This window comes from Parasteatoda tepidariorum, chromosome 11 (genome assembly GCF_982258835.1).
Source record: "Parasteatoda tepidariorum strain Cologne lab strain chromosome 11, Ptep-v5.0, whole genome shotgun sequence".
NCBI classification, from domain to species: Eukaryota; Metazoa; Arthropoda; class Arachnida; order Araneae; family Theridiidae; genus Parasteatoda; species Parasteatoda tepidariorum.
In genome coordinates this window covers 73,294,441-73,366,529 of record NC_141765.1, presented here as the reverse complement: position 1 = coordinate 73,366,529, position 72,089 = coordinate 73,294,441, and the positions used below count along the sequence as shown (strand labels likewise).

General features: G+C 28.3%; 1 protein-coding gene across 2 annotated transcripts; it reads right to left on the bottom strand.

The window, feature by feature from the left end:
- Positions 1–22,840: 22,840 nt before the first annotated feature.
- On the bottom strand, positions 22,841–71,745 carry LOC107450997 (kinesin-like protein KIF28). Of its 2 annotated transcripts, none has more exons than XM_071187704.2 (24): positions 71,517–71,745; positions 66,742–66,874; positions 65,803–65,882; positions 61,346–61,460; positions 59,031–59,142; positions 57,871–57,978; positions 56,836–56,966; positions 55,667–55,737; positions 54,780–54,840; positions 52,383–52,538; positions 50,788–50,918; positions 47,484–47,647; positions 43,487–43,621; positions 40,811–40,965; positions 36,981–37,129; positions 34,386–34,520; positions 34,177–34,260; positions 33,507–33,569; positions 31,052–31,198; positions 29,582–29,707; positions 28,419–28,589; positions 27,533–27,613; positions 25,448–25,592; positions 22,841–23,090 (listed from the first exon to the last, which is right to left on the bottom strand). In XM_071187704.2, the coding sequence occupies exons 1-23, from the start codon at positions 71,682–71,684 to the stop codon at positions 25,452–25,454; spliced, it is 2,817 nt and encodes a 938-aa protein (XP_071043805.2). In that variant the 5' UTR covers positions 71,685–71,745; the 3' UTR covers positions 22,841–23,090; positions 25,448–25,451. The 2 variants fall into 2 exon arrangements, with proteins under 2 accessions (XP_071043805.2, XP_042894795.2); XM_043038861.3 differs by having other exon boundaries at positions 25,460–25,592.
- Positions 71,746–72,089: the final 344 nt, after the last annotated feature.

Below are 72,089 nucleotides of genomic sequence, written 5' to 3'. Positions count from 1 at the left end.
ACAGAAAATGCTTTATGTTTTAATAAATAAGAAAAATTAAATATTCATCAATATTTTTTCTTATAATAAATGAGTTCGCTTTTGAAAAATTTAAATTCAAATTGTAACTTTCGATGTAACATTTGTTTTAAACTTTCTTGTGTCCATAAATTTTAAAAACAATGAACAATGTAATTACTAAAAAAATGTTGCGCAAGAGGCAGTTTTAATGACGGGTTCAAGAAAATTTTAAATTATATTTCTATGATGTTTCAATATTTTTATGAAACTTGGTGCATACAAAAAAAAAATCAGTTTTCTAGTATCAAAAATTTAAAAAACTATTTTGAAAATGTTATAGTTCTTTTAAGAATTAAATATACTAACCACAAGTTTATTTGATAAATATATTCCAAATGCTAAAAATACACCAGAGCTACACTAATCATCCAATCGTGCATCATAATTTCGAACTAGAACACGGATACATTATTGTGGGTCCATTAAAATATGATAGGCGCAAAAATAACGTCTTCCATGAACTGTAAAAAATTGGCAACTCAAACTTCATGAAATTTTCATTATTCTTGCTGAAATCGTTTCCTGAGAAATGTGCGACATTTCATCAAATTGAATTTATCTTAACTTGCTTAACGATACGAATTTTGTCAAATCATTCGGCTTAGTACTATATATCGGTTAGCATAATGAATTAATAAATTCAGCATAATAGAAAAGGGAACAAGTTTCTCAGTCATTACCAGGATTACATCCAGGAAAACTTGCTAAGTAAGCGTTCTAACCTCTATATCGTCCCGTCGTGGTTTTAAAACGAGACAAAAAAAATTGCCCGAGAATTCCAAGCATGTACTGAGGTGACACTGGAGTGACTATATGGTTACATACAGTATTTTAAAAGTTCATATTTTGCCAAAATGCCTGTAATTTCTTGAAAGAATTTTTGACAAAAATAACGAAATGCAGCTCGAGGATTACTGAGTTGTCGAAAATGAAATTCTGGTTCCAATTATGCAGAGATGTTATCTTCTAGCGAAATTCTAATGAGTTCTCACAAAACGAGAGAAAAAAAATAATTTAAAACATAAAGATTTTTTTTTAATATTTCTGTTCGTGTCTCTAAACGCCAATTTTTTCATCTAAGTTTGTTTTAAAAAAAAACATAAAAATTACAGAAAAGCACTGTTGTTCATAAGTTGTTTTTTACTTATATTTTACAAAAAAGAATTTATCAAAACTGTGTTGCTCAGAAGAAGTGCTTGACGAGAAATTATATATTTTTTCGTGTTTGAATAAATTCCAGAAGACAACCAATTGCGCCATATAATAACTCTATAATCCATGATATTAATTCATTACTCATATATTCATGTTAATGTATCAACTCCAAAAATAGTTATAACAACAATCTTCTTTTACCACTGGCAATAAACAACTGATTCAAACAGCGGGTGTGTGGCTCCTTGTTTTCGCTTCGTTCTAGCTTCGTAGTTAAGTAATGGCACAAAATGGTTTTTGAGAATGACTTTTTGAGTAAAACATAAAAGAAGGAAAAAAATTCCCACTGTCAGCCCGACTGCAAGAGCGTTTGATTATTTATCTATGTTACTGCGAATGACCGAAATTGGTGGTTGTTGACTTCCACAGGCGAATGTTGACAATCACTTAGTCACTTTGATAAATGTCCGAAATATATACTAGGTCTAGTTACGTGCCATTGCCCAGTATACATTGGCGAGGTATGTCCTACAATGTTTTTTAAAGTTCAGCGCCACTACCCGGTATACATTTGCCCGGTATGCACTACATTACTGTTTTTTAAGATCAAGTGCCACTACCCAACATGTATTTAACCGGTACTCCGGAGACTGATACTTTTCCTAATCTATCCTCAACAGATATTAAAATATCGAATAAATATAATAATATCAACGAATAAACTGATATTAAATCGGATATAACAAATATTTCGAACATTCACCAAAGCGACAACGTGATTGTTGACATTCACTGGTGAAAGTCGACATTCTCTTAATTTCAGTCATTCATGGTAACATCTATAAATGGTTATATTTTGAGTCAACATTACCATGGAATATACTTACCATGCTATCGGAGAACCGATCGAGTTATCGTCGTGAATAAGTTCTCGTATATATTTTTAACTAATTTTACATCCTGCAGAGCACGACTTTGTGTTTTTAATTTGGTTTGGTTGTTAGCGTTGCACTTCAACTAAACTAATGGACTAAGTTGTTCAGTAGCAATATTCGTTGTTTTGTTAATATAAAGATGAATGACAATCATCTCTAATGAGGATCCAAAGTTAATACCGGCGCATATTTTCATTGCTTTACCACAATTTAAAGCGGCATTGGTAATGACCCAGTTTCCAAACTACGCCACGCAACCACCCAACCGAATGTAGACTTTTCATTCTCTGAAACTGATGCTGGCGTTATATTAAAGTGGATTCGGAACACTGCAATCTGATGAGAGAAATCAAACCCCTGCGTAACTGTTTAATTATTTCTCAGAATTTCCGAAAAACATTAGGGACAATTTTTTTTTTCTGTAAATTGATATGATTTGTTTTTATTAAACGATGAAACTGTTATACAACTGTATTTAAGGGTTTTAAAAAAATATTTCGATTAATTTCATAAAAAAATTATTTTTATTTGCTTCTATTACTGCAGAATTCAGTAACAATATCTCCTCACCCGGATATATCGAATGTAATGAGAGGTATTAAAGTAATCTTTCTGAAACTTGTTTTCGCTAATATTGGAGAAAATGATTAAACTAAATATATCAATAAATTTTTTGACAATATTATATTTTGCACAAATTTTATCATATACACTTCAACGAAACATTACTTCTGCGGTTAAGAAATATGTAATTTTACTTTTCAGAAAATAATCTTTTATTTCACATTACTTTGTGTAACTATATTTGCTGTTTTAGCAATAAACTTGCTTCAGATGGAAACCGCATAAATAGTATTTTTCAATTTAATATTAACCTAAGGTAAAATATCCTACCACTTTTGTAGTTAAGCAATAAAATAAGGTAATTGATGTTAGATACTTTTAAATTTTTTTATAATTTTAAAAATTAATTTCGTCAATAAATGCTTTTATTTTTTACTTAAAGGATGATATCCTCTATTAAACGCTTCAACTAAATGAAAGTTTTCAAAATGCATTCATTTAATATCGTAAACATGTTTATACATTTAATCCTACTTAATTGTTGTGACAGATGTTACACTATCTTTTAACAACATTCCTGAGATTCTCTTAAATCTGAAACAAGGTTATATAAAATTCATTGTTAAAACATCTGATCACAGTGAAAATTTGCCTTTGCAAATATTTTCGTAACTTGCAATTTAATTTGAGTTACTTCTCACCATCCTCCCGCACTTTCCAGGGTAGCATCAACAACAACATGATCCTCCACCCTTAATGGCAATAGTAAGAATCATGATATAGATTACTGACAATAAAAAATTAGTTACCACATTAAAAAAAAAAAGTATGGTCAAGAATTTTGAAAAAGGTGATATTTACCGAAGCGCTTGGTAGTGATTTTGGTAAAATTAACAATAAAAATGCTTTCAAAATATGTGTAAAAAATTTATTGATTCTAACCTTAGACCATGGTATAAAAACCACTTATTTGGTAAAATTTATTTTTCAGCTATGTATTTTTTACTAAATGTGTGGTAATAAGAAATATAGTTTTGAAAACCAGAATAGCATTACCATATTAACCGAAAAATTACCAAATGAGTTGTTTAAATACTGTATATTTTTTTTTATTAACCAGAAATGTCCTTACTTAAAAATACGATTATTTTAACAGATTTTGTGTCTTCTTGAAAAAGGTCGAAATAGCACCCAAATTGTATTTTATAAGTGCCAATAGTATAGGGGATATTTTTATTAAAAGATGATTTTAGTGAATAAAAGTAAGTACTTCTCACATTCCACTCAAAAATTTAATACCTTTATACTGCGAAACGGTAGCAGCAAATTTTGCTTATAGATCTATATGTGATTACAGATACAAAGTACTTATAATTTGAGTTCGATTTTTTTTAATGATTTTAGTGCATGAAAGTAAGTACTTCTCACGTGCCCTTCAAAAATTTAATACCTTCTCACTAAAAAAAGGTAGAAGCGCAAATTTTCCTTATAGATCTATACGTGATTATAGATATTACAATTTGAATTAATTTTGAACTGGTTTTTCCAATTAAAAAACATGGCTATAACTTTAAATATTCAAAACATTATATTTAGTATTCATGCATTTTCCTTTGCATGAATATAAGTATAATGCTGCCTCTTATATGTGAACGATTTATATGTATTTTTATATTTTTTTGTTCGAAATATTGCAAATAAAAGCTTTAAAAAAAATGGAGAATTTTTTTTCAGTTTAAGTGACCGTTATTGCTCATGTAATCAAAATATTTGGAAATCAAGCTGTTAAAAAATATCATTTAATATTTTCGATATGAATTATTATAATCATTTAATTAAAAATTGCTAAAATTATAAATAATTTTGCCATTTACAGGGCAGACTTAATTTTCATTATGTACTGGGAAGATCATTAATTGGGCTTCACCATCTACAGTTAATTAAAGTGAATTAATAAAAGAGGTAAAAGTACAGCATTAAAAATAAATGATATCATTTACATGCAATTTCAGTTTTTCTTTCTTTTTAAAGTTATTATTAGTATTTTCGCTTTTTTCTTGCATAACAACAATTTTTTGCTAATATGTCTTACATTTTCTATATTTTCGTGCTATTCTTTTGGCGCCTGCTAACCATACTAAATTTTGGCGTGTCATTGATTTCATAATCCATTTATTGTTTCCTAATCCCATGTTAAGTGAAGGATCAGAAATCTTTGTGAAAATAAGACAACTTTTGAAATCTAAATTTTCCTATTTCAAGTTACATGCGCAAAAATGTCATTTTTAGTAACTTTCACTCCACTGAGAAGATCTTCACGAACCAAGTGATCTTAATTCTTTAAATTACAAATCTCAAATATGCTGATTAAATAGTGATAACTATTAATGAAGTAATGGAATCAGTCACAAAACACACGTAATCTCATAAAGCATAACTTTTTTGACATATCTGGATTCCTGTCCGTCAAAATATGAGGGATAGCTGCAATCCCGAAAATATGCTCGCAATACTTTCAACGAAAGAGAGGTTAAAAGTTCAGAACTCCTTAATCTTAATTTTATATTCTGAGCATTTTTCTATTCCTCGGAAGTTTTTAAATGAATCTAATGCATTTTATAATGGTGGAAAAAGTTTTCAGTAGGGAGGTAAAATCCTTTTAATAATTTTAAACGTGGTAGTTTAAAATGACAAAATTCAAAATTTGAACATAATTCTTGAGAAATAAATGTTAAAAAATGCAGTATTTTTTTTCAAAAAAAGCTTTATTGCTCAGATTTAGAAACTATTCAACATATTTTGTTTTCATTTTGCTAAACTGACAATTGAGAAATTATTTATCTTATTAAATAAAGAAATAAAATATAATAAGTAATTTTTAAAAATTATTTTCTACATGGATTTATTTTTGGACAAGTAATTTTTATGATTATGTCCAAAATAATCTCGATTAGCTTAGTAGCTTCCCGAAATACAGCGAAATACGCAAAAAACGGAAATTAACATAAAGGGGCCGAAACTTTAGATAGTTCTCTTAACTGAACTATTGTGGCCATATTTTTCTAATTCAGATTACCCCAATATTTTGAGGGTTAAAAATCGAAATCCATCAAAAAAGCGATATGTTTATTCAGGAAAAGTACGCCTTTGTGTCTGATTTCGTAACTTAATGTATCGTCTGTTCAAATCAATTAGCATATTTAAGATCACCTTTTGAACCATTAAGTTTGACACTCAGTTTGTACGAATCTGATAATCAGAATAACAATTATTCAGTTATCCTTTTTTTATGCCCTGATTTTATTTCAAGTTGAAATTTTTTCGTATTTACTTTTGTGGGTATTCCAGATTCCAAAACACATTATTACTGATTTAGGAAACAACAGGTGTCAGATTTAAATGCGCATATTGATAAATTGACAATATTTTACAGCACGTATCTCTGAAAATTAATCAAATGAAAACTGATGGTGCAAAAGAAGCTAAATGTTGTAAATTTCTTCTCTGAAACATTGCAAGTAAAAGTCAAAGAGGTCCTTTAAAAAAAACTCCATATGTTATTAATGCCACTCAAAATGCTGTTTATTCATACTCCGTTAATATACAGCCACTAAAGCAATAAATAAAATACACTAGTTATCATAAACTAAAGAAAAATTACAAAAATAGTCCTGTCAAAATGAAATTTGAATATGTTGTCAAAAAAGAATTGATAAATAAAACTACAATATGTAAAATAGTGGAGCTACAATGAAATTACCTTTTCTGCAATGAGCATAAAATTATATGTTTGATCGCAAGCCTGCAAATTTCGCTGCGTTTCTGAAATTTGAGACAGCCAATTTGTAACAGTGACCACCCAGCACCATTTGTCCGTAAGAACTGAGATCTTTTAAAAGACTAAAGGCAAGAAAATGTCAGATAGAGGTGGCCAGGTGGCTAAATAAGAGTCCTTCTGTGATTCATAAACTTTGGCAACAATTTCTTACCACAGGTTTGGCAACCAGAAGGTTCAGCCTAGGATAGCCAAATGCTACGACAAACGCCGATGGCCGATATTTATCGTTATATGTACGAAGGAGTCACAACTCCGAGTCAGCTGATTTCCTTTCTTAGTGCAACCACTGTAAGATTGGTATCGATGACTACTGACTGTCGAAGACTTCATAAACGTGATTTGTTCACAAAGCGACCAGCCATTTTCGTGCCACTCTCGTCACGCCATTGTAGGAAACGTTTGAGGTGGACGCAGCAACATGTCCACAGGACGGCTGGCCAATGAAGGGCTGTTTTCTTCACAGATGAGTCCAGCTTTAGCCTTCAAAATGACAGTAGGCTTTGTTTGACTTGAAATTAACCTAAAACCCGATATCATCCGTGAAAGAGATTCATACCAAGGAAGCAGTGTCTATGCGTGGGGTGGAATCTCTTTGGGTGGAATCGCAGACATACATATCTTTCAACGTGGAGCTGTGAATAATGTAATCACGAATGAGTGAATGCTACTGTGAATGCGTAAACCCTTATGCTGGTGCAATAGGCGATTATTTCATGCTACAGGACAATAACACAACACCCCACGAAGTTCGAATCGTGGACGATTATCTTTAGAAAACAATTCATCCCCGAACATGAATCCTATCTAGCATGTTTGGGATGGTATAGTGTGTAGCTACTCTCAATCCTCCTCCTCAGAACCTTGCTACGCTTGCAACTGCTTTGCAAGAACAATGTCTCGCACTTCCAATGAGCTGGTAGACCAGATAATTAAAAGTTTCGTACATCGCATTATGTGCTATATTGGATTACTGGAGGGTATCATACTCCATACTGAATTCACTTTTTCTGTTTCAAACTGACTCATTAGATTTATTCATTTCATACATATGCTAATTGTTGCATCACCATAATTGTTGGGTTAATACTTTTTATGTCAGTTTATACATAATGTGTACTGGAACGTGTACCAGTTTCATTGAATTCTGTACTTAAATATTTGAGTAATTGTCCTTTTTGTGACATTTCCTTAATTTATGATAACCAATGCATGAAAAAAAATATTTGTTATAGTGATATGGGTGAAAATTCAAATCAAAGTAGTTAAGTATCTGAAACCAAACTCGCAACCTTTTGTAATGTTTGCGTGCGACTTTTATCTTGAATATCACCATAAAACCTCTATTAGAAACTATAGCAACTCTCGTCCCTTTTGCTTTTTTATTTCTCAACACGCTAAAGTTTTAATAGACCTGAAGCATATTTCGTCAATCTACTTATAATTACTTACTGTTATCTTTACTAAATTCTGTGTACTCCTAAATTGTTGTACTAAATCCTGATTTTTTGTTGTGGGTATAAGTTGGTTGCGTCTAATTTAATAATTATCGAAAGCGTGTTTTTTGTGTTTAATTTTTAAACTAATATGTATATATAGTATATATATATATATATATATATATATATATATATATATATATATATATATATATATATATATATATATATATATATATATATATATATATATATATATTTGACAGTTATTAGGTGAAAGATGTGGAAGAAAGGTTCTAAGAGTTATTTCGGTAAATTTAGGAACAAATACGAAAGAAAAATGTACCAATATTAAGAACTGTCACTTTTAACAACCTAGCAGAAAAAATAATTAAGTTTTTCAAAAAACTGAATGTTCCCTTACGATTGGCCAGTTATTTGTAGTTCGTGTATTATTTCATGATTTAAAATTTTATTAAGTTCTAAATCATTTTTTTTTTGTCTGGATTTTGCAATTCTGAACTTAAACCTTTTATTTCGTAAAGGTTTAATTGATCAAGATTTAAGTTTATATATAGTTTGCAAAGACACATATAGTTTGAAATTAATACTCTATAAGACATTATGATACTATTGAAAAGCAAATTTTCAGGCCTACAAGTTTCGTCACATTAATAGGCGGAGACTTAGACATCAGCTGCATTTTTCTTGTGTGGACCTTGAAGAAAAGTTAAAGTGCAAGAAACCTGACAAAATTAACCCATCCGGTGTATAACATCCTACGTGCTACCATAAACCATAAAGAAAGCAAACAGTGTTTGCAAAAGCAGTTCGTTCCCATGAAGTTCAGTGGCCAGGGTAGGAAGCCAAGTCATCAGCCTTTATCAACAGATGGTATATTGCTGTAGCATTGGAACGTCCTAGGATGAATGTCCCCTACCCAGAGGCCCAGGAAGACGAGAGAGCGCCTACCCATACGTTTAAACCCTTCTATCCTCACCTTTTCAATTGCATTGCCTATCATCAATGAATTCGCTTTGACGAGTAGGGTGAACCTGTGGAAGGGTTGAAGACCTCACTCTGCATCCATCAGGATGTTAAAGCACTCCAAGAAATAGTCTAAAAAACCCAAGGCTTACTCGTTTGCACCGACAAAATGGTAAGCAATTGTATTTTCTTGCATTTAAATTAATTTGAGTATGATTTTTTGCAAAATATTTATTGAAATTAAATATTTCAAATTTTATGGAAATTCAAATTATAATCCATTTAACAGTTAAATGAAAATTTTTATTATTCACGATCAGGATATTAAATTAGCAATGTGCTTTTGCCCCTAGCTTCAGAAGAGGAAAAGCCTGCGAAGCAAAATTTTGCTATTTGTTTTTAAATTAAACTAGTACAAAAAAAATTTACGCGTCAAGTAATTGTTCATCTCATCAAAAAAAATTTTTTTTATAAATATAAGATATTTTTTCTCATACTGCTTGAATATTATGACAGAATCTGTGTGTGTGTGTTTTAAATTCTTATACAATTGTTAATAACATCAAAGTAACTAGTTAATTGGAGTAATATTATGAAGAAGTGATAAAATATGTTTATCCCATAAAATTATTTCAATGATATGACCAAACCCATGTTTGTCAAATTCTCATGCAATTGTAAACATCATCAAATGATTTGGATCGTTATTAACATTATGAGAAATTAGATTTAAAAATCTAATGAGTCTATTTTAAAATATTCATTTCATAATTTTATTTATTCTAAGTTTAAAACATGTTGCTGACTTGAAAGTTTCTGAATGAATTATTGTTCTGTAAGGCTGTATTCAAATATTGCTTTTATAGAGACTAAAAATTAAAAACACGTTTTAGATTATTTTTTTTCCTGAAAAACGTTCATTTAGGAAATTTGTTTCTTTCTGGAATGCGTTTTTCTTAAACTATAAATATGAATATTAATGCAATTTTGAAAGCATGTAAATTTAAACTCATAATATTTTAATAATGTAAATGGATTGGTTTCTGAGGATAACCTGTTAAGAGAATTGCAAATTTTAAAAAAAATTGCTTTAATTTTCATGCTCTGGTGCTAATTACAAATTTTTTTATCATTTTCTTAAGCAGTACTGTGTCTTATAAGAAAGGTAAGAATGACAAAAAATTCTGCAAAAGTATTACACAACAAAAAGTAAAACATTTCAAAAGTAAAAAAGGTATTAGTAAGTAAATTTTAGAGAATGTCACCTTTCAAAGGAATGTTTTTAACTTCTTTCCATGAATAATTTACACAATACTTCATTAATTTATATAATCTTAAAAAATATTGTATTTCAACTCGTATTTCTAACATATGAATTAAAATTAATTACGGCAAATAGGAACTAATTCATTTATGTTTGTAGTTTTTACAACACAAAACTATTCAAAAAAGACATTTTCTCCTATTCAAATGAGCGTCGCCATAGCTTATCAAAGTGTAGGAGTATCAGAACTTTTTTGATTCAACCAACAAACTATTTTAAATTTTGGTATCCAAAATATTAGAGTATTCTTTATTTATTTTCCATCAGTTCTCCATTAAATAAAAATTTGTTTTTATTCTGATTGATGTTTTTTATTGTTGTGATAACCAATCCATTGATATTTTCTTCCATTGATTATAAAGAACCCATCGAGATAAATTTAAAATTTTTAAAAAAATAGGGAAAACATTTACTAAGTGACTTTTCATATTCCGTTTTTTATTAAAATAATACAGATAATAGGATCAGCAGCATTTCACGCTTTTATAAAATTTGGCAATTCAAATCTTTTAAATTTTTTCAAGTTCATTTTGAGAACATAACAAATAGAAAAAACAAAAATCTTAACTATTTTTTGGATTAGATAAAATCTCTTCAATGTAATTTTAATGTTTACCCCAAATTCGTTTTGATTGACTTTTTCTTAGATTGAGACACTTTTTCACTTCTTTTTTCAATAGTTTGATTGATTGATAAAGATCTGTTTCGTCTTCAGAAGAATCACTTCCCCAATTTAAATGTTTACCTCATATTTGTCATGATTGGCTTTTCCTTAGATCGAGACAATTTTTAAATTTTTCTCCCTTTTTTTCTTTTTCTTTTCAATTCTTGATTGATAGATCTCCTTTGTTTTCTTAAGAAGAATTGCTTCAACAATTTAAATAACACTTTATATTAGTCTTGGTTTATTTTTCCTTATATCAAGACACGTTTGCAACATTTTTTTTCCGTTTCTTTGATTGATTGATGAATATCTACTTCATCTGTTTCAGAAGAATTGCTTCAAAAACTCACTCTAAAATGTTTATCTTGACCTGTAGTTTTGCAATCTCCATAAACACAATAACTTAAATATTTATTCCAAAAATGTAAATATGTTAAATTTAACTAAGATATAATAAACTTTTTCCATTTATGTTAAAACTAAGGATCATCGTTTAGAAAATATTGGTAAACTAAGTGGAGGTTTTTTACGTACGTAAAATTTATTTATTTTAAAGGTAAAAACTTATCACATTACCACATATTCTAATCAGATTAAAAAGTTTCAGAATATTCAAAACATCACAGTGTTCAAAGATTCTAAACACACTAACACTAGAAGCGTAAAAATGGTCGTTCAAAATCTCGATGAAAGTTCAAATGTAAGTTGAAAATCTCAAGTTAATGTCCGAACTTATATATTATAAAGGTTATTTTTACTGAACCTAAATATAATAATTTATTTTTTTACTTGCTTTATTGAATAAATTATAATGATTTTTATAAGCCATAATCCAAATTATTTCAATAAACTCTTTAAAAATATGTTCCAATATGCCCATCCTCCCAATTACTAACGCGTGGGTGATTTTCAATCACTTCTGAAGACTGACAAGTTTTCAACATCTGATTAGAATCATTCCAATTCGGAAATATTAGTATCTTTACTTGAAATAAGTTTGTAAAAAAGTGTTGATTTAAATTTCATGAAAAATATCACACATTAAATGGACCTTCATATTTAGGAACTTTACAATAAAATTATATTTCACTAAAGGAAGAAAAAAAACAGGAGACAAGGTCAATAAAAATTAACTATTTAAAAAATGAATTGCTGTAAAGCCTGCTAGTTACCAACCAAATCGCATAACTTTGTAAAACTTATAAATCAAAATGAAAATATTAAATTACGGTATTAATAAAAGTAAGGGTTATAATAGTTTACTTAGTACCTTTACAGTTTATTGAAGAAATGTAATAAAATAAAAAAACAATTTATATGAAAAATCTATATTGAATAAAGAAAAAAAAATATTTTAAAAGTATTACATCTCCTGTGGTTACACAATCAGATAGGTTTGGTAAAGAAGGGCAGGTGTTTTTGTTAAACGATATTAAATGACAGCTGCAAGTAATAAAATAAAAAATGAAAAAAAGGTTTGTTATCTATTAAACAAAGAGGAGCATTGATGGGTGATTCCATGGTCACGCAAGGGGTATTTTTTAATGCGTTTTCATTATTAAATGTGTTTTAATCTTTAAAAAATCAAAATTTTAAGTAATTTTCTTGTGTGCGTATAATGTTTTAATTTTTAAAACTAATATTTTTTTCTTTTTGAAAGTTTAAAAATGAACTATTCATAACAAAACCAAGTGTCATGTAAAGAGCTGACTTGAAATCACATTGTATTTTTGAAATAAATCAAAGAATTTAGCTAATTAAAAAAAATCGTGAATATCGTATTTATTTTTCTACAATGCGGCAAATGCAGCATTATTTTTAAGGTTTATTTAATCATAATATTGCAATTATTTTTTAAAAATTTTTCTCAAGCCCATCGCGTGTGGGATACACAAGAAAATTGAGCAATGCCTCGCACATGACTGTTGCTGAGAAAGCAATTTTTAACCGAATTTTAACACATTGTAGACCATCATTAGTAAAGGTGTATTAAAACGTTTTAACTATAAAATTATTTTTTACGGTTCTCTATTAAATGAATATAGCAAAATTCAATTTCTATTCCATCTTTCAACGAAGTATAAAACAATAAAGTAAGACAAAAAAGAATTGTTTATTAAGAATTACAATTATATATATATTTTTCTTAAATCTGAACTTACAGCAGTTATTGACTACCATGAATTGTTTTTACAATCTGCTGTGTTTCATACGTGGTACAGTCGAAAGGCTGTCTATAAATTGTACCATTTACTTCGTTGGTTTTCAAATCATATTTGGACTTTTCATGCTTAATGTCTTTTTTGAATATATTATAATTAAATAATTGAAATCAAGCATAACATCTCCCTTGGCAATGATTCAAATTTTTGCATTATATTTTTATCATTGATAATTTATTTAGGGTATCAATACATCGGCATTGAGTTTTATATGAAGTTATTTTTCTACTTTACAAGATATTGTTTCATTTCGGGAATATTTAATACTGTCTCCCTGCTCTTGCTATTTCAGTTTAATGATTAATTTATTTCTAAACCAGAAAAATACGTTGGTATTTTTTACATTAGCATATGCTAATACTTCAAAATCCTTTTCTAACTGAATGACGAGACGATTTTGTGTAATTATTTTAAATATAATATTTTCGGCAAAATCATCTTATCCGTATGATGCTAGAAAAATATTTTCATCCACTTTTTTTTGGTTGATAGAGTGATTTCAACAAAAACTTGTTTCCTGGTTACAATTAAGAAAACATCTTTATACGTCATATATTCTAAGCAAGCATTTAAAAAAATTAAATCGTTTAGTAATTTAATGTAACATTATACATTTGACCGTCATGTAAATTACATACGTTTTGTTTTGTACAATTTATAGAAAAATAATAAATACCGCTACCATGAATCGTTGAACTGTATTCTATTCTAAAAAGAACTTCAAATTTCGCACATAGTTAAAAAATATTTGATTTTTTTTTAAAGTTTAGCATGTAGAGCTTTTTTTGCCTATTTGATACCAATTGATGGTTTTCTGTCATATTTGTGTTTGTCTTTGAAATTATGATTTATTGTCACCCAAACTACATTCTTATCAGAAAGTTTAAGCAAGAATTAGCTATTTTAGCATGCATCACTGTATTATATGCATTTTATTTTCTAAATTCAAGAAGTTTAGAATGTAAGAATTTTTGCACAGTTCCTAGATTCTTTAATTGGTTTTTTTAATAGGTTTTCTTGTCTGTGATATATTAACGTGAAGAACCGAAAATAAAATCAGTAATTATAATTTTCCATTTTCTTCTCTATGGAAATATATATAAAAAATATGTATTATTATTAAGAACTTGAAATTACTTACCCAAAAACAATATTTAAAATATTATTTCTTAAAGTTTCAGAATCGATATTCTGTATTAAATTTAGTGTGTAAATGAGTTATAAATATTATTTATATTTGTTTTATTTAATTTATTTGTTTTATCACACTTTTATTAAATTAAACTAGACAAAAGAAAAAGTAATTCAATTTTCAGTATTTTATAAAAATTCAGATTTTGTGATGTCACGTGCAGGACAAAAAGTATTCGTTAATAGATTTTTGTTTTTGCAAAAGTTAGAATGACTTAATTCAACAAATTAGTGTTTAAAAATAAAAACATACAGTTGTTATCGCAAATCTCGCGTATTAACTGTTTCTTGCTTCAACAAAAGATTCGTAAAGAACATGAAACAAAAGTGGAATTAGAGATGAAATTGATTAACTGGTCAAAATGAAGTTTCATGCCTAAAAAAGACTATTTTAACTGCTCATCTGAAGTTAGTCAAGGCAGCAATGTTTGACACACTGTTGCCACACAGTAAAAATTTCTAAAAACTACTTGACGCTTAATTTTTTTGGAACTTAACTGTTTTATGTAGTAAAAGCTTTAACATCAGAATTTTTTCTTTTATATTTTATTCTCACTTTTCATGAAACGACCTTGGCCTAAAGACATTAAAATACCTTGCCTTATCAGAACGTGTTTCCTTTGTCTCTTTCTTTAAAAATATAACTCTTATTTTATTGGAGATCATGAAAATGACTTGTGAATTTTTATTGGGAAATTATTTTATTGTCTTGTGACAAACAATACAAAAAGTTTCTTAAATAACATATACATGAGCGTGTTTTACATATATATATATATATATATATATATATATATATATATATATATATATATATATATATATATATATATATATATATATATATATATATATATATTTGTACCATAATATCTTACCACTATCCTATAGTACTAGTTGTTTTCATCTAGGATATAATGAATTCAAAATCATCAACAGCAAATATCATTACAAAAATAATAGAAATGGCAAAACAATATTGTTAATGTTTCAAAAAAAAATTGTGTTTCAAAATTTTTTTTATCAATTGACGAGTAATATTTATTTTTTAAATTGCTAACTAAACTTATGCTAACTATAAAACACATTTCTTTCTCATATTGTACATCATATAACCTGAGATAATAGGCTTACAGATGTACAAATTTAAAATTATTTTTGGGAAACAAATTTACAATTATTTTTACATAGCACTTTCCAAGTGCCAAAACAGCCGACTGCAGAAATAGTTAAACTATGTTATATAAATATGATTATTATAAACATAGTTCATAAACTTTCTCGTAATTTTTCTTTCTTTTGCATCCTATGTTGATCATCAAGTCACTAATACCTAAGATTTCATTTATAGGGTCGGTAATAAAATTCATTAAATGTGTGCACAATACCTTTTTTTCAAAATAAGTCTTACATAATTTATATAAGTATTAATTTCTTTTAAATTTAAAAAATGGCAATACGCTTAAACAGATTGGTTGATTATGTTGTTTATTTTGCATTCAGCTTAAAGATAGTTTTCTTTATATAAAAAACTAAAGGGTACATTTTAATTAAATTATTATTATAAGGTGCTATTATATTGGGCGATCTGAATTTTTTTTTTTAAAAAAAGAACTAAACTTAGGTATAACTCTTTGGTTTTATTTGAAGAAGTCTAAACATAGAGAAGCGATCATGCAAATATACATATAACGATTTATATGTATTTCATTTGAATACATATAAATTACTAGATTCTAAAATTACGTGAGATTCCAAGAAAAAAAGAAAAGAAAAAAGAAAGGTATTCACTGAAATATTTTCCGTCAACAATAGCAAATAATCACCCTTATGAAATACTAGATAATGCTATGAAGTTTTTTCGAATACTTCTTCAAAATTGGTCAATTCTTTTTCAAAATCACGATTTGTTTTTATTGACAGAATTAAAAATTTTCCCTAATTCAAAGAAACATATCACACCCTTGATATGCATGGTTTTTTTGCTTAGTTTTTTTAAAAGATTCTAAAAGTATATTTAAGTAAGGTCACTAAGGAACACAGGACACTAAATTTTGCCAAATTTGAATGAAAAATTTAATTATAATATTAGAATTTTATTATTATTTATTTACTGAAGATAGACTACAAATATGTATGGAGTAGTAAGATATCTCTCTATCAAAAGCTATCTCATAATAAGGTTAGAACGCCATCTATTGATCAATTATTTAGATAAACCTAGATAAAAACCATTCTCTTTGGAAAATCTAATTTCTAAACCTAATTTTACAAAAACATAGGAACTTCTGCAAGATTTACTTTATTATGAAGTAGGTGCTTATTTTCTAAAATCTGGTGCGCTACTATTATGGAATAAATTTAATGAATATAGACATGAAATTTGTGCATTAATAATTAAAGATAAATATTTTAAAATCATATAATTTTGAAAATAAATATTACACCATGTGCAAACATAAAATTATATAAAATTCCAATTACTATTTTATAATTCTGCATATCAATAAAATAAATTCACTCTTCGTTAGAATATTAAAGCTAAGAAGAAATGATACCACATAATAAGTATAAAATTTGAAAGTTTTACAAAAAGTTATTATTGTAGAAAGAGTATATAAATTAAAAAAAAACTTCATAAAAATAAATTTTTTAATATTTACATCGTTTTTATGTTTTTACCAAAAAGTAATTAATTGTATTTACACACGAAAATTTTATGTCATTATGGTAAGTTTCTTTTGAGCTCACACTTTGAAAATAATATTTTAATACATAGAGGGCAGTACTAGCATGTTCGCTTTTCAACTTTTTCCCTTTTATAATGTTTTAGATCAGAAAAAACAAAATAATTGAAATTAAGTAATATTTTGAGGTAAAAATAAAATAGAGTAATAACCATTATGAAATAATAACCATTATGAAAGTAATATAAATAAAGAATATCTTTTGGTTGATTTTTTTTTGTTGCTTTCTTTATTAATTTTAAATATTTAGGATGTGTCACAATTCCCACCGGAGTTAGGAAGGCTTATAACAAACAAAATATTACTCGGAGAAAAATTACAGTGCTGTATGGCAAAGACACTCTCAATAAAATAAAAAACACAACACTGATAATAAAACCAAAATATACCGTATTTTAACCATTCATATGGTAACGGTTTCCGTTCATTTGATTAACGGTTTACCGGTAATTCTGGTTTTCAACATTATCGTTCTTATGTAATTTAGAAAAAAAATTACATAACTGAAGAGTAATTTTAACCGAATAATTAGTTTTTATGCCATGCTCTAATGTATCATGATAAAAAAAAAAATATTTACCACATTTAACAAATTTTAGCGCACATTATAAAACAACATTTTATTGTTAATTTTACTGAAATCATTACCCAACCCTGAAAGAAATTGTGACACAACCTGAATATTTTATAGCTTTCTTTTTCTTCTGAGAAAAAAGTACTGTCCCAACTACCAGAATACGATTAAATTTACTCTGTTTCTGTCTCTATGCGAACACCAAAATTCTCGCCGAAGCGGTGTGGTAATGAGTTTGGTAAAATTAACAATAAAATATGGCTTTATAATATGTAATAAAATTTAGTAAATGTGGTAAAATTTGGCGATTTTATCATGATGCCTTAGAGCATGGCAAAAAAAAAACATTTGTTAGGTATTATATACTTTTAAAATTTGTGTTTTTTACTAAATGTGGGATAATAAAAGAACTGTAATTTTAAAAACCATAATTTCCGGTAAACCGTTACCATAGGAACAGAAAAAATATCAAATAAACTGTTTATATACAGCATACTTTGGTTTTATTAACCAGAATTATGTTTTTTTTTTTTTTTTTTTTTTTTTTTTGTGCCTAAAATGTTATTACCGTACAGCGCGGTAATAGAACTAGAATTTTTTTCAACTAGTATTTTAACACACACGCATATTTTAAAATATCGTATTTAATATTTAACGTAAGAATAACTATTTTTCGTTACTACAACTGGCTGTTATTTCACAATACTCGCTCACAAATTTAACTTAACTGCTAATGAGCTTTTTATCCAGTCTTATTTGATCATCAGTTTCCTTATTTTTTTTGGATTTATAACAAATTTCTAACCCACTCTCATAACAAGTTTCATTCAAACATTATCCTTGAAAAAAAAGTATAATTACTTTATGTGCTTTTTCGGTACATTTTAATCACGCTATTAATAAAATTGGAAATATAGCAATTCGGGTTTAGTTTTATAACAACGATCTTTAAACTACTGACTTTTTCACGCAGAACTGCAACGATTTGTTCTACATGATTTTAACAAATTATTACTAAAGAGTAAAATTTAAGAAAAAATTATAAGATTTTAATTTAATGCGATACTTTAAAAATTTAACGGAAAGTTAGAATTTTCTTTCTAAAATTATGGTAAAAAAACCATATGACCGTCCAACTAACCGTAAGGTTTACGGTAAAGAGCATTTTTTACCTTTACGGAATAAAGACAGCTTACAATTAGTATGGTTATAAAATCATGAATATAAAATTATACGGTTTTTTAACCATTTACAGCTAGCTTGGTTTCAAAACCTTAAAATAAAAAATTTAATTGGAGTTATGCTTTTCGTTAGGTAATGGGAATTGAACTAGCTAGGTTTCAAAACCTTAAAATAAAAAATGTAATTGGAGTTAAGCTTTTCGTTAGGTAATGGGAATTGAACTAGCTAGGTTTCAAAACCATAAAATAAAAAATTTAATTGGAGTTAAGCTTTTCGTTAGGTAATGGGAATTGAACTAGCTAGGTTTCAAAACCTTAAAATAAAAAAATTTAATTGGAGTTAAGCTTTTCGTTAGGTAATGGGAATTGAACTAGCTAGGTTTCAAAACCTTAAAATAAAAAATTTAATTGGAGTTAAGCTTTTCGTTAGGAAATGGGAATTGAAAAGGACTGGACAGTGGAAACTCTTCATGTGTTGAAGGGAATGAAAGAAGTATTATAGTCTCAACTCTGGGACTCAAACCCCAGTTCTGTCGTTCATAAGACTGCCAGATTAGCCCTCTCAGCTATAATATCTACACAGTTAAGGAACTAAGTTTCTTCATTAGGTGGGCTTAGTTGGTACGATGAAATTCTGGCTGTTTAACCGTAATACGGGAAAGCAGTTCTTATTTCAGTCTCTTATTTCAACTTTAATAAATGGAAGTATGTAAATATAATTAAATTGCATAAATGTGTATGATTTTTCGTAAATACTTTTTTATTATTTAAATGTTGTTATAAGTATTTGTCAAAATTTTAGTTCGATATTAAATAGAAATTAAATTTATTGTTTAATATCATTTTCAACCTTTTTTTGAATTGAAATTCGAAAATTATTTAACAAATAATAGGAATTTGATATTGTTATCTATAAATTCTATATTGTTTATGAAACAAAGGTTTATTTGTGAGAGTGTAACCGCTGTAAAACAATGCAAAATTAGTGACCGTTCACTGAAGTATTTTGTAAATGTAAGGAAATCACATATTTCAAATTAAATTGAAAGGGATAAATGACAAAGATATAATAAATGTTTTAAAATCGTAGTTTGTTAAAAATAAATTTATTTCAAAAGGTTGTTTATTGTTTAATGAGGAGTTCTTATATTTTATTAAAACATGGTTCATCTTAATAAAGTGTTTTTGTTTTTTTAAGATATTCAGATATTCCTGTTTCCTTTCATAAGTTTTTTTTTTGTTTATTAAAGATTATGTTTCAGCTTAGCCCCCTAATAAAGTTTTTCTGCTTAATCGAGATAAGGTTTCAACATATCAACCCAATAAAGTTTTCCGGCTTATTCCAGATACTGTTTCAGCAGAGACCTTCAATAAAATCTTCCTGCTTATTCGAGACAATGTTTCAACATAGCAGTCTAACAAAGTTGTCCTGCTTAATCGAAATAAGGTTTCAACATAGCAACCCAATAAAGTTTTCCGGCTTATTCCAGATACTGTCTCAGCAGAGACCTTCAATAAAATCTTCCTGCTTATTCGAGACAATGTCTCAGCATAGCAGTTTAACAAAGTTGTCCTGCTTATTTGAGATTATTTTTTTTCCCAATGGCAGGCATTGAATTTGAATCTTTGCCTATACTATGCCAGAATTGTTGCTCATTTCGCGTTACCCAGTGGGCACCTGTGAACCAAAGTCACGGAGGCGAGCAACATTGCCCACGCCACACTGCCACAAACCCGTTTTATAGGGTGGGCCACATTCACACATCATACACACACACACAACAGAGGACAGCACAAAGAGAGAGAGAGAGAAACATCCATGCCCAGAGCGGGATTCGAACCCGCAGCCTATGGCTTCGCAAAAAGCAGTCAGGCACGCTAACCGCTCGGCCACCTGGCCGGCTTATTTGAGATTATAATTCAACCTAGCGTCTAATAAAGTTTTCCTTTTCATTCGAGATGGTGATTCATCCTAGTACCAGCCAAATCAACCGAGCATCGTAAGATGGTGTCCGTGTTTATTCCAAAGTATGATTCAATCTAGCACTGTACTCTATTCAGCCTAGCTTTAAAATAATTTTTCCGACTGAATTAAAATTAACTTTACCTTTAGATATAAAATAGCAAATATTTTGCCTGATATTATAGCTCTAAATGAACCAAACAGTGAATAACAATTTTTTTCTCCTATTTACATTTCTATCATTTATAAATGATTGAATTTTGATATTATCTTACATTATAATTATGGCACAGGTTTTTAATAAAACTTCATAATTTCATTTCAGTTCTTAGTGATGATGTTTTCTTTAAGATCTTTAAGAAAACATCATAATTTTATCAAATTTACAATAAAACTTTGTTAACAAGAAATAGGAGAAAGTGTCAAATTTAAGCTGCTCCCAAGGTCAGTATCTTGTGAGTTAATACTTTTTTTCAATAACTTTAAATCTATGCCTTCAACAGCAACCTAAAATTTCACAAACCCTAAACAAAGGCTGGGACAGCCTGGTGAGTAGGGCGTTAGACTCGCGTTCGAGAGTTCAAATCCAGCCGGCCAAAGAATCCCGGGGCATTGAATGGTAACTGGTGCGTGTTAAAGCAGACAGGGTTACAGAGTCCTCCAAGTTCTCATAACATATCAATACTTCTGGGGATACTGATCCAGGAGTTCCCTTGTCTACTAGATTGGGTTCAAAATTACAAGGCTACGGAACTGAACATTGGTAGTCGTAAACTCAAAATTGGGTCGCCTGTTCAATGACGGTTATAATAATTATAATTATAATAATATAATACCCTAAGCAAAATGGAACTTTTCAGATCTAAAACTTTTTCTCGCTACGATTTTACTTAAGCATGAATTTAAAACGCTCTATCTCTCTTTTTAAATAGATTCACTCTATGCATAATTTTTTCCCTGCATATATAGTAATGCTTATTGCATTCCAATTTTGCAAGCATTATTCCATACATCGAATCAAGGGTTTTGCAGAGTTCAATTTATGTTCCATTATTAAATCAAATGGCACATGTAATTTTAAATTGGTCATTAAATTCGTAACTTATTATGCTATATACTACGATGCATGTCTAGATAATGAAATTAGATGTGAGAAAATGTTGAATAACAAGAAATTAAAAATATTTCGAATTCGAATATAACAAATTGATGATTCTGCATCTTCTTCAAATGGTAACTTAAAACAAATAGCTTAGAAACAGTCGCAATATTTGGTATCAAATCAGAGCAATATTTGGTATCAAATTAGTATTAAATGTCACTGCCCGGTATGCCCTACATCAATGTTAATTTCAGTGCCACTGTCCGGTATACAATTGCCCACATTAATGTTTTTTTAGATCAAGTGCCACTGCCCAGTATGCATTTAATCGGTACTTCGAACACGGATTTTTCTCCTAATCTATCCTAAGCAGATATTAAAATATTTAATAAATATAATAATATCGACGAATAAATTAATATCAAATCGGATGTAACAAATATTTTGGATATTCACCAAAGCAACTATGTGATTGTTGACATTCACTAGTGAAAGTCGACATTCTCTTGATTTTGATCATTCACGGTAACATATATATGTCATATCTTGCCACATCACTTTATTTTTTTTGAATGGGAAAGAAGAAAAAAATCATATTGCTTGAATTGCTACGGCTAAATATGGTGGCACAGTTTGAAAATGTTCAGAAAATGTACCCCAGACTTCGGTTTAAAGTATTGTAATTCTTGGAGTATGTACAGAAAATGTTTGACTAAAAAGAAAGAATGATAATTACTCTTTGAAAATTCATGGAGAATATATTCTTTTAAAGTATCTTTACATAAAAAGTAAATCTCTAATAACTTAAGTATCTTCTGAAGTCATCTTGGATAACAATGAAACTTTTCATTAATGAAATTTTATTTTAATATAAATCATTACTCTAATACAGCCATATTTTGCATCTCATTTATTGGTTTCATATTTAATAAAAACATTTTAAATACAAGGATTGTTCAAATATTTTGTTATAGAATATAAATAAGAATATAGAATATAGATTTAATATAAATTATTCCTCTAATACCGCCATATTTCGCATCTCATTTATTGGTTTCATATTTAATAAAAACATGTTTAAATACAGGGATTGTTCAAATATTTTGTTATAGAATATAACAAATTGATGATTCTGCCTCTTCTTGAACTGAAAAAAAAACATATTCATTACAAAATATGAAATGAATCTGTCTTATAAATTTATTACTGTTTAGATTAACTCAAATAATAAGAGACTCGTAAATAATATGTGAAAACTTTTGTCTACTTCAAAATATTTATGAATGATGACATTCTCTATGATAGTGCAAATATTTGCTAGACAATGGAAATCAGTGTTAGCTGAAAAAAGTTGTTTTAATAAATATAGTTCTTATATCTAAGCATAGTTCTGACAGCCATTTCAAAATATTCATTAATGATGTTTAAAACATTATCTATGATAGTGCAAATATTTGTCAGACAATGGAAATCAGTGTTAGCTGAAAAAAGTTGTTTTAATAAATAGAGTTCGTATATCTAAGCATAGTTCTGACAGCTATTTCAAAATATTCATGAATGATGTTTAAAACATTATCTATGATAGAGCAAATATTTGTCAGACAATGGAAATCAGTGTTAGCTGAAAAAAGTTGTTTCAATAAATAGAGTTCTTATATCTAAGCATAGTTCTGACAGCAATTGTCGTAGAGTAGAAACTTGGCGAAAGGAAACAACATTTTTCCCGTAAAACTAACAGGAAAGGCATCAATAAGGTACTCACATAAAAGGAAGAGAGTTTTTTCTTTAAAATACATTTTAACTAATTAAAATATTTATTGTATACGTTATATATTGAATGTAGTATATATTTTGTTAAATAACCGTATATTTTGAGAGAACTTTTACAAACTACTTGACACTTTTATAAAATAATTTTTTTCCTTTTAGTTCAAAAATACGATAAATGTCAATTTTGTTTTGTTGCTAAAAAGCTATTTGTAGAAAATATCTTCAAACGAACAAAAATAAAGCTATGCTTTTATATTTAAATAATTGAATCAATTAATTAATGCGGTGGAAAAAATAAAACGCAACCTTATTAGGATTAACAATTTTGAGGTCTTTTTAAAAAAATATTCAAACATTTCTCCTCCAATTTCCCATTTTTTGCTAAATTTATAGAGTTTGCTGACTTTTTACAATATCAACTAAATTCTGAAATTTGATTTGTTTTAGCACCCATTCATTTTATTTTAGAAGAGGAATACAGCAAAAAAATTTCCATCTTACTTCCAAAATTTTTTTACAAAAAAGAAATAGATTTTGTCTATAATTTTAGAAATGTTTACGTAAATCAATTCTGAAAAATGGAATTTTATGGCAATCAAAGCTAATATTGTAGCGTTTATTTCTTAAAATCAGTCTGCGTAGCGAATTTTATGTTCATAAAGTTAAACTTAATTTCCTATTCTTAACTGGCTAGATTTACTTAACGTACGTTACTTTTTTTAATTAGACCTTTAATCAAAATAAAACATAATATCTAATATTATAATGCTAATATTTGATATATCGTTGGATATAATTATTTTATTTCAGGTATAAACTAAATTGAAGACTACTTAAGAGAAATATGAAGTGTAATAATGTTTTAAAAATATATAAGAATTATAATAAAGAAATTATAATAATATTGAAACTATCCATAAATGATGTGGTAATTCTTTTCGATATTTTCAATCACTCCTTATCTCACCTCATCCTTGTCACAGATTACATAAATATATACTTGTTGTTCAGTTACAAAGCACTAAATCATACATCACATTTCGATTTTAAACTTAAACTTTGTCTTTTAATGACATTTGTGACAATGAAGATGATTTTTGTCTGCTGGGTTTATATTATGTGCTTGGTTAAATCAATAATATATATATATATATATATATATATATATATATGGTTTCCTGATGAGTTTGGTAAGTGTACCTTTTATCTAAAGGATTCAACCCGGTTGACTGTTTAAAAAAATTTCGGGAATTAATTCGAATAATCTTATAAATATAGCTCCTAAAAACTTGCATTTTGTCATTCAAGAAATATTGTTCTTCAAGTAATGAAAACTAACTATATTAGGCATAAGTCTCCGTAGTAAAAAAATTTAATTTTCAATTTCAATCTTAAAAATGTTTATATAGTCAGTAACAATTTTTTAAACACGATTTTTTAATACCATTTTAACTGCTAGAGAATGACAGATGGCACACGTTTTTATACTAAGAACCATAATTCTAAAATGAAATAAACATAACTTTTTACAAACATAAAATGAATATTTTGTTTCTAACTATTTTCTTTAATCGATTATCCATTCAATTTAGATAATTTAAAAGTATTTCCCTCATTTTTTATGATAACCTATTTATAGCTTAAGGAAAAACGTTTTTAAAATGATTTAGCTAAGAGAAGGCTTAAGCTTCTATAACCTCTCTAATATTTCCCGTATTGTTTGCTTATACGTACCCGTCTAATTACCTGTAGGCACTTTTTGAAGTAACTCTTCCACTGTTTCAGCTGATGTAGTTGAATAGATATCTTTCACTAAACTCACTGGTAACTTCTTCTTTTTATGAGTTTCGGCTATATCTATCATACGTCGAATATTTTCCTGTAATTCAGTTTTAATTACAAACTCATGCATAAAATTCAATTTATACTCCAATACTTGAGAAAAGAATTTACAAAAACTGTTCTTTTTGTTTTGATATTGGAGAATATTAGCTTGCGTATAACTGAATTTCGAGTATTTCCGAATCTATTTACGAGAACACTGCAAAATCATGACCAACCAATATGGTGCATAAAATATTTAATATCCAATATAAAAAAAGTTCTTCAAAATCCATTCTTATATCTATCTTGATGTGCAGTTTTAGTTTTAATAACTAATATTTGCTTGTAATATATTCAGCAAAAATTAAAGATTATTCCTGAGTTAGTTTTATTTAGTTCGAAGCACAGAAAGTCCAATGCATATGTAGGGCTCACATCAGAATGTAAAATTGACATTTTTTTTTAAAAGGATTAATTTAAAACTAGTTTCATATTAAAGTATAGGTTTCATATTCTTCAGAAATATTTAAAGACCATATTTAAATAGTTTTAATCAGTCCTAAACACGCTAAGTCCATTGCATAATGCGCAAAATAAAAAACTGAATACCCTGAATAACTTTGATCTAATGATCGGTTCTTCACGGGGGTGATCTCAGATATGCTAATTAACTGCTTTTAAAGAAGCCGCATTTTGGAAATTCGATTTTTCAGGAACTATTTGAGCGATTTTGTTCAAATTTTGTGTTTTGCCATGTAAAACTATAACCTTAAAAAGGAGGTAGAAAATTTTATACCTTGCAATTCAAAATATTTTCGAACATTATTAAATAAAAAATAAGATATATTTACTAAGTTGTATTTTGCATGGAATTATCTGTGGATAAACGAATTTTATATTTGCATGAAAAAAAATTTTACATTCGCTAACGAAGTTTCCGGGATATAGGGAAGTACGCAAAAAAGAAAATTAACGTTAAGGGGTTTAAAATTTGGACCGCTCTTCTGACCAAACTATGAACCATATTCCTAGCGACTACCTTTATTTTGTGGGTCTGAAATCCAAATTCGTTGAAGAAAGGGTATCTTTATTCAGAGAAATTAAGCTTTTGTGTCCGATTTCGCGACTCAAAATATCGTCTGCATTAATTGATTAAAATATTTGAGGTAATCTCCTCAAACCTTTAATTTTGAGTCCCAGAGCGTGAAAATCCTATCATTAGATCAAAAGTAATTTTTTTTATTTTGCTCACTGTATATGTAGGGCTAACAAAAAAAGGACACTTAACGAATTTTTTAAAATTGTTTGAAATTAGGGATTCATTTAAAATTACTTTCATGTTAAACGTCATATTTTTCGAAAATACCTAAAAATATGTCTAAAAATTTCGAAAAAATATTTTTAAATAGTTTTATTTAGCACTAAACTACCGAAGTCCATTGAATATCGTAATGTATGAAAATCACATTATTATTACTAAAATATAAGTATCATTTTATTAAGTTTCCCTATTAATACAGATTTAAATCAATTACAGTAATGCTCAACTGTAGGTAAAAAATGTAAACGGTTAAAAATATTTTTCTATGCTTTGTTCATTGTTGAAAGTAAATTTTTGTTTCGAAAATGTTTAAATTTATTGAATCATACAAAAAAATATGGGTATGAGGAAATGTTTCACGAGTGAATAGATTATTAAGTCGTTTATTCATTTTTATTGAGTCTTTTATTCAAAAATTTTTACGATTCTAGAAATCTTTTATTACTTTCTACGAAAAAAGCATTTCTTTAAATAAAAAAATTACAGCTTAGTGACAAATCCCATAGGGAGAAAAATTTTTTATAATTTATTCATTTTTTCATAACAAATTTAATAGTCTATTAAAGTGTTCGGACGTAAAATTGAAAAATTTATTATGGGTGTAATCATTTAAATTGAATCAGTTCTAAATAATTATATATAATTTAAGTAAGGTTTACTTTCTTTTAACTTACCAATCGTTGCATTTGCCTGTGTTGCTGCTTTTTCATTAATAAAAGCTCGACTATTATACTTTGTTTATTGGGATCGACTACCTGAAACGGCAAAACAAATGTGAACAAAAATAACAAATTTAAACAAAAATAAAAAAATTTACTAAATCACTTATCAGTATTTTAAACATTTATAAAATTCTACTTTCAAATGTATTCATCTGGAATTATTTTCATCTTAATATAAATATTCATTAATACGAGTATCTAATAATTTTAATTTTTAAAGAAACGAAAGTCTACTTTAAAGTACATCCATCATATTACTGCATTAATTCATATACGCATTAATACTGCATTAATTCATCATACTAACAGAACAGATTACAGTAAAATATTTAAAAAAATAAATTCACTTTATATGATGCATTTAAGCAGTGATGAATACCTAGCAGCAGATTTTATTTTAATGCCCTTATTAAAGATTTCCGGCTTAAAATAGGATTTTTTTGTTCAGGTTAGAAAAAAAGGCGGTTTTTATTCTGTTTGAAACACTGTTATTGCTATTTTTCACAATAAACTAACTTTTTTATTGGTTAACTACCTTCTAATGGGTGTCCAAAGTTATACAAACAGTATCTATATCTATAATGTCTATAAACAATGTTCAAGAATACGAAGTTAAGTATCTATAATCGTAAACTCAGAATTCGGCCGGCTGTTGAACGCCAACACTGTATATTAGTAAGCAAATTTATGCAACATGTTGCCAATAGTTCTGTATTACCTGTTCAAATTACATTTAGAAGTGACGGATAAAAATTTATGTATTTTAGGGAAATAATATTTTAATAATTAAAAGGATTTCTCAAGAAATCCTAAATATGAAATAAAAAAAATATCCTACTCTTCCATTCATTCGAAATCCTTTCATTAATGTATTGGCGTTGTTAAGAAGATCAGCTTGAAACATTTCTTTCGTGTTTTTTCCTTGAGCTCTTGTAATAGCTGATTTTCTTGTGGTTTGTTTACCCCACACTTGCACCATTATGTAGCCTTCTTTTAAGTATTCCACAAGCTACAAATAACAATACATTCAAAATAACAATTCATATTTATTCTTATTTGTAAAACATTTATACCTTAAAATAGTATAAAAGTACATTAACGCTCGCTTCAAATTTCCAACGAAAGGAAACTTTTCTAGTTAAAAATAACCTTTTCAAAGGCTTTTTATTTAAGAAAACTTTTTAAAGTTTTATATTTTATTTTTCATACCCTCAAACAGCTATTTATGCATTTGTTTATTATATTACACTTTCTTAAAAAGAAGAACTCTTAAAATGCATATTTTACACACCTTCAACCAAGGTCCAAAAAGGAAAAGATGTCTCGTTATAAATTAATCTAGATTATAATTGACAAAAAAATGCCAATTTTTTTACTATACATGGATTTTAAAGACCAGTATGATTCTAATCTATAGACTTCTAAAGCATCCCTTTACAATTTATTTATTAATTTATTTTGAAGAAAAAAGCGATACATTAGCATTGCAATATTCTTTCTTCTAAAAATGTAGTCATCAATTTTTAAATGTACACTCATGGACAAGAAAATTAGTGCACCAAGAAGGAGTCGTCAAAAAGAAACGAAATTTTGCATACGTAATGACTTCTTTGATATAAGTAAATGATTAGAAAATCAAAAAGAGTTTAACCTTAACATTAACATAACTAATTATTTTACATTAATAAATATTATAAAATAGGCGGAAATCATTAATTAAAATAATTCATGGTTGCTTAAAATAATCATAAATTAAAAGAATTTATTTGCTAACACGCTTCAAATCTATACTTAAAAATATAAAAATGCTAAAAATTATGTTGTTTTCTTTTTCAGGTCTCACAAAAACTAAGCAAATCTACAATGGAAAAAATATTGATTATCAGCTTTGGAAAAATATTACAAAGCCTACAAATTCATACATAGAGAATGAAAATAATTTATAAGCTGTTAAAAAACTATCTACAAAATAAATTTTTGAAAATAAAAAATTCAACTTACTGATTGTGTGACTCGTTTAAATGAAAATATTCTTTTGTGATTAAAATCTGGGTTAGAAGTATCTGATTGAACTTCAGTCATATTATCTTCAGTTTCCAAATACACCTTATATCTACATACAATATCCTTAAAGAGAAAAACTTTAGTAGAAACTTAAAAAAATAAACATTTTATTCTAAAAAACAAATGTTTAGATCATGGGTTCCCAATTTTTTCGGCTGTGGAACTTTAAATGATCAACCTTCTTTTGATGGTACCTCGAGACTTAAAAGAATAAATTTCATTACCAATTGTAATGAAATTAATTGACGACAGACTGTTAATTATTTTGAAAATATGTAATAATCTAAATTTTATTAATAATTTTGAAAATATATAATGAATAAATGAATTTTTTTTTCATCGCATCGTATTTTATCAATAGTGGTCTTAAATTTGAATTTTATGTCAGATAGTTGAATTCACAGAGCTGGAGCAGCTTATATAGTAAAGTCTAGTTCTTAATCTGAATTTAGTGCATGTGTTGCTGTGAAAGACCGAAATCAAGCGAATGTCGACTTTCACAGGTGAATTTCAACAATCACATTGTTACTTTGGTGAATGTCCGAAATACTTGTTATATCCAATTTTGCATTAATTTTTTTCATTGATATTATTATATTTATTCGATATTTTAATATCTGCTGAGGATAAATTAGAAGAAACATCAGTGTTCGGAGTACCGGCTAAATGCATGCTGGGCAGTGGCACTTATCTAGACCTAGTATATATTTTGGACATTTACCAAAGCGACTACGTGATTGTCAACATTCACCGGTGAAAGTCAACAACCACTCATTTCGCACATTCACAGTAACGCATGCATAAACTGAAAAATAAAGGAACTGAAATGAGAATGATCTTTGCAAAAACATGCTTCTTAACTTTTGAATATGGTTATTTTTATTCGATGTGAAATACTTATGGAATTTTTCACCAATGCATGTACTTTTTCACAATTCAATCATTATATTGTTATAAGAAAAAGCATTGTTTTAAAACTTCTCTCTTCACATACATTTCAATTAAATAATTTCATATAAATGAGAGAAATATTAAATAAATTATGGATAACTAATTGGGTATAAATTTAATTCCAGGTTTCAAGAATCATAACTGGTTGAAAATAAATTCCTAATTCTCGAAACCCTAAGGTTCCATGGAACATTATTTAATATATTGTTTTAAATAATACATACAAATAAATTAACTTGTTTTTGTACTCGTTTTAAAAATATAGTTAAGAACAACTCTGAATCTATTCAATATTTAATAAGAAAGACATAGCGAAATTCTTCTTTATGTTTATATTACATATTTTGAAAATTGCATCTCTAATTTTAAAACATTTTTTTTAAAATTATGGCAAATTAGAACGAAGTTTTGCTAATAAGAATAAAACTAAAAAGATGGAAGAATGAAAAGTATTACATTAAATCTTGATGGAAGACCTCGACATCCCAATAATTTCACCATAAAATGAAGATCTTTTCCAATCAACTCATTAGGATTGTCTACAAACATATCATCAAATTCAGTATATTCCTTGCCTTCAGCAGTACATGGAACTACTTCTATCTAAGGAGTTTAAGAAAATAAACTTTTAATGCATATAAAAGGTGCAACCTGACTAATTTTTGATCAAATGATGGAACGCTCTAAGATGCAACTTTGTTAATCGGCAATTTTTAACACATACTATGTCATGTCATCGGAATCTTATATTCTGAATATTTATTTCATTCCCAAGTATTTTTCACAAATGTTAATTCATCATCGGTCAACAACGCTGGACATGAAAAGATGAGATCACGTGATCTTAGTTGTTATCAGGAGGTAGATTTTATCCGGGTAGTTGCTAATTTGGGGAGACAAAAGTTTTAGTTACGAAATAAGCATAAAAACATGCTGACGAAACTATTGGGTGCCTACCATCTTGTCACAACAAGGATGCCTCAAGGTCAATGGGGACAACCCCACCTCCCATTTTCGCAAATGACAAAAGTACTTATAACAATTTTATTTAAACAGCAAATTTTTAGCTGTATCTGATCTATCTCAAGTAGATTTACAGTTAAAAATATTTTGCAAAGCATTACTTTCAGAAGACGAAATTAGCAAGATTCACAAAAAAAAGGGTTTTATTAAGAGGATGTCATATCGCAGAAGAACATCATTATTAATCTTCATTATTAATCCTTCATTATTAATCTAAAATTTAAAGTGTCTAAAATTTAAAGACAAATCTAGAGTTAGCCATGAAGTTTCAAATACTGAAAAGGAAATTTAAAAATATACAAATGAAAATAAATTATGATATGATACGCAACTGAGAAGTTTTCTTCTAATAATTTGTTTGCATTTTAAGTATTGTTTGCATATTTTGAAGTATTTTTTCAGGAATTGAAAGTTCATGACAAACTCTAGGTTTGCCTGAACTTACTTTTTCTTTCTTTTGAAATTTTAAATTAGTAATGAAGGAGAAAGAGAATTTGCAACGAAAATTTTCTTCCGCGGTATGGCGTCTTAAGATCGCAACAGGCTCACTAAGTTGTGATTTGTTGTTCGGTTAAGTAAATTTAACTTCTAACTTGATTCCGGTTGTGAATCCCGAATTCAATGTAATTAAATGTATATCAAATGCAATTTTTTAAAATTTTATCAACTCGGATTAATTTGATTTGAAGTGTGATGGAGGAGATTTTATATTTTTTTAATTCTACATCTATTATATCATATTATTATGTTAGCAATTAGTAGTATTCTCTTGGGATGCTAATCTTAAAAAGTTTTTTAAAAAAATTACAAATATAATGAGATACTTCATTATAACATGCAATTAGTGTAATTCTTAAAAAAAATTCATATTTTAAATGATTTTTTTAAACTAATTATATCACAATATGAGAAATGTAACTATTGGTATTAAACAATTTTTAAGACTTACAGAAGACTATGCATTAAAAGTATTAAAAAGTATGAAATACGAAAAGTTTCTTTCCATAAACTTCAAACTAATCCATGTTTATTAATTAATTTAAAAATAATATTTGATTAATTCGGCAAGATTTAATTAATCAAAATAAAATTTAATGAATTCATACTATTTAATTACATGTGGCTTTATTATATCCAACGCTTTTTTGGATATAATAAAGCCACAATAAAACTGCAAAAAAAAGTTTTAAAAATTGTCCCCCCCCCAAAAAAAAGAAATTAAACTAATGCATTAATACAATCAATCCATTTATCATAAATGTGTATTCGTAAGACGATGTTCATTAAGATGGTTCAAAAGTTTTGATATTTTAATGTTTTAAATTATTTCGATCATTTTTAAATTCGACAATAAATAGGAAATTATATTGTAAAATTATGCTGTAAAAAATTCAAAAAGTTGAATAAAATATTTGATAAATAAGTTATGCTGCAAGAACGCATAGGAAATAAAATTATAATGTAGCATTTTTACACAAATAATTACACAGTAATTAGAAAAAATAGTTAAAAAAGTGCAAAAAAAAATCATTTTTTGCATAAATAACTCATAAAAACTGAATCTGTCCATGGAACATATCATTTTTATTCAAAGAATACATGAATCTTTTCAGAGAATATATGAGTCTTCGTGTAACTTCCATAACTTGAAACATCATCTGTACCAAATAAATTGACTAACTCTCGAACGATTGTGTTCTAGAGCTTTCAGTATATCAAATTTAGTAGATCAAAAGTTATTCAGGGTGTGTGACATAATTTTTCATATTTTATTTTAATAATGACAAAGAAAGAATTCATTTTTCCAAAAAAAGAAATTTAGAACATTTTTAATGAGAAATTTAAGTGAATAAAGAATATATTTAGGTAAATAAAAACAAAAACTTACATTTAGAATACCAACTTCTGCTCCTTTGTAATCTACAATCTCTAATTGTTCCTTAAGTTCAACCTGCATAAACACAATTTCATTTTTATATTTTTGCATGTTTATGGATATCAGTACTAAATGTTAGATAAACATACATCATTTCAATATATTTTGTATTAAATGGGAATTAATTTAGATATTATTAACGTTTTAAAACTTTTGACTGTAAAAATGAAGTTTTTTCATCAGTTTTAAAACCTATTGTTGAAAATTTACTTTCAAGTGACTCAAAGACAAAGGAAATTAATTATTTCCAATTGTAAATTTAGACATTCTAATTATTATTCTGACTGATGTATTAATGATGCCGAATATATTTGCAGGAAAGAAACTGGCGTCAAAAATAGAATGCAGTGGAGCAGAGTTTAGAAGAAGGCATTGGCTCACTCTGGTCTTTCCCTACATGATGATGATTATATTTGCAATAAAAATGGAAAAAGTTGCTAAACCGCAATCATTATAGCTCTTAACTTTGAAATCATAAGATAGTTTTTGATTGGTAAAACGACCGCTTTTTCAACCATAATTTCACAGTTAATAAAATCTGTTAACATAAGGGGTTTAGGGACACGCATGTTTTACATAAGAGGTGTAAAGAAGTAAAATTATTTGTATTTTCTACAATTACCATATAAGCAAGTGGCTGAAGAAACACCTGACAATTTCCAATTCTTACTTCTGTATCTAAATCTTCTATGAATGGATCCCGGTCCTAAGAAAAAAATTTAGAAAATATGTCATTGTATTTTTACTAAAATGTTTTAATATCGCAAAATACAATTGTTTTATCTCTAATTATTTAAAAAAAAAAAAGAATCATTTTTGTGAAATACTTACTTCCTCAACATCCCATTCATCCCCAGCTTCATAATTTTGATACATTTCTTTCATAACATACATTCTATTCAGAAATTTCTCTTTAGGCCATTCAAATTCTACACCTGTTTCTAAATTTCGCATTTTAACATACACCTAAATAAAAACAAAACAGAAACACATATTTCATAAATTATAATAAATTTATTCAATAAAGGTAGTCAAAATAATTAAAAAGGCTTTTAAACGTAATTTACATTTGTACCTGTGTAAAATTAATGTAAGAACCCATAAAAAAATTTATTATTGATTTAAAATATCGGTGCTGGTTAAATAATAGACTAAGACGAACTCTCAAAATAGCTATAAGAATAATATTACTTTTCCAGTTAATCTTTCCCACACTTGATTAATGGATTATATATTTCATCTTGAACGAAAATATAGGTTAAATTAACTAACGAAGTAAACATGACTTTTTTCGGCCAATTTTATATAAATAAAACTGAAAATGTATAGAATGTCCCATACGTCTTCCTACGGTATTTATGACGTAAAGAACGCGTGAAACAAATATTCCAGTGTTTAATACATGTATAACATGGAATTTTCTGTAATATAGAAACTAATACAAATGGATGAAATTCTTTTTAACTAACAAAAAAACATGGAATATAGCTTGCCGTAAAAAAGAAAAGGGAAAAGGGGTCAGAGTTCACTCGTAGCACGTTGTTCGTCTTTACTAATAAGAAGTTTTTTGCTTTAAAATTATCCCTCAAAATGTTCGATTGTAAGCTGCATCGATTTAAGACATACCGATTGATTGACATCGATGAGAGACATATCGATGAAATCGTTGAAGAGATTTCAAAATGCTTTTTCAATAGTAATTTGAGGAGTTTTTCTCAAAGAGGGTGAAAAAACTTTTTTCTTTGATTGTATAAAAATTTGTGCTGAAATCTATAAAAATAGATTATTTTTTTTTTGCTTAATCTCGAAACTGTGGACAAAAACTTACTGTCAACAAAATCCCTTGCATGCTGTTAATATAGTCCAGCATTAGTGCAGAGAAAATCTGATTAACTAAAAGATGAAGGCCCCCGTGTTCTCTGGGTCTATTGGATCATTTTGCATGTGGATAAATATTATGGAATTTAGAAATGTACACGTTTGTATCAATTTCGGTGTATTATAGAGGGAAGAAATTTCTAAATATTCACCTCGAATCGTTTGTTCTAGCTTTTAGAAGAAACTAAAGCTATAAAATCATACCAATCCACTTTCTATTTCGATTCTATACTTATTAGCGATTTTTGCTAAAAATAAAATTAAAAAACTATAATTCTATTGCTGTTGTTTTTTTCAAATTTTTTTTCGAAATTGAATGATAATTTATTGAACATATTATATAGTACGTGTTATTTACTGAAGTTTTTAGAAGCGCTCTTTACGTAAATCCTATTTATATAGCAAATCTTATGAGATTAGCTTTTAACGCTGATGATGTAGATCTAGAAAAAGAGGCAATTTATGCAAAATAAGGTAATTGTTTGCAGAACGCATTACAAAGATTCTATGCAGAAGAATCACTCTTACAACTATAATTTAGTTAACTTGGTTTTAAATTGGCTCTCCTTAAATCTGAGAGATGAAGAAAAAGTTTTAAGGAATACAAATTTTGTCCCAAGTGTACAAATTGGTATTAAAATCTTTAAAAATTCTACTGGAAGAAACAGAGAGAAAATTAAGCTGTAGTAAGCTATCACTCACAGAACTGTACAGAAGACTCTATAATTCGGCAACTTAGGAATCACTTGTTAGATGAAAAATGCGTAGACTCCAAGTGCAGACAGAAATATATAATTTACATTCGGTGCGAAGATGGTACAGAAAGAGCCGTTGTAGCTCAGTTGATAGAGCGTTTGCCTTCCAATGAGGTGAACCGGGTTCGAATCCCATCAATGGCTGGTCGATACGAATTACGCATCCGGCTCACTCCCCAATAACTCGCTGATTGTGCTCTGGATTGCGTTCAAAATTACAAGGCTACAGAGTTGAACATTAGTTATCGTAAATTCAAAAATTGAGTCGGCTGTTCAATGACTGTTATAAAATCAGCACAAAATAAGGTCGGAACAGAGACTGAATACAATATCAATTTTAGTTAGAAACTTTAAAAAAAAAGAGAAAAAAAGAAATGGTTATCAGGTTCAATGCAAGAAACAAAGCCAATGCAAACAAATATTAAAACAATCCCTTATTTTTTTAAACATATATTCATTTAATTATCATATTAACTTAATTAAAGCAATTTAAACAGTTTAGTTCGAACTAATATCTTAATTAGAACTCGCTTCTAAACGTATTCTTCTCCTATTCTAACAATTATTTCAGTCCAAGAGCTTCCGCTTTATCGAGGCTCTACAATAATTTCAGAGTATTTGGTCCCTTTGAAGGATGCTTTTTATTTTTTATATATATTATAAAATAAATTGTCACAGTTACAGCACTTTTGCGTGATCGTACTACTGAAAAAGCTTTTTAAAAACTATTCAATGATAAAAAGCATTTAACTTTTTTAAATTTTAAGAAGAAATTTCATTAACTGCAACTTACTTCTGTTCGTCCGGACATTTTTCCAAGCCACTGGGGAGAAAGGAGTACTATTTCAAATTTAACTTTTTTGTCTAATTCTTCACTAATTGCATTTGCCTCTTCGACTCCAGGTAGAACTTCTACAAGGTCTTTATTTAGCAAAGCCGTATCTATTAAAGTACATAAGACTATTAAAATACAGGATGCGTTTTTCAAAAAGACGCTTATTAAATGTGTAAAATGGCCAATTTTTGTTTTACGAAAGAAGAAAAAAACAGGAAACGTTTTATGTCGTTGTATCATAAAAAATTGAGCAAAAAAATGTTCATAAATCTACTTTAAAATTGAAATTCTTTGAACTGAAAATACTATCCTTCAAATTTGTTCAAATAGTCAGTTCTTAATTATTTCAAATAAAAAAATATCCGTACTTACTTATTATATATATATATATATATATATATATATATATATATATATATATATATATATATATATATATATATATATATATATATATATATATATATATATATATATATATATATATATATATATATATATATATATATATATATATATATATATATATATATATATATATATATATATATATATATATATATATATAAAAATATATATATAATATATTATTTAGTATATTTTTCAGTATTTTTTTCTGTTTTAAAATAAATTTTTAAAATAATAGTTCCAGAATTTTTTGAAGAACTCCTTACTGTAACTCTTATGAATTATTAGTTTTATCTTTACCTCAGATTTTTCAGTTTACTATACTATAGTAAAAACTAGTGTAAGCAAAACCTTTTAAATTCAACTTTTTGTTCACTTAAGGAATAGCATAATTTAGTTTCTAATGATTGGCTAATACTTAATCTAGACTCGGCAGAGGGGGTAATGGAAGTCAAAGCTCCACACAGCATGGTGGCATCAATGCGATTATAACTAAGAGCCCTCACATTCTAGGTAAGCTAGAGGTCTTCAAACTCAAGGGGTTTTTTTTCGTTTAAAGAAAATTTATTTTAATTCTTAATGATTGACGAAACCTACATAACTGTGTTCTATCCAAAATACCAAACGTGTAAAAGGACATTCTAGGTGTTTCATTACACCAGGAACAATCCTTGGTTTTTCTATCAATAGATGCAACAGATGCTATCAATGTCTTATTTTTAAAGTTGAATGCTAAACTAGGAAGGAAAAAAAGCTAAGCATCCCAAGCACACAAACTTCTTCTCACTTTTTAAAGTTAATTTTTCTGATATAAAATTAAACTCAAACTTAAACAAAAAACATGATTGTTTATTTATTTAAAATAGTTCTATAATTCATAATTGGTAAATTTATTTTTACACATAATTAGGGGTCTTTTTTTGACGCTAAGTTTTATTTTTCGATCCAATTCAACAGCCAACACAAGTGGCACTTTAGCACCAGAAAATGACACTGAGTAAAATTAAAATCGCTGGAGAAAAATCATATACCTTCGATAACATTTTAAAATGGAGGTAACCAAATTATGGAGTAACTTCATATGAACGTAACCCCTAAGAACGACCACCGTCCATTAACGACCATATTGCTATGGAACAGAGAATAGTCGCTCCCGAGAGGTTTTACTATATTTTTTACAGTACAGATGATCTCCGAGGAAAGGAAAGAGGATCAATCGGTTCTGCCACATCTGCACTTTGCGCAATGTAACAATTTACTCTGTTATTTAAATCTAATCTTTTAATTTTCTTAAGCCTTTATTTCCGTTTTTTATATATATAACAGTTTAAACTTATTTTATATAGAAATTTCTAAGCAATTTTCTTAATTTAGGGTTTTGTTATCTCAATTTAACCATATAATTTTTTTTTAAAATATCTTGTCTGGCGAAATTTCACTTTTCGTTTCGTAATGAATATTAACATTCTGTTCGCCCTTCCTCGCTGGTCAACGCGGTCATTGCCTTTCCTGTGGGGAGAGATACCCTTTTTTTTCCTTTCCTTTTCTTCATTTTTTTAAAGGGAGCTTACTTAACCAATCTCTTTCATCTGATTTTCAAACTCTCCCCTCTTAAAATTTAATTGGCTGACACTTTTCTGGGTCTGCATCAGTTAACGAATTTTTTTTATGATGCTTTAACACATTCTCTCTCGTGCATGCTTGCTTTGTGACACCAAGGGGAGTACCCTCTGCCTCTCTCTCTCTCTCTCCGAGATACGGACAATATCGAGGGGATTTATTATTTTTTTTACATCCTTTTTCTTAGCCTTTAATTTTATATTTAATCCGCAAACCGTAATTAATTTCTGTAAACTTAATATCTACATTTATACGTTTAATTTCCCTTAACATCGAAGACCCTTTCAAATTTAAGGATTCCTTCTATATTTATCTTTTTCACCAGTTAAATTTTTCTTTCTCTTATTATTTATTTTTATTTCTTATTTTTTTTATGCATGATTCTTTATTTTAAATTCTCTTGTCACCCATTTCCAATTCTAGGCTTTCTTGTATTACAAAATGGGGCGAAAGATATGTTTCTTAATAAAATGCTAGTTTGTTCATGATTAAATGTTGTGCTGAATTTAAAGAAATGTGTGCATTTATTTGTCTCCATTTGGTGCTTTTTGGTATTTTTTTTAATTTCTCCAATATGTGGTGAGTAGTTTTAATTATTGTTATGGGTATTTGTTTTTTTTCTCTTTGGAAACATCTCTAAATTGCTCCAAATGAAATATTTATATTTGGATATAGCCTGTCATCGTCTTATATATCTTTTATTTATGATTTTGATTAACTTTAGTTTTCAACTTATTCTAAATCTGATGATACCAATTTATCCAATTTGTTCAAACCTCACACTTTGTGACCAATTGAACCTATTGAATTATTGTTATCCCACGATAGCATTGTACTACCATTTTCCTTAATGATCACATTTCCCATAATTTAATTACTTTTGATTACCTATTTTCAGTCTTAATTTGTTTAGTTTGAAATCCATAATTGCCTGCTTCTCACTCGAGTACTATATCCAAATACAAGTAAATATACGTATTTCAACTCCTTCTCATTTGTTGGATTAAATTTTTTAAATTTGCACCATAATATAATACTATTATTTTGAATGTCACAGGTTCTATTACATAACGAGCTTTGCTTTGTGTATTTATGAGTTCATTTGTGTATTAAAACCGTTTCGCACGCTGCAGAACTGCTTTCTTCTTTATATTCAGACCAAAGGACTGCATTTTATGAGGAAGGTATATACGTTTTGTGTTTAAGCTAAGTTAGCCGTTAATTTAGTTACGTCACAAAAGAAAAATCTGACTAGTTGTCCATAGTTTGACTTGGCAAACTGGTATGCATCGATCAAAGACTGACCTGGATCCAATCCCTGTCGGGGACAAAACCTCGGTTCCTTACCATTTAGAGTCTTAACAATTGTCCCGTAGCAGCTCAAATTACTTTGTAAAGGGAGAAACGGTTGGAAATTTTTACCAGTTTTCAAATTGGAATAACTTGTGTCCGGTATAAAATTAATTAAATTTTATTTGGATTTGATAATGGAATATTACATTATAAGCACATGAAAGTGCTCTGAATATTTATGAAATATTTGAGAAAAACTATGTACACATTTAACCCATAATCTCTGTGATGCGAGTTGTGATGAGGAGATTTTTCTTTCGCATTTTACAAAATTAATATTTTATCATTTATTCTCGAGTTCATATCATTAAAATTTTTGTTGTAGAAATTAGCTTCACTGCTTATCTCTACCCATTCAATCAATTCATCTTACTTTTTAACACACTTTTGAACTTAAAACGATTTACCTAAGGATTGATCATCATCATCAACAGATATGCCAGCTTTGGCAGCGATTTCTTCTTGTGCCATTTCGTAGCTTACATCAGGATACTTCTTTCCAGTTTTTCTCATTTGATCCGGATGGATAAAAACATATAACTGAGTCGTCCCAAACATTATTCTACAAATAAAATAACTCTATCAATAAATAAAAATGCTGATTTATAATAGTTCGATTGGTAAAAGAAATAGTGGAGTAACTTCGGTAAGAGACGATCCCTTTGAATAGGGGCCTTAATAAGAATGTTCCACTTGAGGGACATTGGAAAAAAGTTATAAAAAGCAAGATAATGAAATATTAATATGCTTGTCCCATTCTTTTGATCATTGCTGCTTCTGTGAAGGGGGACAGCTTACTAGAAAAAAACTTGCCAAAAGAGATTCAGCTGTCTGCAAAATCAGTGATTAGCTTGCAAAATGAGTGAATGTGTGTTAAAAACCAGTAGGTGTATAGCAAAGGCTGTTAAATCCATATCACAAAATTGTATTCAGAACTATTTAAAGAAATCAAGCAAAATATAAAGCTTCTAGCGAAAGAATGGAAAAGAAAATAAATGTGAAAAAATAACTTTAATTAAACTACGAAATCAGAAAATATATATATACATAATTTAAAATACAAATTCAATACTAATGAAGGAAGAGAAAAAGTATGAAGTATAAAAATAAACTCTTTGCAATCCTAGTAAATGACTCTTTTAAATCTAGATTATCTCAATTTAATTACAATTTTCGTAATAAGACTCACAATTTAATTAATTTCCCATTAGATTTTAAAAACTAATTTGAGATAAATTTAAATTTTTGGATACACTTCATACTTTAAGTAATTTATTTCCTTCTAAGAATTTTAATATAAAAATGGTTTTAGATATAATACTATTTTCGTTCGCGAAATCTTTATCTATATTTTCTAAGAGTACTAAGTTTACTAAGTACTAAGTTACATACTTTCAATCTTTTGAGAAGATATTAATTCTTTTTATTAATAAAGCATCTGGATTTCACTCTGTATAATTTCTCATTGATGGAAATAGGTTCTATATTTCAAATACAAGCAATTTTTTCTTGATAATTCCCTTCTTATTAATTTCGACAATTTTAAGCTTAAAAATCTTATCCATGATTTAGAATTCACTAGGAAGCACTTATCATTTATCCTATAGATAAAGCCTCTGGAAATTGTGCCTTATAGAATTATTCTGGAATATCTTAACCTTACTTGACTACGAGCTTTCGAAATATAAAACTTATAAATCATGTTCCGATATTATTGTCAAAAAGTATTTGAAAAAATAAAAATAATAACATTAAACTACTGCAATTACCCCTAAATTCTATAAACCCCTATTAAATTTCGATTTATCACATGTGGCATTAATACCTATCTGAACATACCAGGTAAACTTTTTACAAAATACTTAAACATTTAATTTTATTCTATATATGATTCAGGTTTCACTTGAATTATTAACAATAATAAAACAGTTATTAACTTTATCAGAAATGTCATAAGGACACCCAAAATCATTCTTTTTCATAATAGCGCAGATGGTGGCCGACAGCTTTGGAGAAATTTTTTTAATAATTTCAAAGAATGTTAATGAATAAAATTTAACATGTACTTTAATTTAACATTTACTTTTGTACATGTAGTACATGTAATTTAAATTTACTTTTCGAGTACCATCTAAATACCTGACATGTACCACTTAGTGGCATGCGTAACATAGGTTCGCCATCAGGTACATTCATAGGGCTTAAGTCGTCCTAGGAGGAGAAAAATTGAGGCATTTTATCACGCTCGATAAAAATCAAGTTTTGTTTAAAACATTAAACATTGAATTTTTTTAAAATTTAAATCAGATTTTATATTCTTTTCATGTTTAACGATCAAAACTCTGATAAATGTATAGATAATATTTTATTATTTTATAACAATAAAGCAACTAAAATTTTTAATATCGCTAATAATAAAGAGGTTAAATTAATTATATAATTATTGCAAACTAATTATTTAATAAAAGAAGTCAGTTAATTTTTTTTTATCTCACTCTAAACCTTAATAAATCATAAAGACAGAGAAACCATTTGTCAAATGAAAAATTAAAACCAAATTTATTTAGATCAGAAAACATTTTTAAAAATAAATTATTCTGGGCAGAATAAGTCTTTATTTCTTATTTACAAGTAAATACACTAACTACATATTTAATTAGATAATCGTTTATAAAAAATAACAGTTCCAAAACCATAAAAATTCAATTAAATGCAAAGCAGAATTGAAATTTGTGTCGTCACTTTGTATTAGCTTACTTACGAAATTAAATTGGTTAGAAGGTCGTACTATTTACATAACAGAATAACAGTTGTTAGAAATGTGAAGCATTTTATTGCCTATGCAAGATCTTTTGCTTCAGATTCACATTTTGGATCATAACCATAAATTTCTACGATATAGATATCACCAATTTGAAAACTAATAGCCACCAATTTGTAACATAGATAGATCAACGTGTCAAGAAAGTAAAGAGGCAGGGGGGTGTAACCAGTTCAAACTTTTTGTATAAGATGCTTTCAATGTCTCTCAATAGAACACAAGTAATACATATTTTTTGAAATTCTTATATTTAATAACTTACCTGTCACAGTGTGATAAAAGAGCTCTAGCTGTTAAAGGTTCTCCATTTAAAAGTATGCGGCAATCAGTGTGACATTTTTCTAAAGTAACACCACCATGCTCTAAGAAATTTACCATAGCGTGCCTTTCTTGTATACTAAAAAAAAAGAAATAAACTTAATGCTCTGAAATTATGATTGATAACGTTTAATATTAATTAAATCTAAAAAAATATTATATTTCGCTGTATAAGCAAAATTAATGAATATGAATAAAAGCATACTAATTTTGAACATTTAAGCATATCTTTACTTCACCTTTAAACTTTTTTTTGTGTATTATTAGTTATAATTTTCTTTCATTGAACATGTTATACCGGGTGTCCAAAAAATATGGAAATGGTAAAATATCTCAAGAAATACGTATGAGGTAAAAAATCTAAAATTTAACGTATAGAATATAACCCACCATACCCCTGAAGTGAAATTAACGATCTTTTTTAAAATATTCCATAATGACCCCAATTTTATTTCATTGCAAATTTATTCATTATTTCATTCTCCAGAAAAAATCTTCCTTACTTTGACTTACAGATGGTGCTATAATCGCACAATGAAGAAAGGGTACACATTTTTTCGAGAAATACACCGAAGAGCCATTACATTATGACCACCCTCCATCTATAACAATCGGCTCGCCCAGGTTTTCATGGCTTCTCACCCAGGAACAATGTTTTCATGGGGCACATTAGGACCCATAATCCTCATAGAACAATCCCTGAAGTCTGTAAGCTACTTGAACATAGTTGAAGACCAGGTTCACCCATTCATGGCAACAGTTTTTCCTGCGGAGGATGGTGTTTACCAACAGGTTAATGCACCATGTCATAAGGGTCGAATCGTCATGGATTGGTTCAAAGAACATTCCAGTGACTTTCAAGTCATGTCTTGGCCCCCAAATTCACCTGACCTTAATCCAATAGAGCATTTGTGATCCTACTTGGAAAACCAAATTCGTGCTGCCACGCTTACCCCCTCGCAATGTGAGGGAATTGCAGGACCAGTTGGTGAGCACTTGGTACCAGATACCTCAGACTACCTATCAGCACCTTGTGGAATCAATACCACCGAGGGTGATAGCAGTTTTGAGGGCTAATGGTGATCCTACATGTTATTAGCAAGGCGGTCATAATGTAATGACTTTTCGGTGCATATATCAGATCGGAAAAATAAAAACGTATTTAGTATATTAAAACTCATCTAATGACACCAAACTGTACCTGCACCGAAACTGGGAATCGTTTAAACTTCAGAGAGTGAGGCGAGACAGGTTTTTTCAAAACCGGTCTATTATTATTTTTTCGATCGGACTTGTACTTCTTGATAAGTTCTAACTTATTTGTACCATTGTAACCAATTTTCATTATGAAATTAAAACGCTACCTACGAACAAAAATGCAAAAGTTCAAATTGAAGTAATTTCTTCTGCAGCTTTATAAAAGTAAATTTCTATTTCAGACCGGTATTTTGCTTTATTCGTTTGGGTCGAGATCGTTACCATATTCTTGGTAAGGGACCGATTTCTTTCAATATTTTTGACCCCTTCTGCTTTTTTCACATGTCACTGTGCATAATTCTATAACAGTTCAGAAACATATATAATAGTCCAATTTTTTTTAAAACTTTAACTACGTTTCTTATTGACATAGCAATAACAATAATTGTATACTAATTTTGATGAAAACGGTGAGTGCTATATAAAACAAATAATTTAAAAATATTTATTCTGCTAATTTTAGATATTTTTAGTTAAACTAATATGTGATATGTCACACTTCTTGTTACCTCCCCTTTATCGCAAACTGTCGCAATTCCACGAAACTCAACCCTCCTTTCTAAGCATGACAACATTTCTGTGCTGTCCCTAAAACTTATGTACCATTTTTACCACACAAATGTCAATTTTATTGTATTTTATTCATCAGTTTTAAAACAAGCGATATTTTATAGATATTCTACAGAATTATGTAACAACAATCGCTTTATTATTTAAAAAATAACGGTGACTTTTTCTTGAATTATTTATTGGATAATATGGAAACGATTTGATTATAGACTTGCTTAAGAAAAAGTGATTTTTTTACTACGTTTAAAACGATAATGAAGAAGTGTAAAAAGCTTCTGTATGACAACCTGTATAATCTGATCATCTGTATAATGTGATAAAGCAACCAGGGCAATAGTTCAATGAATGATTCCAAGAAACTTAATCAGAAAGATATACTTGATGACATCAACTTCATTTGCTTCAAAGAACTTGCAGATGGTAATGAAATACGACATGCTTCAAGCTCTCAAAATAGACTTCCATTTTCCAGATTCGCCAGACGGGAATGAGGAAATAAAAGTGGTTTGAAACAAGAACGTTAAGTTGTCAATGAACAAATTAAAAGTAAAAATGAAAAAAGATTGAAATACCGCAGTGGCCGAGAATTGCAAATCAGGGCAAAATGCATTTTTACGGGTCATGAAGAGGTTGTAAGGAAATCATGTCATTAATATCAGAATCGGGGTTCATATGAATGAAACAAGATTCCTGGGAATGAAACAAAATTTAAGGTAAGCTGACAGGGGTGGAAAAAGAATTATCGAAATTGACTTTAAGCCCAATATTTCTATAATGTGCGGTAATAGATGATTTATCACATTCTTGATAATTGACAGATCTATCGCGTTCTTTTAGCCTACATTTTAAAGCGTGATTAGTCCAATGCATCTGAGAAAGCCGAGATGGCTCAGGGGATAGAGCGTTCGCCTTCCGATGAGGTGAACTGGGTTCGAATCCCAGCAAAGGCTGGTCAATACGAATTCCGCGTCCATCTTGCACTGAGCACAGTGTTGACGTAAAATATCTTCAGTGGTAGACGGATCATGGGTTAGAGTCCCCTTGCAGTGAGGCTAATCGTGGAAGGTTCTCGTGGTCTTCCTCTCCATGTAAAGCAAATGCGAGTTAGTTCCATCAAAAAAGTCCTCCACGACGGCAAATTTCTCCCAATACTTGATCCAGGAGTTCCCTTGTCTTCTGGATTGGGTTCAAAATTACAATGCTACGCAGTTGAACATTAGTAGTCGTAAACCCAAAAATTGGATCGGCTGTGTTCAACGACGATTATATAATTAAAATAAAATGCATCCGAGAAGCCTAATTTAACCCTTTCGGGGCACCTTACACGTTAAAAATAAAATAAAAAAATCGCATCTTATATGAGAGCCCCTTACAAGTTGAGAATGTACACCTTCCCGTAAATCAGTTTTGATTTGCATGATATGTGCATTCACGTTAGATAGCTACTTTCTAACGTGAGCACTGAGCACAGTGTTGACGTAAAATATCTTCAGTGGTAGACGGATCATGGGTTAGAGTCCCCTTGCAGTGAGGCTAATCGTGGAAGGTTCTCGTGGTCTTCCTCTCCATGTAAAGCAAATGCGAGTTAGTTCCATCAAAAAAGTCCTCCACGACGGCAAATTTCTCCCAATACTTGATCCAGGAGTTCCCTTGTCTTCTGGATTGGGTTCAAAATTACAATGCTACGCAGTTGAACATTAGTAGTCGTAAACCCAAAAATTGGATCGGCTGTGTTCAACGACGATTATATAATTAAAATAAAATGCATCCGAGAAGCCTAATTTAACCCTTTCGGGGCACCTTACACGTTAAAAATAAAATAAAAAAATCGCATCTTATATGAGAGCCCCTTACAAGTTGAGAATGTACACCTTCCCGTAAATCAGTTTTGATTTGCATGATATGTGCATTCACGTTAGATAGCTACTTTCATTCACGATAGCTTTCACAAACGATCAGTGTTGTCGGCGAATCATTAGGATTTGTTGAAAGAACACAAAAAAATTTTGAATTATCCAAAATTTTTTCCTAATAAGCCTTTATTTGTCTCGATGATTTCACATTTATAAATTATGAAAAAATATAACTTATGTACTTTTTAGTTCAATATTTACCTTGGCCCGAGAAGTTGAATATCAGCTTGGTCTGTTTTACCAACAATATTCTCTCCTAACTTTAACAAGTGCACAATTTTTCCTGAGAGCATAGGATCAAAGTTCAAGTTTGTAAAATGAGGCCGAACTTTCTTCTCTTTTTCGATTTTAGCTATATCCCATTCCTAAATACATATTCGTTTATTCATGTAAGTTCAAATAAATAATGGAGAATATAAAAATTGTATTCAATATTAAAAGTAAGTATAACTAGAAATAGCAATTATTCACATAGACAAGTAATCGTTTTAAAACCAATAACTGCTGAATGGAATTGACAGTACGGAAAAAAAGAGAAAATCTACTTTTTTTATGGGGTGAGAAGTAGTGAAAATCTGGAAAATGTAATGCCAATAATTTAGGCAAAAAAGTAGTGGAATATTTGGACCCCTTAATGCAAATTTCCCTTATTGTCTATTTCGCGATCTGATATCAAAATTAATATCAAAATTAATATCAAATTAATATCAAAGAGCTCAAACTTCGTTCTCCTGCCTGAACTATTGGACCATATTTTCCAGCTTGCTATTACTCTCCATATTTTGAGAATCGAGAACCCATATCTCAATAGATTCAGTATGTTATTTCTGAAAAGGTACGGTTTTTGTTGTGTTTGATTTTGTAGCTTAATATATCGTCAGCAATAATTAAGTAGTGTATTTAAGGTTAGACACTCGAATCATTGAGATTGAGTCCTAATATGTGAAAACCATTAGATCAAAAGCTATTAATACGTTCTCTTATTTTTTTTAAATTTTTTATTTCTTACCCACTGTACTCACGGTTGTTATAATGTAGCATTTAATGACATTTTAAACATTTTTAAAAAATTATGAGAAAAAACGCAAGTCTATCAAAACTGATGAATTAGGTCTTTTAGTCAATCCCTCAATCATAATAAAGACAAAAAGAATAAAAGAGAGATTAACGACGAAAAATCGAGAAAGAATAATAAGTTTTTTTCATTCGGCATAAGCTGCAAGTACATAGAACTCATAAAATAAATTAAAAATGCAGAGAGAACATGGAAAAAGATATAAAGAATTTTGAAAGGGAAGAAAAAATATTTTCAAAAAGTATTCACAAACTTAAAATTTTAAAAAAAAATTGTCAAATTTAAAAAAAAGGTTTCTGGTGCTCCCTATTCTAGTGTATTGATACGTTTTGCTTCGGCTAAGTTAGTACAATATTAGAAAGCACGAAAGCACTATTTTTTCGGATATAATCGTGTGAGCTGATGACGAGATGATATTTTTTCCTTCTTTTATTTTCCAATTTTTTCTTTACTTTTTTAAATCTGTGAATATCTTTTTAAAAACATTTTTTAATAATTTTTTCCTTTCCTTTAAAAAATCTTTATTCATTTTTCCATGTTTTCATTATATTTTTTGAACTTTTTTGTATATATATATATATATATATATATATATATATATATATATATATATATATATATATATATATATATATATATATATATATATATATATATATATATATATATATATATATATATATATATATATATATATATATATATATATATATATATATATATATATATATATATATATATATATATATATATATATATATATATATATATATATATATATTATTTTGTAAATAGAAGAAAAATGATTTAATAATTCGTCATAATAAGTTTAAAAAAAAGCCATTCCGTTAAAAATTTCATGAAAAAGGTCCTAGGTCTATTCTTTGTCCAGGTGATAAAATATTTCAGTCATACAAATTGCATTACGCATTGAATTTTTTTTAAAAACAATTATTCATGCCTCATGTTAAATTTGAAAAAAAAATGAACTAGTTCATTCCAGTCCTTTATTAATATTGTTAGCAAAGTAAAAAAAGGGGTTCGTCTTATATCAAAATATGCATTGTGATCTATTTTGTCTATAATAATAACATGAAGAGCTTGTCTGTGTGCGTCTCTCACCAGAACCGCTGGTTTAATCGTTTTTAAATTTTGACAGATGGTAAAACGGACAGTTTTAGCTATCGATACCAAAAATCATTCCAAAATTTCAATTGGATCGTTCAAGTTTAAAAAATAGAATTTTCTGTTTGGCTTAGAGCTAGTACCATTGATATAAATGAAACTGCAGATGATTTAAAAGACAGTGATGTTAGCTTATTTATAACCCTCATCATTAAAAAAAATAGTTTATTACACGTTATCATATATTTAATTATTTTTATTCGTTATGTCAGATAAACTCAATGATAGAGGAGCCGTGAGTGTTGTAGCAAATGCGGTTCTTAAGTAATATGAAACAACATGTTTTTTTTTTGTATATAATTAAGCTCTAGAAAACTAAATAATTGAGAATATACAGTATTTGAAGTAAAAAAATAAGTCATATACTGAAAAGCAAAGTTAATGGAGAAATAGTGCTAAATCGCTTAGGATAAAGGTAAAAGATTGCCATACAAAAAGGATTCAAAGATAAAAAATTACCACTATTGATGATAATGACGTTTGAATAATTTTACTAACAGGTACTGATTGAAGTAAAAAATATAATCTATGTATTAAATAGCAAAATTAAGGGAGGAATAGTGCTAGTTCATTCAGGAGGAACATAAAAAATCGCCATACTATTACTGAAGCCAATGGTTATTTTCATTCGTTATGTCAGATAAACTCAATAGTGCTTAATTAATTTTGGAAATAGATACTTATAATGATGTGGTAATCGGTGCAATTTTAATCAATACCAAATATACTGATCTACGTAACATTAGAATATTTAGTACTTATTAAAACTGCTATAATATTTCGCAGTTTTAATAGAGTTAATCTGGAAAAAAGGCGTTTTGCGTGCATTCGAAAGAGATTAGTACCAGAGAAAATCACTTAATTGTGGTGGTAAATTTTGATCATCATGAGTTGGCCTCGAGCAATAGCATCATTCCCAAATATACTGAATACAGTAAGTTGTTCTTTTGATGGAATAAGCAACTAAAAATGTGTTTTACTTTATCTAATAACGTAAAGTCACCGGCAAAAACAAAAAATAATAATAAATACTAAAATTGAAATTATTTTAGATTTATTAATTGTGTTAGTCTTTCGGTTTTGTGCATGATTTCGTTTTTTTTTTTTTTTTTTTTTTTTTTTTGCAGTACTGATTTATTGATTTTCACCCCATAAGGAGAACGGGTATTCAGCTAATAGCTAATAAAATATTAGTAGTTACAATATTTTTCAACCCCTCTTTAAATTCATTTCAAGTGTACTTACAAATCCTTTTTGTTGTCTCGCAAGTTTTAACTTATCATCATAAGACTGTTTAATTTGCAGCAGGTCTCTGTCATTTTCTGCCATTGCAGCGTGCATTTCTTCTTCCCATTTCCTCCTTAACTTGTGAATTTCTATAAAAAGTTTGTGGAAAAATAATTAAACAGAATAAAATAGAATAGAATAGAATTAAACAAAATAAAATAGAATTTGTTTCAGGCTGAAATCTATTTACAAAATGTCACCTACATTCGGAAACAATCTAAATCTAAATACTCTCGCAAAATCAAATTAGAAAAATAACGTAAAATTAAAAACAAAATTGACATTGATTGCATAACCTTTTCACAGTTAATAGAATTAAATATTAATAGAATTGAATTACAAATTAGTTTTTAATAAAAACTATGGTCTAGGAAATTTCTATCTATTTGTTCAGAAACACCTCACAGTAGGGCACTTTTTAACCAAAATTTTCTAAAGTTTTAAAGAAAGTTATAATTTTGTTTGCTAAATATATTTTAAACTGAAAGACGTAAGTTTTTCAAAAAATCCTTCAAAGATGCGTACATAAATCAAAGAATATGAATTCTGCGATTGGATCGAATAAAACCGAAATAAAAACTCGACGTATTGCATGAATAGAAACTCTATGAAAAAATATATACAAATTCAATTTATTAAGACTCATTAATCAAAGCTTCATTAGAAATTAACATAAAAGTTCTTTTAATTGAATTTATATCGAAAGTCTTGAATTCTATACAATTGAATTCAAATTTTGTGATTGACCTCAATAAAAAAACCTAATAGCAAGAAGATTTTAATAAATGAATAGATGGAATCCATATCGAAGTGGTATGATTTATGTTTTATTTTAACACAATAGTCAATGAAACACTTATTTCGGCTACTTCCTTATTAAAAAACTCCTAACGGTGAGCCAACTCGTGCCGTGAGGAAAAATAAATATTTGCCTGAAACAATTTTTTTCACGTTCTGAGGACCAAACTTGAAGGGGAAGATATTTAATTAGTGATTATAACTAATCATGTTACGAAATCAGACACGTATTTTCCCAGAATGAACATAATTTTTTTCAATAGATTTGGATTCCATCAAAATATGGGAAGTCTGGAAGGTAAGATTCCAATAGTTAAATTAAGAAAGCAGTTAAAGTTTGGGTCCATAGAACCATATAGATTGTATGTTTCAGATTGCAGCTATCCTCATAAATTTGATGGTTATAAATTTGATATCCTCATAAATTTACCGCTATTCTCTTAAATTTTCGAAAAAAGGTATGTTTTTGCTTTTGATTTAGTAACATAAGCAATAGTTAACAGTAATAACTATAATAACATAAGCAATAGCAATAGTTAACGCTAATTATTTGTAACTGAGCATTAATTGTTAATTTGTGTTAGCTCTAATTAATCACTATAATTCGTAATAAGTGTCCATCTTACTGGTTCGAACTTTGAACTATTAAAATTGGCACTTGATACGTCAAAATCCAAAAATTTTTATCAAATTTGTTTATTTATTTTGCTCACTGTACAGTTAAAATATTAAATATTAACAGTTAAAATATTTACCCTCATCTGACATTCCTGGTTGAATTGGTACATCCATTGCTCCTTTTTCCAACATCTTTCTCAATCTTTCATTTTCTTGACGTAGTTCTCGAATAAGTTTTTCAGTTGGATCTTCATTTACAATTGCAACTGTCTTTATTTGTTTTGCTCGATCGGCTACATCAAATTATAAAAAATAAGCTCAAAAATTCGAAATATACAACTTAAATACTACTGAACATTCTCACTTCTCCTTTATATGAGTTTATTTGTATCTCGACCCGCCCTATTTAAGGGCATACGAGAGTAGATACATACATAAAGCATACATTATAAATACGTGAAATTCTAAAAGTTACATCAACAACGAGTATAAAAATCAGAATATCTAAAATAATGATCAATACAATTCTATTAAACAAGTGTAAACCAATAAAATAGTAAAGTCATAACGAATAAAATAGTAAAGTAATAGTCCTTTATATAACGCTTGTACAGGACTGCTGAACAAAAAATTATAAAACCACGTTACTTTTGGTTCTTAATAGGCAATAAATTATTAATAATGGTATACCAATAGTGTGTGATTATAATTTATCACACACTATTGGTTCATAATGGACATCAAATTATGAATTATCAAAATAAATGTAATATAAAACATTATTTCCCCAGAATTAGTATATATTAATAATTGTGGTGAAACGAAATGTTTTGAAATTTTAAATACTTAAGCTTTTTACTACAATTAAATCATTAACAAATCAAATTTGACTTTTATTACTGTCATAAAAACATAACCTAAAAAAATGTCTTTTATTTCCAGTTTGAATTTGTTATATTAAAATTTTGCACTGCGTTTTGAGTGTTTATTTTTTTGGAGCATTTCAAGTAAAATTTCCTTTTTTAATTCTAAATTTTATCATTTAAGAGTTAAGCAACTACTTCAACAGTTATAGGGGAAAAAATATCTGTACAAATTATTAAAGAAAATTTATTCTAAACACAAGACCTAGTTAAACACTTGTTATTTTTTAACAATTCAACAGTGTTCCTCAACAGCGTTATTTTTTAAAGTAAAACAAGTACTTCAAACGACTGTGGATAAAAATAAATATATCTTCGAAAGAAAAAGTATCTGTATTCTTATCTTCGTATTCTTGTATCTTCGAAAGAAAAAGTGTTTAGTGTAAAATTTAAGTGTAGTGAGTAATATGTATATATATTTACAGGGGTTGGACAAATAATGGTGAACACTTCTATTCTAACTTTTTTTTTCATGTTTTTCAAGAAATACTTAGAGAATTATCTTAAAACTGCAGAAGTTATTTAGTCATGCGATTTTCCATGCATATCAATAAAGATTAAAGCTTTTACAGGCCAGAAGAACCAGCAATAAATTACGGATGAAAAGTTTTTGAATACCCTATGCCAAAAAAAAAGCTATAAGTTTGTAAATAGTGTCAATTACGTTGATTATCATTTGAAATAATTGCACGAAATTTGTAAACCTAACTTAAATATTCATAAAGACACGAGCATTTCTATATTTTAAAAATTTAATTATTTTGACTTACGTTTTCTTACTATAACTACAGAAATATTCAATAAAATTAAGCAAACTTTTTATTAATTAATAAAAGTATAACTTTAAAATTTGAAAAAAAATCGTTAAAAGTAGCACAAGATATAGGGACACAACCATGATTGTGTCCGCATTGTGTTCAAGCGATTGTGTCCGCATAACTCTTTTCAATTTTGTGCGTGATTTTGCAATGTTGATCATTACCAATTTATTGACTAGTTAGTTTTATTTCAAAAAGAAAAAACGAGTATTCAGCTATTAACACTAATAATAAACTGAAAAAGTTGTATAAGTTCAAAATAATATTTATTTCCAAAGCGACTTTGCTTTGAAAAAAAATTACTTTTTTTACTACGGCATTGTGTCTGAAACACAAACTAATGTGAACCAGAAAACTAAAAAAATTTATTTAGAAGCTGTTTAAGGGTTATTTTTTCTTGACTATTTTAATTATTGATTCGTAAAAAACATAAATTCCTCTTTAATGTAAATAAGCTGCTGTTTCAAATTTTTCATTTTCACCAATTTGTTTTCTCCCCAAGTCTTAAGCTTTCGATGCTAAACAAGAAGTTTTCTAGGGTTGTTTATTGACTATTTGTCGCCAAGTCACTTAGCCGGTTTTTCCATCCAATGAATACTCAAATAACGTTACTTAGCCGGTTCTTCCATTGAGTATCTTCGGAATGAATAGATTTGGAAATATAAGTAAATGTTATATATTTAAATAAAGTTAAAATAACAATTTTCACAGGGAAATCTTATTTTGTTAAAAGAATGTCACTTAGCCGGTTCTTCTACTAAGCTCTTCAAATATGGAATGCCGTAAATCTTACCGTATCGAAGAGTGGATAATGTCTCTTCATAATTTATATCAGCAGGGCTTATAGCAGCAATCTGCAAAAATAAATACGTTTCTAAGCAAATGTATTTCTTGCATACGTAAGGTGAATACTTTACAGACAGGACATATGGTTTAATAATAACTTATTTGTCAGAAAAATAAACTTTATATAAATTTTCAAGTTCAGATTAAAAAAAAATTGCATATATCATGTTACCAAGGCTAAACATCGATAAAAAAAATTTCCCTTCTCTACAGCCAGCATAAAATCTTGCTATATATTTTGATCACTTTCTAATCGTGATTAATTCATTAATTAGTTTTTGGATGTCGAATGAGCCACCTTCTTAATGAATGCTCAAACTGTTAACATTCTTCATTTAAGTATTCATTCCCGTAAAAATAATTTTTATTCATTCATAATTTTAATTAATATTTTTCGCAAAATTTTATGAATTGAATAACAATAAATGCATAAAAATAAATAAATGTATTTTTCTTTTCCCTACTTATGCTCTATATTTAGCATTAATAATAATCTTTTAAAACTAAGAACATTACTATGGTAAAACGCTTAACTGTTTTTAATTTCAACTGACCACTTCCTGACGTTTTTTTTACTTCGTACTTAAAATTCCAAATATATTTCTGAAAAAATTTAAAAATTTGCTACGGATTTTAACTTTTAAATTTTTTAGTGATTCCCTTTTCAAGTAATTGATGGTTCTAGAAAAACAAAATTGGGTCAAAAATTGATTCTCCTTATAATGTACAAAATAGCAAATATCACTTATACATGTTAAAAAAACACTTACATCTGCTCATGAATGCATTTATTTAAATTAAAAGCTGAACTAAAGTATAAAAGCAGAAAATTACCATAATTGTTCTACTATTTCCTCCTAATGCATTCATTAACAATCGTGTGAGAACAGAATCTCTAAATGGAACTGGAAGGAAATAAAATAGTCAGTTAAATATGAAAAAAATAGTTTTTTAAATTGATAAACTAATTAATAAATCATTAATAAGTTAATAATTATCAATAAATTAATTATTATTAATAAATAAATAATTATTATTAAATCAATAATTATTAATAAATTAATAAATATAAATAAATTAATAATTATTAATAAATTAATAATAATTAGTATTAATTAATAAATTAATAATATTTAGTATTAATTAATAAAATAATTTAATAAAATAATTTAATAAAATATTTTTTAATAGTTAAAGTTTAGTATAATTTTAGTTTTAGTAATTACTTTGTAAACATAATTATATTAGAAATTGTAAGAAAAGAAGCGCTAACTATATTTTATAATGAAAAAATAATAATTATACGTAATGTTTTCAAACAAGCTGTTCGCGTGGAAATTTACGGTTAGGCTTGAAAGTTACTTTTGAAATAATTTTTTTTTTGTTGCATTATTTGAAAGTTAATCTTCTTAGATGACTTTTAAAAACAGCAAGGCAAAATACTTCATTAGCAATTAATAAAGTATTTTTCTGGAATTATACCAGAACTCTTCAATAAAATTAGCTATTTTAAAAATCATATTTTTCGAAACAGACGATGCTTATATGTAAGGTATAGGGTGTTCATAAATATGCAGACATATTTTTCTTCTAATTTTTCACTGATTCCCTTAACACTTTCATGACTTCATTTAAGACAACTTATACCCCAATTTAATTTTCTTTGATTACAGCGTCATCTGTAAACCAAAATGCAAAAACCTGTAAGTTGAATTCCGGTACATTTTTCAAGAGAATCCGAATTTGAAATTAAAAAATGGGGTTTTTTATCTGTCCCCTCAGGGAGATTGACTTAAGTATAATTAGATAGATGAATCAAACGCGTGTTTTGTTTTTCTATCCAATATGCATTTCTCGAAATATTTGTTAGTTCCGAGAATTTCGGGGGACCCAGTGAAACAATTTTTATTTAAAATAATTTTTATGTAAGCCTTCATGACAGTTTCTAAAATAATAAGTAATTTCTGTAAAATTTGGAAACTCAAATTCAGATGTATATTTACCTCTTGCATTTCTTCCCATTGCTCTTTCTGCTAAAGCATGTATGCAATTTCCTAAACAAGATAAAGATTGATTTATAGCAGCTCCCTCTTTTAGCCTATCTCCTGTAGCACCAGTGTTGGAGGCTCGTTCACTGTTACAAAAAATATTTGATTAAGTAGTGTTGCCTAAATAAGAAATGATAATATGTTTAAATAAGCTTCTTAAAAAATAAACCCCTTAACAGTGATTCCAAAATCCACCTTTTGTTTGCTTTATACTCACCCATACACTGATAGAAATTTTTTGAAAAAAAGGGCTGAATAACAATTTGTTCAATTGTTATTTTACTATACTCAAACAAAACAGTCAAATAACTGTATATAAAACAACCAGAATTTTATCGCACCAACTAGTCCCACCTAATGACACCACTTAGTTTCTTACAGCTGAGTACATATTACAGCTGAAAGGGCTAATCTGTCAAACTCATAACCGAAAGAACGGCAGTTCGAATTTCAGAGTGTTCACACCACAATGTTTCGCCCTGATAAGTCACAATCTAACGAAAAGACAAGCTCCTATGTCCAGTTAAGTGTCTCTTTTACGGTTTTGAAACAATGCTAGTTGTAAATGGTTAAAAACACTGCATAGTTTTGTATTCTTGTTTTTTTTATCCACACTAGTAGTAAATGGTTTTAAAATCGTAAAGGTAAAAATGTTCTTTAGCGTAAACAATATGTTTAATTGGATGGATCGTCCGATGACGGTTATTTTAGCATAGCTTCAGAATGAAAATTTTGACATTGTAGTGCTTTAATTTTGAACATTCAGTCTTGCTGAAAATAATTAACGGAAATTAAAAGCAGACAAATTGTTTTTAAAAAAAGAGGGTTGATCATTTAAAAAAAACGCCAATTCGACAAGATTTTTCAATTTTGGAAAAAATTATTACAATTTTTATTATAAATATGTAAAGGAATTTATTATAATTCAATTTACTCTAAACAGCATTAAAATCAAAATTACAATTTTATAATAGTTTCTTATTTTCTTACCTTCCTGCAAGATCTACAAGGTGCACAATAGACATTTTGGCTGTTTCTTGTCCACTTGGTTTTTTAGACTTTTGTATCAAATGAATTCCTACAATTGTATGAGCTCGACTGAAAAATAAGGGTGTACACTAGAAACAACATTTTTCTTAAATAATAAAAGAAAAAAAAATATTTATTCACTGTTTTTGAAATAATTTTAATGAATATTTTTACTGGCTGCACCCCCCTGTAACTAACTAAAATCCGTGTGAGCGCCCTTGATCCTAATATATATGATGATTAGTTTAAAAATATCACCTCAAGTACTTTATTGTTTTAAAAGTTTTGGAAAGGAATCAGGATTTTTAAAATTAGGTAGTGGAAGGTCTAACATTTATAAAGAACAAATTTTCTACCATTTGTCACAATTTGTTACTCAGACAAAATTAATCTAAATCTAATCTAATTGCTCAACCACTAAGTTAATAGTATTTTTGTTTATTGCTTATTCTTCAAATTGAGACTGCACTTAAAATTTCCTATTCGAAACACAAAAATTTTACTTTGTTTAAGTTGATGAAAATATATAACTAAAAATAAACATTTAAATTTCATCGTCCAATTTCACAAAAATAATGTTTTTTCTCCTTTGGCTGATCTCTAATCGTAAGCAGTAAACACTTGATTTTTGTCTTCCTATATGACTATTATATGTTTTCTACTTTGACAAAAATCTTCAAATAAGAATAATAATCGCATGAATTTTATATTTCGTGCCTTAATTACATAATTACATTATTTTACTTTCGATGGTAAATATCTCCAATTATGAGTATAAATATGGCTCTAATTATAATTATACTACTTTGACTGACAAAAATCTTCAATTGTGAGTAATAAACACTTGAAAAACACTTGTGTCGTCTCGTTTGACTATTAGTAAAAAAATTGTCCTACTTTGGCTCGTAAAACAATTTTAAATTATATAATTAAAAACTTATTTGAAAATAATGTTAACATTTATTCTTTAAAAAATCTTTGAAAAAAAGTAACTCTACTTTGAAATGATTCACTGCAGCACTAAAGTTAATTTTTATCTTCGACAAGATTAAGAAACATAGATCTGTCAGCATTAAAATAATTTTTATACAGTTTCTTTTCATTAAACTATTAATCTTTACCTGCTAGTGGCATTCATATTTGTTGAGGCAATACTTCTGTTTGTTGTACCTTCATTCAATTTTCTTTCTATTTCTTTGTAACTGGTAACCATATCCAGTTTCAACCCTTCAGCTGAAACAAATTAAATTTATATTTTTGAATAATTTTTTTTTACAATGGCAGTCACAGAATTTGAATCTTTGCCTATGAAGATGCCAGAATTGTTGCTCATTTCGCGTTACCCAGTGGGCACCTGTGAACCAAAGTCACGGAGGCGAGCAACATTGCTCACGCCACACTGCCGCAAATCCGTTTATAGGGGGGCCACACTCACACATCACACACACACTACAGAGGACGGCACAAAGAGAGAGAGAAACATCCATGCCCAGAGCGGGATTCGAACCCGCAGTCAATTGCTTTGCAGTCAGGCACGCTAACCGCTCGGCCACCTGGCTGGCATATTTTTGAATAAAATATTTTCTTCTTAATTTAAAAGCTGGGTTATAGTTTCCACTTCATTTTACTGTCACATTTTCCTATACTATCCCATTTAGTTGTTAAAATGCTTTGATCCTCATTTTTATTACTCAGCTCAAAAATTTATTAATCACAACTAAAAGCTAAGAATTAAGTGGTTTTAAAGACACTTAGATGTATAGGTTTTGAATTATTTCACTAATACTTGAATGGGAAAAGAGGAAAAAAATCCCATTTTTAAACTTTTACCATACACAAACCTGAGATTTTAGACACCTTCATGTCTAAATTAAAAAATCATGATTGTCTAAAACAAAACTGGATAAGTGTTTGTTTGTTTTGTTTTTTAACTAAATTCGTAAATTTCATTTAGTGTGATTTTTATTGAAGTGATTAACTTTATATGATACAGATATGAGAGAAAATAATAGAAACACCCATTCATGTCTGTCAAACAACCCGCAATGAACGTTGACTTACTGGTTCCCACAGTAAAGATTGGAGGATTATGTGATGGCAGGATATCCAGCAACACCTACTGCTGGACTCGTGAGAGAGAAGGCGAGAATTATCGCACGTCATTTACACTCAGACTCTAGAGCATAGTTTCTTGGAGAACGTTCTCCATTCAACTATGCATAGTGCACAAAATAAAAAACGAACCACGTTTAATAATTCTTGATCTAATGATCGGATTTTCACGTTCTAGGACTCATTCTTAATGCTACGAAGGGGTGACCTCAAAGATGCTAATTAATTAGTGCAGGCGATATTTTATCATCAAAAATCAGGCAAAAAAACGCACTTTCTCTGAATAAATACAGGTTTTTTTTGTTTCCTTCTGACGGATTTTGATTTTTAACCCCCAAAATATAGGGACTAGCCGCAATCTGGGAAATATTGTCCCAATAGTAATTAAATCAGGAGAGCCAACCAAAGTTTGGACCCCTTAATGTTAAATTTACTTCTTGCGTGTTTCGCCATATCTCGCGAAATTTTTAAGCGAAATGAAAAATGTTTGCACACAATTATAAATTCGTTTATCCAAAGATAATTCTAAACAAAAATGAATTTTAATAAATATTTATCATTTTCATTATTTATTAAATAATAGTAGAAAAATTTGAATTGTAAAGTAAGCAATTTTTTATCATTTTAAAGTATGTAATTTCACCAAGCAAAATAGAAAATTTGAGCAAAATCGGTTAAATAATTCTTGAGAAATCGAATTTTGAGAAAGTCATATATTTAAAATTCGATTTCTCAGAAACTATTCTACCAATTTCGCTTAAATTTTGTATTTTGCCATGTAAAATTGCCATGTACTTTAAAATAATATACAAAAAATGTATACGGTACAATTCAAAATGTTTTCAAATATCATTCAAAAAAATGATAAAAAATAATAAATATATACTAAAATTTATTTTTTGAGTAGAATAATCTTTGATAAACGGATTTTATAGATGAGCTCAAGAATGTTTTAATTAGCTTACAAAGTTCGCTCGAGATATGGCGAAATACAAGCCCGCTCTCCTGAAACTATGGGGACCATATTCTCAGATTACGACTACCCCTATATTTTGGGTGTCAAAAATCTGAATCCATCAAGGAAAAAGGTATGTTTAATCAGAAACGTTAAGTACGGTTTTTGTCTGATTTCGTAACTTAAAATATCGTCTACACGATAAAACTGTAATTCCGGAGATCAATTCTCGATAAAAAAAAAATAAAAAAAAGAAATTTCACTCTTTCTAGGCTTTTCCTATTTTTTTGTCAAAAACCTTAGTATTAAATTTTAAAAAAATCATGAATACGAGAATATATCTAAAATTTTAAGAATATGTTTTCTTACCGTAGAACCCTTTCTTCGGATGTTCACGAACTTTAAGACCCCTTTTCCTGTCACCTCCGGGATTTAATAGGTCACGGACAATTTCATTGTAAATTTCAAGCATGCTAAACCGAACCTAGTAAATACAAATAATTATATGAATGGTTCAGAAGTTAATATTGTTATGTCACTATTGACTTATACTAGTTTTTATCAAAAAAGCTTGCATAAAAGCATATCACTTTAGTAACAGGTCGTTTTATCTACACGATTTCGTCAATAGATCATTTTGTTCAGTGCTGACAGAAATTTTAAACATTAAGAGCCACAATATCATGTAAATTTTCTGAAATTACATGAGTGAAGAAAATTACACGATATTTTTTTATGTATCGATCAAAGTGAGCAAAAAAACGTTTTTTTTTTTCTATCTTATTTATTTTAATTTGTCCTCGTGTTCACATCATTTGTATTATATTTTCGCTGATGCTCCATGAACCAAAAATATTGAATAAAGTTGTAACTTCTTTAAAAGTTTTCACTATAAAATAAAGTAAGCGTATTTTTTAGTAATTTAAAAAGGTTATGTTTAGTCTATTTATATATATATATATATATATATATATATATATATATATATATATATATATATATATATATATATATATATATATATATATATATATATATATATATATATATATATATATATATATATATATATATATAGCACAATAAAGACAAAAAGGAAATAAAGAGGGAAGCGAAAAAAAATAATAAAATTTATATACTGCCCATAAGCTGCAAGTATATAGAACTTATAAAATAAGTTAAAAATAGAGAGAAAACTTGGAAAATAATAAAGATTAATGAAAAGAGAAGAAGAAAAATTATTAAAATAGAATTTTAAAAAGAATTTCAAAAAACTTTTTAAAAAATTGAAAGAATTATGTATTAAAAAGCCGAAAAAAAATGAAAATATATATCTCTTCATCAGCTCACACGATTATATCCTTAAGAAGGAGTGCTTTCGAATGTTGTATCATTATAGCCAAAGCAAAGTATATCAATACTGTGAGGAGTACTAAAAAAAATTGAATCAAAGTTGAACACATTTAAGGATTTATTTTATAACTTTAGAGGTGTTCAGGTCATGCGATTTCTTATACATGTCAAAAACGGAATATTTGAGGGACCAGCTAGTGTTTTTATTAAACCTATGCCGCTAAATATAGCAATAAACTTTTGACTTGTATTACTTTGATTTATGTAATAGCTGCATAAAATTTCGCTAGCTTAACTTTAATATAATGGAGATATTAGCAATTTTAGGGGGGAAATTTTTTTTTCTCTTACTGTAAACAAAAAAATATTCAATGAAGATAACAAAATTTTTGAAGCAATTTATAATAAATAACAAAAGTATTATTTAAAAAATGCGCTAAAAATAGCGCAAGATATGAGCATTTAAAGTAGTCTTTTTCACACTGATCATGCGTGGAAAATTAAAAAAAAATGTCATAGTTTTGTTGTGAATAATATTTGGTAGCTTATAAAAAAAACTCCGACTGTAATATCTTTAGAATTTGAAAAGTTTCTTGCCACACATTTTCTAAGCAGTTTTTGTAAATTTTGCAAGAAAGCTCTAAATGATAAGTGCTTTTCGACAATTAATTTTGTACTATTAAACAAGATTTATTAAAAATGATACCGACATTATGGGGGAGTATCCATTATTAAAATATGTATTATTACACATATTTCCGTTCCTTATACCAGTACATTTCGTATTATTCTAGGGTATTATCATTCATTATTAAATCTTGTTTTATCATTCAAAATGAAATTTGTGTCCCTTACCATTTATCTCTTACTTTCAAATTTTAAGGTAAACTACTTCGAAAATTGCTAATTTCAAGATATTCCAATTTGACTTTGTCCATAAATTATCAAACATGATTCACAACAAAATTCTGGGGAAGAAATAATATTTTTTCCCGCATGCGCTTTGTGAAAGGACAACTTAAAATGCTTATGCAATGCTCAATTTTCAGCGAATTTTATTTTTTAAATTTTAAAATCATATTTTTGTTATTAATTAAAAAATGCTCCGAAATTTTTGCTTATTTTTATTTAATATTTTCACAGTTAGAGTAAGAAAACGTAAGCCAAAAATAAGTTTTTTATAAAAATATTAATATTTCCATAAACATTAAACTTAGACTTAAACATTAATTGCATATAGTAAAAAGTAATCGATGCAAATTGCAAGCTAGGATAGGGTAATCAAAAGCATTCTGCTTTGCTTCTAATTTATCGCAAACCTTTGAAAGCTTAAAATCTTATTGTTAAGTAAAGGGAAATTCCATGACCTAAACACCTCGAAATTTATAAAATAATTCTTTATGTATTTCTTGAGAATGTGAATGTTTAAGTATTTCTTGAGATAGTCAAAAACTGCAAAAGTCTTTTTCGTTATTGCAGAGTAGTGTACATCAGCTGTGTATTTAAATGCAATTATAATTTATTCCGGTTACTGAACCTAACATCTATCTTTTTACGCGATTTTATTAATAGACTGGAAATGTTAAAATTTACTGAAACAACAGAAACCACAGATAAATGCGCACATTTGTATGGAAAGTTAAAATCTCTGTTATTAATTTCTACTACAGAAAATGTTCTAGAGTCATTGTTCCGCCCTTATTAGAATAGATGAATTTTCTCATATTCCTTGTGCCATTAAACCTAATTACAAAGCAATGATGTCCATTGTCTATGCATCATTGCGAAAAGGGTGGATCTCAACTGAATTCCGTTTATTCGGATGGTTAACGTACCGCGAAAACATAGTTACTTCCTCACAATCTTTATACTGGCGGTCGATACAAGCTGTATTCATAAAATTGGGTTCTCAGAGTTTCTCTTGCATTGCAGGATTGGTGATAGAGAATTAACTGTTTTCGTTTTCATCTATGACTCAATCTCTTAAAAAGTTAAGCTTGAAAATATTATTTTTCAATTGTTTTTATTTATTTATTTATGTCTTCCAATATTTCGAGATTTACGAATGTTTGTTTAAAATAAAAAAAACAATCAAAATTACTTATCGATGATAAATTTAAAAATGTAAAATCTTTAAGATAAACTTGAGATTTTAAAGTGAAATTTTAAAAAAAATGATAAATTTTTTATCTAACAAAAACCAATTGAATTTTGTTTCTGTATAAATTAGAGTTATAGCAATTTTAAAAAACCCACTCAATCTGTAAAGATATTATATCTAAAAACAGACGACTGTGCTTAGTTTATTTTCAAGATATATATTTAGAGAATATTTATGCAAAATTTGAAGTAGATGGGACAGTAAAATTTTAAATATCATGTTTTAAAATAAAATAAATAACGAGAAACCTGTTTTGAGATATTTTTTCCAATGCTCACTCGATTGACTCTTCAATCAGGTATTAGTAGAGTTTTCAAGGACAGCATATTGGATGGTCCAATGTTGATCTCACAGTAAGGACAGATAGTATAGAGAATAAAAGGGCATCCACGGTTTGTCGGGGATTCAAACCCAGGACCAGTGGTAAAGGAGCTGACTTCTCATCAGAAAGGGCTAGGGTTTGAATCCCGGACTAGGCACGGATGCTCCTACTATCTGTCCTTACTATGAGAGCAACATTGGACCACCTAATATGCTGCCCCTGAAAACTCTACTGATACCTGATTGAAGAGTCAACCGAGTGAGCATTGGAAAAAATATCTCAAAACATGTTTCTCGTTATTTCTATCTATCTTTTCAATCTTGGCTACATCGCCTTAAAATTTATATTAAAGAAAGATGCGTCAACAAATCATCTATTGACACACTTTGTTAAAACCTTCGGCATAAATTTAATTTTGATAACACCAAAATCACTACATTCCATTCCTATTAGATCGCTCATTTGTCATCATTGATTCTCTGAAGTCTTGTTTTATTCACATGAATACTGATTTTCAAAAGGTAGTCCCAAATGGTGTTCCGTGGATCCCTAAGATTCCGGGTCAAGTTGTTGTAGTTCATTTACGTCGCACTAGTGACAATTGGCGACGTAATGGGCTATTGGCGGTAGTCTGGGAAACATCCCTGAGGATGATCCGAAGACATGCCATCACAATTTTGATCCTCTGCAGAGAGGATGGCACCCCCATTTCTGTAGTCCGACGACTTGCACGCGAATTCGAGCACTTTATAGTAGAACAGTTTAACGAGGACCATAGCGCACACCCTCGGTCCCTACGTATATATATATGTGTATATCTATCTATCTATCTATCTATCTATCTATATATATATATATATATATATATATATATATATATATATATATATATATATATATATATATATATATATATATATATATATATATATATATATATATATATATATATATATATATATATATTAAATGACAAAAATTAAAGCTAACTTCAAACTCAGTTTGATCTCCTCCTCTTCTTTTATCTTCTATACTTCTAAACATTTCTTCACAAAACTTAGGAACTATACCTGAAAATAAAATTGTGTTCCTTAAATTACACTGTAGAAAAATGCGTTAAGAAATAGAAAATTTCTGCAACTTTCTATCAATAATTTTTGTTTTTTAAAAATTTGAAGTTTACTGTAAAATTTCACCTTAATCTGTCCTATAACCTTTGATACAGAATTTTTTTGTTTCTTATAGGAAAAGCTTTCATTTTAAAAGGATGGGAGAAATTGAAGACCCTAGCCTCCAGGATCACTCTCAGTAATAAAACTCTCACTTTTGACTATTCATCAATCCTTGAGCAGGATTTCGTTATTTTTGAGAATTATTTCGTCACAAAATTTCGTGATTTTCGACGAAACACGAACTCTCCAATAAAAAACGAAAATGTTTTATCAACTTGAAACTGTATTGTATTACATTATGGAAGAGGAGGGAAAATAGGAGGGTGAAATATATCTTTAATTTTGACGAAATTCGTGTTCTCGAACATGTGACGATAGTTATGTTGTCATTTAGACGAAATTTTTCTCGGAGTATGTACCAGGAAACGGTTTCGGCAAAAGCGAAGAAAGTTTCGTGATATTTTTGCAGTGTGCTACTGGAACAAGAACTGCTTCATACAAGTGAATCGTAGCTCTTCTTACGTCTCTTTGTACACCCTTTTCCCCGACAATGAACTGTATTTCTGTAACATACAGAAATTCTCTGACAACTTTGAGCTACAGAAATTTCTTGTAAATATTTTTAGTGAAATTATAATACTATTTTAGAAGGAAGAGTATTTTAAAGCTGAAACAACATTAAAAGTATATTCAAATTACCAATGATTAATTACCATGCGAAAGAAAATTTGGAGAGAGTACTTTTTCGAAGTTATACCTTTATTTGCCCCGTATCCAATAACAGACCAAGATTTTCCTGATCCTGTCTGGCCATATGCAAATAAGGCGGTATTGTATCCATCCCATGCATTTCTAAGGACTCCTCTGCCGAGATCTCTGTATACTTTTTCCTAAAGCAAAAATATGTTTATATGGGTTTTCTAGTTGAAATATGTATATTGTTAAGATAAGGCAAACAAATCCAAGTACGTTTCTTTTCGTTAAATTATATCTCTTTTAATGTTAGGGATCTTGGAACCTCTTAAAAAGTATACGTAATTTGAATTTTTTAGGGTTGATCAATAAACATGCAAAAACCACAAATTTTCATCGTGATATTATAAAAAGATACTTAAAAAATAGCAACGTTATATTTTTAATAATTGAAATTATTATATTTTAGCTTAAAGTTTTTTTTATTTATTTCATATAAATAACATTCTGAGAGCAGCAATACTAGTGGTCAGCTGTTACTAAAATGAGGAACCCCCTTTTCCGAACGCGGCGTCGTGTCTTCATTTATAATATCAAAAGTTATTTTAAATTTTTTTTTTGTGGCTTTCTCTTATATTGATACGTTTGTTCTAATTTACCTCTTTCTAAAATAACGCTTAAAACTTAAAAACTCAAAAATAATTATTTCCTTTCGTTTTATTAAATAAAATTTTAAAAAGACTTCCATTGTGCACACTTCACATTTTATGCAACACAAAATGTTCCTCCAATGGCAGTTAAGCAAGACCAAGCGGAATATTTTTCAAATAAAAGAATATGTCAAGAATGTATTGGAATATAATAATTTAATGTTCCCTGAGAAATGTGCATAACAACAAAACTTGATAATTTCTTTAAAATATTTCATATATCATAGTTATGGAACAACATTTAAAAGTGCTGCAATCACAGACATTCCCTTTTTTATTGTGCTGACTTTTTTTTTTATTTTACTGTTTTCTTATTTTACAGGAAAAATACTTTTTTTTTGTTCATTTAGTAAAACCTAACGTACAAAACATTTTTAAAAAATATTTAGCTTTAAAAGGTTCATATTGAGTTATAACGGCTAAAAAATATATACATATGTGTCTGTCAAAAATACATATTTCATGGAAATCGTAAAGCTAAGGCTATTAAATTTTTTTTAATATCTCTTTTGAGTTGCTATATGAACTTTGAATATTTAATTATGTAAGTTATTTGTTGAGCTAGAGGAAGACAGTAGCAATTACTGGCATATAATACTTTATGAAACACAAATTGTAAAATAAACATTACGCACACACATTTCAATGTGAAGAACAATACGCACACACAGTGCTATCTTAACACTTGAGAAAAAATTGACCATACCGCCCACTCAGGCATATTTGCACATTTGTTATATAGTTGATTCCCTTATCGGAATATCGTAGCTTAAATCGCATAACATGCGCAACTTATCTGAGATTAAAGACAGATGGGCTTTTTCGCATATTTATAATATATATATATATATATATATATATATATATATATATATATATATATATATATATATATATATATATATATATATATATATATATATATATATATATATATATATATATATATATATATATATATATATATATATATATACATATATACACATATAACTCTTTTTTCATGTGGTATGTAAAGCTTTATTCTAAATGATACGGAAAATTTAAGCAGAAATATTTTCCGTGACACAAGGTCACCACTTTGAGAAGTTATCAGAAAAATTACAACTGTTTCACAATCTAATAATGCTTCTGAGATTGACAAAAATTTCTGAAAAAATTATCTGTATTTTCACTATCGTGGGAAGTTTTTTATCTCCATAAAACGCGAGTGACCCTAAGCAACCCTATTTTACGGTACAGCATTTTACACGCAATTACGATATACAACATGCTTTAAATGTGAAAAGAGAGTTTAAAAAAATTATTAGTGTCTGTTCGTTATTTTTTCTTTGAAAATCTTTAAAAAAATAATTTTTAATATTTAAATCCAACAATTTATGCCATTTCTAAAAGGCTTTCAAGTTTCGTCATTCGAGGTTACTTAAGCTAATTTTCAATTTAGGACGTCTGCATAATTTAAGAACATTTACTTTGGAGATTAATTAATTGTTATAAAATTGGGGTATTCAGTTACACTCTATGTTTACATGTATGAAAGTTTTCTAAAACGTGTATCTCAAAGAGAAAAAGTAAAACATGGTGTAACTTAATGCCCCCTGGTTTACTGAAAGAATTCATTGCAGGGAACATTACTTAGTTGCTGAGAAGGCTAATATAATAAATGTACAGTGCGCAAAAAAAAATTAACCACCTGAAATAAATTTTGGTCTAATAATCGCATTTCATGTTCTAGGGCTCAATAGTTAAGGTTCGAAGGGGTGACCTCAAGTATGATAATTAGTGCAGAAAAGTTTTTAAGTTACGAAATAAGACACATAAACGTACTTTCTCTGAATAAAAGTACTTTTTTCTCGACGGATTCGGTTTTCTAACCCCCAAAATATAGAGGGTAACAGCAGTCTGCGAAGCAAATTGAAAACTTTTTGCACACAATTATAAAATTTTTTATCCAAAGATGATTTCATGCGAAATATAAATTGTAGTAAATATTTTATTTAATAATAATAAAAGTAAGACTTCTTGAAAATTTGATTTCTCAGGAACTATTCAATCGATTTCGCGCAAATTTTGTATTTTGCCATTTAAAATTGCATTTGCTAAAATGATGTAAAAAATTTTACTCCGCGCAATTCAAAAGTTTTTAGACTATCATTAAATAAAATAATAGAAAAATAATAAATATTTACTAAAAATTATATTTTGCATGCACTTATCTTTGAATAAACAAATTTTATAATTGTGTGTAAAAACTGTTCAATTTGCTTAAAATCTCTTCGCAAAAGAAAAATACGCAAAAAGAAAAATTAAAATTAAGGAGTCCAAGCTTTGGACTGCTCTCTCCTGACCAAACTACTAATACCATATTTCCCAGATTAGGACTACCCATTTTTTTAGGGGGGGGGTCAGAAATACTAATCCAATGAAAAAAAGATTTGTTTATTCAGATAAAGTACGTTTTTGCGTTTCATTTCTTAACTTAAATTATAATCTGCATTAATTAATTAGCATACTTGAGGTCACTCCTTCCAACTCTTAAAATTGAGTCATGGAGTGTGAAAATAGCTGATCATTAGATGAAAAGTTATTTAGAGTGGTCCGTTTATTTCTTGCACACTGTATAAATACTGCTCAGAATTTTCATTGGTAAAAATAAAAACGTTAAAAGGTTTCACAGTGTGCAGATGTGCGATATGTAGTAAGGGGGTTTTCTTTCTAGAGGTCCGATTTGAGCCCCATTTTTAACATTTTTTTCTGTGAAATGAAAAGATAAGTCGATTAATGATTTCGCAGATTTTATTTCATCACCTTTCAGTCACATTTTGGTTTTTTCTTGCCCGAAATAAATATAAATTAACATATAAAAATGATGGCGAAGATGGCATTGCACGCCGAGCACTAATGAACGGGCGTAGCTTGATCTCATAACCATATAATCTGAAACAGGTGAAACCGAAAATTAATGATTATATATGAGTGAAGCTATGATTAGAACAAAAGTAATCTGAAAAATGCCCTTTTTTCACAAAATGTCTGCCATTTGAAGAAAAGATGACAAACATCGACTCTTTTTGTCATTTAAACGTACATAAAAAATTGAAATTTTGGAAAAGGTTAAATTTTTGATGGTTTCACTTCAATTTTCTACTAATTTCCAAAGCGACATCAAAATCGATTGTGTGGTTTTTCTGAAATCCAAACACCCCACTAAAAAAAATTATGATTGGGATATCGCGTATAAAGTTTTTACAACGTTTCTCTTTGGTTTTTTGAGACCCATGCCTGGACAATAGCAAACTCGTTTATTTCGTTGGCGGGCACTGATTCCTCACTCAGATTTGGCTGCATTGCTGGAGGTAGAGCTCAACAAAAAACGTACAAATTAGCGAATTTAATGATTAGTTATTGTTTTGGCTGATCGCGCCATCACTTCTGACTTCGCGAAACAGCCTGTTCGATGATCGCGTTTCTCAACTATATCAAATAGTTTCTGGTCAAAACGATTTCACCTACATATAACCCATAATGAAAGATTTATAAATATGCAATAAAACAAATTCAATTTTTTGAATTTATAAGCCAAAAAACCCCCTTATGACGATGGCATGTATTTTTAATTGACATATTAAATATCTCATTCTCTTGACAATCAAAACAGCGTCAGATGTTGTTCAGCTACTGTAATTACATAGATTAAAAAGATAAATAGCATAGCGTATTTTTTTTTATGTAAAACTTCCTGAAATAAAAATGAAAAATGAAAATACTGCAAAGTTTGCAAATAAAACACTTTAGTAAATAATAGTCTTGAGCAGTATATGAATTTGTCATCCCAACATCGACAACATTTGTTATATCAACACGAACCAATTTTGAATTATTATTGCTGGTCTAAGTTACCCCATACTGCATAGCATAGACCACCATAAATAAATAACAATAATAAATATGCTTCAAAAAACTTTCGCACGTGTAAACATAGAGCAAACACAAGTTTTACAATAATCAATTCAACTCTAAAGTAAATGCTCTTAAACTGTCTTAAGTTGCCTTGTTTCTTGAAAACTTGTCTAAGTAACTTCTAATGACGATAATCAGTATCTTAAATATCAAATTTTTGAATTCGTACCTGATCACAAAATTTACTGCCATTTGGTTGTGTATTATCAGCTGTGCAATATCCATTTGGAAGTTCCTTATATCCATCATTTGACCAGTAACTGTGATCATAGGTAAATTTCTTCACGGGATCACTGGGATCGTCAGGATTTGTCAAGAAAGTAGTATTTCCTGACATCTGAACAATGGATTTGGCATTTCTCTGTTTTTCTCTTTGATTTTGATAATGTTAAGAAAATGTTCAAGGAAATTAAAACAATTTATAAGAAAGAAATAAAGCACAATGTTTTGAACAGGAAACCGAATAATCTTCCCAAATCAGTAAAAATTTATAAAAATGAAGTCAAACTTTTTGTAGATTCAACTCAAAACGTTTGACTTTGTGACTAATAAGTAAATTTCTTCATAGGATCACAGGGATCGTCAGGATTTGACAAGGAGGTAGACAATGACAAGACAATGTTAAGACAATGTTCAATGAAAGTAAAGCAATTTAAGAGAAGTAAATGAAATACAATGTTTTGCACAAAAAACTGAATGTTCCTCCCAAGTCAATAAACTTTATTTTAATAAAAGATAAATT

Coding starts and splice junctions, on each gene's coding strand:
- LOC107450997 (XM_043038861.3), bottom strand. CDS start 71,684: ATGTCAGGAAATACTACTTTCTTGACAAATCCTGACGATCCCAGTGAT. Junction 65,883..66,741: donor TGGATACGGGGCAAATAAAG/GTATAACTTCGA, acceptor TTTTATTTTCAG/GTATAGTTCCTAAGTTTTGT. Junction 33,570..34,176: donor TTCAGCCACTTGCTTATATG/GTAATTGTAGAA, acceptor GTGTTTATGCAG/GTTGAACTTAAGGAACAATT.